Source organism: Vicia villosa, linkage group LG1, assembly GCF_029867415.1.
Source record: "Vicia villosa cultivar HV-30 ecotype Madison, WI linkage group LG1, Vvil1.0, whole genome shotgun sequence".
Lineage (NCBI taxonomy): Eukaryota > Viridiplantae > Streptophyta > Magnoliopsida > Fabales > Fabaceae > Vicia > Vicia villosa.
This window is the reverse complement of record NC_081180.1, coordinates 93,563,855-93,635,943: the sequence shown is the minus strand read 5'-3', so window position 1 is coordinate 93,635,943 and position 72,089 is coordinate 93,563,855. Positions and strand designations below refer to the sequence as shown.

Genomic DNA, 72,089 nt, shown 5'->3' with positions numbered 1-72,089 from the left:
AGATCAAATACGAATCGAAGCTGAGTACCCTCGCCTATTTGATCATTGTTCTTTTTTATCTTTGTTTATCTATTCTTTATTTTTTAGGGTTACCCCCGCCCGCCTTTGAATTAGTCATACACTCACCCAATTTTGTTATCTATTTGCCTTTTCAGGGTTTGTCGAATGCCAAAGCGACAAGTCTGGTAACCCTGAACCCTATCTTAAATGTTTTTTTCTATTTTATTATTACTTGTGTCAACCCTGATAAGGGATCCGCTGGTTACAAATCCCCTCTCCTCCGCTGGTTTCATTTTCCCCCTTCCCCTTTATTGCTTTATATTATTATGTACTGCGTGGTTAGTAATTTAGGGAGTGCAACCCTAAATCAATTAGAATAACTAAACACAAGATAATATAATCTGAATTGAATCACATGATTGGTGCACACACGCACGCTTTTTAGGTAACCCTCTCTGTTGCCTGTTGCCTGTTGCCTTTGTGTTTTTGCAGAATAAGCTTCGTCCCTCGAATTCGGGGATACCTCAGCCATGTTGCCTCGATAAAAAGGTCACGACCCTAATGATGCTGCCTTCGATACACAAATGACCTCGACCCTCGGATGTTGCCTACGGAAAAAGGCTGAGGTATCTTCTGGCTGCCTACGAAAAATGGCTTATTCTGATCCTTGCCTTAGACTACCTGCCTCTCTATGGCATGGGACAGTCTTTTGACAAAGGATGCTTCGATGACCCTTCAATCTCCAAACGAAAGGCTTCCTGCCCTCTTATGGCAAGGATAGACCCTTTCATTCTGAAAGGCAAAAAGAGACCTATCATCTGAGTTTAAGGTAATTGCCCCTAATTGCCTTGCAATGCTCAAACCTTTTTATTATATTCTTTCTCATAATTTTTTCAAAAGGGCAACGCTTATTCACAAGCTAAAGTCCCTATCTCTTTCATCTACTTTTTCTAAACAAACGAGCAAGCAAAGCAATTAAGAGCCCATGGAAAACCATGGATGCAAAGGGTGCCTTACACCTTCCCTTTGCATAAATTACCCCCCGAACTCAGATTTTCTTTAAAGGTTTTTTTCTGTTTCTTTTTGCCTTTCCGAATATTGTTTGGATAAAATAAAAGTCGGTGGCGACTCTTGCTTACCGCGACATTTCGATCGATAAAAAGTCAGTTCACCGTATTACAAACACGCTATTTACTACCTTAGCAAGAAATTCACGGATTGCGAATCTCGGCATTCACCATTGGAAAAGACATGTTGTGCCCTAGCATGGGCCTCCAAACGTCTAAGGCAATATATGCTGAATCATTCCACATGGCTAATATCGAGAATGGATCCTTTAAAATACGTGTTCGAAAAACAGGCGCTCACGGGTAGAATTGCAAGGTGGCAAATGTTGTTGTCAGAATACGACATACAATATGTAACTCAAAAGGCAATAAAAGGGAGTGTATTGGCAGAACATCTTGCTCACCAACCCCTCGAGGAATACCAATCTATGAAGTTCGACTTCCCCGATGAGGATATTATGCTAGTAAGAGACTACGAAATACCAGGACCCGACGAGGGACCCGAACCGGGGTTGGTATGGAAACTCATGTTCGACAGTGCCTCAAATGCACTAGGACATGGCATAAGGGCAGTATTGACATCTCCCGATGACCGGCATCTACCTTTCACGGCAAGGCTATGTTTCGACTGCACCAACAACATTGCAGAATATGAAGCATGCATATTGGGGTTAGAAGCTGCAACGACCTAAGGATCAAATTACTTGATGTGTACGGAGATTCAGCACTGGTAATCCACCATGCCAACAAAGAATGGGACACTCGAGATGTAAAGCTAATTCCATATCGAGACCTTATACTGGAGTTAATGGCTGAATTTGATACAATCACTTTTACTCATATCCCAAGGGAAGAAAATCAAATAGCTGACGCGTTAGCGACACTTTCCTCCATGTTCAAAGTGACTTGGCCAAACCATGAACCACGAATAACGGTTAGACACTTCGATGAGCCTGCCTATTGCCTCACGATTGAGGAGCAATCTGACAACAAACCATGGTACCACGATATCAAAAGGTATTTGGAGAAGCAAGAATACCCAGAGAACGCCTCTACAATTGATAAGAAAACATTGAGGGGATTAGCATCTAAGTTCTTCCTGAGTGGAAATATCCTGTACAAAAAGAATTACGACTCGGTGCTATTAAGGTGTGTGGACAAAAATGAGGCCGAAGAGATCATCAGAGAAGTACACGAAGGAACCTTCGGAACTCATGCAAACGGACACTCGATGGCTAGAAAAATACTGCGAGCAGGGTATTACTGGTTGACAATGGAAGCTGACTGTTTCCAATATGCAAGAACATGTCACAAGTGCCAGATTTATGCTGACAAGGTACACGTACCGCCAAATCCGTTGAACATTCTGAGTTCGCCGTGGCCGTTTGCAATGTGGGGAATTGACATGATAGGAATGATCGAACCGAAAGCTTCCAACGGACACCGATTCATACTGGTTGCCATAGATTACTTTACCAAATGGGTTGAAGCTGCCTCTTACACCAATGTGACGAGACAAGTAGTCACCCGATTCATCAAGCATAATATCATATGTCGGTATGGGGTTCCAAACAGGATTATCACCGATAATGGGTCGAATCTGAACAACAACATGATGAGGGAGCTGTGCGAGGAGTTCAAGATTGAACACCACAATTCTTCACCATACAGGCCTAAAATGAACGGCGCTGTCGAAGCGGAAAATAAAAATATCAAAAAGATAGTACAAAAGATGGTGAAAACATACAAGGATTGGCACGAAATGCTTCCCTTCGCCCTACACGGTTACAGGACCTCGGTGCGCACATCTACAGGGGCAACCCCATTTTCCCTAGTTTATGGTATGGAAGCAGTCATCCCCATTGAAGTGGAGATCCCTTCATTAAGAGTCATAGCTGACACAAAGTTAGAAGAATCGGAATGGGTAAAAACTCGTTTGGATCAGCTTAATCTCATTGAAGAAAAGCGACTGACAGCTTTGTGTCACGGACAACTCTATCAGAAGAGAATGAAAAAGGCGTTCGATAAGAAAGTCCGTCCTCGAACTTACAAAGAAGGTGATATTGTCCTCAAGAAAATACTATTACCTCGACTTGACGCTCGTGGAAAATGGACCCCTAACTACGAAGGTCCGTATGTTGTAAAAACAGTATTCTCAGGAGGGGCATTAGTTCTCACTACAATGGATGGGGATGAGTTACCGCACCCAATCAACTCTGATGCGGTCAAGAAGTATTATGCCTAGCAAAGGCAGGATTATTGGACATATGCCGAAGGCAAACTACGAAGGATAGGGGTTCGTGCAATCATCAACTTCTGAGGTCGAAAGATTACTGGGGCCCTCGATAACAAAAGAGCAACGGCAGTATTAATATCATTTCTATTTGTCATTTTCTTTCTTCGCATTTCTGTACACTCGCCAATTCAAGGCAATATCAATAAAAGTTCCCTTTTTTGCATACTACGCTTTCTTTCTCATTTCAACACCATTTGCAAAGGATAAATTATTTTCATAAGCTTTAACTTGGATTTAATATGAGAAACTTGCAAACTTTTAATACAAAAGCAATAGGATAAAACTACGAAATCTCCGGAAGGCTACATACGCCCTACGCTGCGATCACTTTGATTTGATATAGCTCTTTCACAAAAGATAATGTCGGTAGGTCATTCGAATACAATCCGAACTAGGATTCACCAACACTTCAAAAGGGGCTAAACAAAGACGATGGGTGATAAGGAGATAAGACGTTGGAATTATCATACATGTTCATTAACATACATGCAACATCTGCATGAGTAAACATTCATACATGTGCATTATACAAACAACAGGGGCATGCACATGATGCACAAGCATGATGCATGCGCATTTACAAAAACAACTTCTATGCAGGTAAGCTTACCCAAACCAGGGTGAGCAGTCTAATGGTGCAGGTAAATTTGCGATAACCCTCGCAAAGGACCCTAATGGTGCAGGTGAATTTATCCGAACAAGGATAAAAGATCCTAATGGTGCAGGTAAAATTTGCGATAACCCTCGCAAAGGATCCTAATGGTGCAGGTAAATTTGCGATAACCCTCGCAAAGGACCCTAATGGTGCAGGTGAATTTATCCGAACAAGGACAAAGGACCCTAATGGTGCAGGTAAATTTGTGATAACCCTCGCAAAGGATCCTATTGGTGCAGGTGAAATTTGTCCAAACTAGGGCAGATGATCCGAATGGTGCAGGCAAGCTTGTCAGAGCTATGACAAGTAATCATTTTGGTACAGGTGAACTTGCTAGAACTAGAGCAAGCGATCCTTTGAGGCTCATGAGCTACGGATACTTACTAAAGCTATAGTAAATGGGGTACACAAACTACGAAGGATTGTTATCAATGATAGCAAGCTAATCATACAACTAACTGCAAGTCCTCACTATGTAAGACTCAGGCGTTAGCAGGGCAGTTCTTTCTCACACTCGAGCTCGGGATAAATTTAGGGGTCTTCCATTATTTAATAACTCTTCGATCCGAACAACGCGAGATCTACGCATTCTCACGCCATTCGATCCAAGGTAATTAAATAGGGGCAGCTGTCATACCCCAAAATTTACCTCCCATACTTCACTCATAACAAGGTTCAAGATTCAACTCCAAAGATCACCTGCTCAAGCAATCCCAAGATCCACAGTCAACTGATCCAAACTTAAAGATCAACTACCATCAAAGCATGATTCAAACTTCTAATCATTGATCAAATATCAAGTACATAAGTGTATATCCATCATTTGATCAAAATTTGATCATGATTTATCAGTAGAAACTCAGAGATGAACAAATACAAAAAGGTTCAGATTAGGGTTTCTCTAGTAAAAAGTCAACTCAACTTTGACTGATCATAACTTTCACATGGAGCATCAAAAATGCCCCACTCAAAGCCTATTTTGAAGGAAATTGGATTCTATACAACTTTGTCTCTCATAAGCCAGGGCTATAAATGCTTCATTTGAGAGGTACAAAGCAAAAGATTACAGGTTATTCTCAGGCATCCTTCAAAAGCGGTTTTCTGTCAAAGAGGATATGATCAAGATAAAAGCCCCAAATGAAAAATATGTTCCAAAGTGGCTTGTAGAGGACACTTTGAGGTTTCCAAAAAGTATTAGAACTCTCTCATAGCTTGAAAATTGAGTGAGATATGCTTGATCAAAGTTGGGTGATTTCTGAGGACCAAATATGAAAAAAGGAGGTTCAAGTTGAGAAAATTTGCAAATGGGCCCATAATTTTTTGTTACACTCTTGGTCCACAAGACATTAGCATGCCCAAAATTATTTTCCACGAAATTTAACATTATATTTGATTTAATATGATTTTTTATTTCATTTTAATGATTTAATTAACATGAAAATCAAATATTTTGATGGAAAATAGATTTTTAAGTATTTCCAATCAATATTAATGGCAAAATATATTATAATTTTCGTGCACAATCAAGTGGAAAAGGTTAATGCAAGATTTGGCCAAAAAGAGAAACTTGTGATTCAAGAAACAAAACAAATTTCCAAAGATTGCAAGAATGGATTTGAAAGGCTTTGGGCTTGGTTCTTTGACCTAATTTGGTTCTCTATAAGTATGCAAGACAGAACAAAGGATTAGGGGTGGGGAAATTCGGATCAGAGGCAAAGAGCAAGAACGAAAAAAAGCTTTCAAAAGTGGAAATCGTTTTTTGAGTTTCAAGAGGTCTCAACAAGAACCAAAGGTTGCAAAAGACTCCTTGGAAGATTCTGAACGTGTTTGGATAGGCGCACTACATCAACACCCCCAAATAGTCCTCCAATTGACCGAGGTATGTAGTTTCTAAAACGTGATCGATTTGCATGATTCATGTGCTATTACTGGTAATTAATTGCATATTTTGATTGACATGAATGTGTTGAACGTTTCTGGATTGTTTTCTTTGAGTTTTGGTGCGTGAATCATAGACGGCCATTGAAGGCCAAGTTAGGGTTCTTGACTTTGATTTGGGGGTTTTCACTAGGGTTAAAATTAGGGTAAAACAAGGCTAGCATTAGGATCGCGTGGCATAAACGAGGGGAATCAGGGGGTCGCGCCACATTTATTTGCATCCATGGGCTGTTCGCTATTTTTCTAGTTTGGGGGTTGCTACGAAATTCCCCTAGCAAGTTCGTAGCAAAAAGTGCAGAGTTCTTCAGGTTGTTGTTGGGAAGATGATTGCGTGGCCGCGTATCACTGGCCCGTTTGAATTTCGTGCGTGTTTTTGTATAGGTCATGTGTTTCGTATATGTTATAATTGAAGCGCATTGTCAACGCAGACGCGTGCGTGGTGTGGTGGTCGTGTGATGTGTTGGTGAGGGGGAGGTCATGGGTTCGAGCCTCCCCTTTGCCATATTTATTTTTTCTGAGTATTTTCTTGTAATCCTGTGCGTTCCCCATCATGATCTCCACCTTGAACCCTCATGATCCAGCCATTGACAATTACTAGCCACAGATCTGACGCCTATGATTCTGACTCCCTATAACATAAATCCTCAAGGTTGTCACACTGGATAAAAACCTCAATAAAACTAAAATAAAATTTTAATTATTTTGTTTGTTTTAATTAAAATACTTATTTTTAATACATATTAATTATATGATAATTATTTTTTAATAAAATAAATATATAATGATTATATTAAAAATTTTCAATTTGTTGTTCGTGCCGATTATATCAATTAATCGCTATGGTCAACAATACTTTTAATTAAAATGCTATTTAAATAAAATACAAATCAAATTATATTCGATTAAATGGTTGCAATTATCTTATTGATTGTGATGATTAATCCCCCCTTGTTCTAAATTTAATTTGTTATTATTTGTAATCGTATTAATCGGTTATGAGGGGTAACAATACAAAATAAAATTCACAAAAAATAATAAAACACATTAATTCATTATTAGTGATAATCGAATCAATCGATTTGAATTGGTAATGGTGCAAAACCCCTAATCTCTTAACTATGGTGATCAAACCTATTGATCATTGCGGTTAATTGTGCCAAATCCGGGTTGTACGCCCGAACCTTAAAATATTTCTAAAATCCATTCAAAACTACAAAATCATCGAACTACGAAAGGCCATTCAAAAAGCCTCTAAAAAACATTTCTAAATCAAATTCAATTCTAATGGCGTACAACCTTTCCCGAACTACGTAGGCTCTGATCCTCCCTAAGGAGGTACGTAGGCACTTGGCAACAAGGCGAGTCCCCCTCTTTAAATTTCTAATCATATCAATACAATTCTGTTTGCCACCCTTCTTTATGAACCCTGCCATGAAACCCTGATCTTTGAAATATTAGCCTTTAGGAAAGGGTTGAGGGTTCCTAACACCTTCCCTCAACCTGATTATAATAACTTACCCTGAATCTCGTATCTGCGTAGGGTTTCCTATTCGCCCTTCAGAATAGGTGGCGACTCTAAAGTTAAATTTTTTAGGGCAGGTTGCTACAGTATGTTTTTACTCTGATTATTTATTTAAATTGCCGCGGGGTTTAGAAGGGTGTTACAATAGTGGTATCAGAGCATAGTCGGTCGTTTGAGTCAGAGTCTTAGTGTCAGTTAATCCCTTGTATGCGACTAGTATAAGGTTGACACTATCGATACTTCTTGTTCTAATGAATATTGTTTCATATTTAGCAGAACAATGGCCTGAAAAGGTGGACGAAACGACGATGCTATCGCTGAGGCTTTGGGCATGATTGCTGGTGTACTGGGAGGGAATGCAAATGGAGCTGGTATCAGTGCTGACAGGCAGCTGAATAGTTTTCAGAGGAACAATCCTCTGTTGTTCAAGGGTACGCATGATCCTGAAGGTGCTCAGAAGTGGCTTAAGGAGATCGAGAGGATTTTCAGAGTCATCGATTGTGCTGAGAACCTGAAAGTGAGGTATGGTACTCATATGTTGTCCGAAGAGGCGGATGACTGGTGGATGGCTACTAGAGCTGAACTGGATACTGATGGTGTGGCTATTTCCTGGGCTGTGTTCAAAAGAGACTTTCTGAGGAGGTATTTTCCTGAAGATGTTCGAGGCAGGAAAGAGATTGAATTTTTGGAGCTGGCTCAGGGTAATATGACGGTACCAGAGTATGCTTCGAAATTTGTTGAGTTGGCGAAGTACTACGTTCACTACAACAATGACGAAGCTAGTGAATTCTCAAAGTGCATCAAGTTTGAGAATGGTCTTCACGATGAGATCAAGTAGGGAATCCGGTATCAGAGGATTCGGCGGTTTGCGATTTGGTGGACTGTAGTAGGATCTTCGAAGAGGATAATCTTAAGCTGAAGTCATCTCACTCTCGCGAGTTGGTTGACAAGAAAGGTAAGAAGCCTATGGATAGGGGTAAGCCATATGGTAGAGGAAATCCTAGAGCTGGGGATTGGAAGAGGCCTAATGGGGGAGACTCTGGTGCTCCCGTTAGGTGCTATAACTGTGGTGAAACTAGGCATAGAAGGAATGAGTGCAAGAGTGGAGAGAAGAAATGCTTCAAGTGTGGTAAGACGGGTCATATTGCTTCTGATTGTAGGGTGAAGATCGTGACTTGCTACAATTGCAGCGAAGAGGGTCACATCAGTCCACATTGCACTAAACCGAAGAAGGATCAGGCTGGTGGAAAAGTCTTTGCTTTGTATGGGTCAGAGACTACTCCGGAAGATCGTCTGATTAAAAGTACGTATTTTATCCATGACACACCTTTAGTTGCCATTATTGATACTGGAGCGACTCATTCGTTCATTTCATTGGATTGTGCTAAACGATTGGGATTAGAAATATCTGTTATTCATGGAAGTATGGTTATTGACACTCCTGCGTCGGGTTCTGTAACTACTTCTTCTGCTTGTTTGAAGTGCCCTATTGACATATTTAGTAGAAAGTTTGGAATGGACTTAGTGTGCCTTCCTCTTGAAGGACTTGACGTCATTCTGGGGATGAACTGGTTGCAATTTAATCGAGTTCATATCAATTGTTTTACAAAGACTGTTATCTTTCCTGAAGAGGTTAGCATTGAAGATTTGGCTATGTCAGTCAAACAGATGAATTTGGCTATCAATGATGGAGCGGTGGTATTTATGTTGTGCTCTTCAATGGAAGTGAAAGGGGGCGATGATACTGGTGAACTACGAGTAGTGAATGAGTATCCGGAAGTATTTCCAGAAGATGTTAGTGATTTGCCACCTGAAAGAGAAGTGGAGTTCGCTATAGAATTGATTCCTGGAACTAGTCCTGTGTCGATGGCACCGTATCGCATGTTGGCATCGGAATTGACTGAACTGAAGAAACAATTAGAGGAATTGTTGGAAAAGAAGTTTATTCGTCCTAGTGTGTCACCGTGGGGTGCACCGGTACTGTTGGTTAAGAAGAAAGAAGGTTCAATGAGGTTATGCGTTGATTATAGACAGCTGAGCAAGGTGACAATCAAGAATCGATACCCTTTGCCAAGGATTAACGATTTGATGGATCAGTTGGTTGGAGCTTATGTGTTTAGCAATATTGATCTGAGGTCTGGATATCACCAAATTCGTGTGAAGGCGGAAGATATTTAGAAAACGGCATTCCGAACGAGGTATGGACACTATGAATATTCTGTTATGCCATTCGGTGTTACTAATGCACCTGGTGTTTTCATGGAGTATATGAACAGGATATTTCACCCGTATCTTGACAAGTTCGTGGTAGTGTTCATTGATGATATTCTAATTTACTCGAAGAGTGATGAAGAACATGTAAAGCATTTGTGAGTGGTATTGGAGCTATTGAAGGAGAAGAAGTTGTATGCGAAATTGTCTAAATGTGAATTCTGGTTGAAGGAAGTAAGTTTTCTTGGCCATGTAATTTCGAAGAACGGTATTGCGGTGGATCCAACTAAGGTGGGAGCGGTATCTCAGTGGGAGACGCCGAAGAATGCTTCAGAGATTCGTAGTTTTCTTGGTCTGACAGGTTACTATAGAAAGTTCATTGAAGGATTTTCGAAGTTGGCGTTACCAATGACTAAGTTAACAAGGAAAGGACAAGTATTTGTATGGGATTCAGAATGTGAACAAGGTTTTCAAGAATTGAAGAAGAGATTGACAAGTGCTCCGATCTTAATTTTGCCTAATCCAGTGAAGTCTTTCAATGTGTACTGTGATGCTTCACTGATGGGTTTAGGCGGTGTGTTGATGCAAGATAAGCAGGTAGTAGCTTATGCTTCAAGACAGTTGAAAATTCATGAAAGGAATTATCCGACTCATGATTTAGAATTGGCGGCTGTGGTGTTTGTATTGAAGCTGTGGAGACATTATCTTTATGGTTCTTGATTTGAGGTATTCAGCGATCATAAGAGTCTGAAGTATCTCTTCGATTAGAAGGAACTTAATATGAGGCAGAGAAGATGGTTAGAATTTCTGAAAGATTATGATTTCGGTTTGAATTACCATCCTGGTAAAGCAAATGTTGTTGCTGATGCATTAAGTAGGAAGTCATTGCATATGTCTATGTTAATGGTACGAGAATTGGATTTAATTGAGCAATTTCGAGATTTGAGTTTAGTATGTGAAAGTACTTCCAATAGTGTTAAGTTGGGAATATTGAAGTTGACTAATAGTATCCTTGAGGAGATTAGAAACGGACAGAAATCTGACGTTGGCTTGGTAGACAAGTTGACATTGATTAACCAAGGTCAAGGAGGTGAATTCCGAATTGATGAGAATGGCGTTATGAGATTTGGAGACCGAGTGTGTGTACCTGATGTTGCCGAGATCAGAAAGAGTATTCTGGAAGAAGGACACTGAAGTGGATTGAGTATTCATCCTGGTGCTACCAAGATGTATCATGATTTGAGGAAGTTGTTTTGGTGGCCTGGAATGAAGAAAGAAATTGCTGAGTTTGTTTATGCTTGTTTAATTTGTCAAAAGTCCAAAATTGAGCATCAGAAACCGTCTGGATTGATGGAACCGTTGTTTATTCTGGATTGGAAGTGGGATGGAATTTCTATGGACTTTGTGTCTGGTTTACCTAGAACGAGCAAGAGTTGTGATTCTATTTGGGTTATTGTAGACCGGTTGACGAAATCTGCTCACTTTATTCCAATAAGAATGGATTATCCGATGGAGAAGTTGGCTCAGTTGTATGTCGAAAAGATAGTGAGTTTGCATGGTGTTCCGACTAGTATTGTGTCAGATAGAGACCCGAGGTTTACTTCTAAGTTCTGGACAGGATTGCAAGAAGCCTTAGGTACTAAGTTGAGGTTGAGTTTTGCTTATCATCCACAGACAGATGGTCAGACGGAGAGGACGATTCAATCGTTAGAAGATTTGTTGCGAGCATGTGTATTGGAAAAAGGTGGTGCTTGGGATAGTTACTTACCTTTGATTGAGTTTACCTACAACAATAGTTATCATTCGAGTATTGGTATGGCTCCGTTTGAAGCATTGTATGGTAGGAGATGTAGAACGCCGTTGTGTTGGTACGAATCTGGAGAGAATGCGGTGGTTGGACCGGAGATTGTGCAACAAACTATAGAAAAGATCAAGATGATTCAGGAGAAGATGAGAGCTTCTCAGAGTCGTCAGAAAAGTTACCATGACAAAAGAATGAAGGATATTGAGTTTAAGGAGGGAGATCATGTGTTCATGCGAGTTACTCCGATGACTGGTGTAATGCCCCAAACTGCTTTCGGGATGATCGACTGACCCCACAAACCAACACGGGTCTTTTCAGCATGCTTTGACCTCACTCGCACGCTTTCTGGGAAACTTCCCAGAAGGTCACCCATCCCAATACTACTCCAAGTCAAGCACGCTTAACTGTGAAGTTCTTATGGAACGGGCTACCGAAAAGAAGATGCATCTTGTTGGTATAGGTAGTACCTATCAATCCTTATAAGCTTTTCTTCAACCATGCAGTCCCATACCTGCACGGCTTTAGGATCCCTCTCATTTCGATGTGGCGACCACCCTAGCCCCAATTGGCCCCAGGTGTTCCATGCGGTGCAACCACCCATCGCCTTCTTCGGCCTCGGGTGTTACATGCCCACCAGCTTCCGCATGGTTCGTCCTCGAACCACATCGTACTGGGAGAGGTATGGCTCTGATTACATTTGTAATGCCCCAAACTGCTTTCGGGATGATCGACTAACCCCACAAACCAACACGGGTCTTTTCAGCATGCTTTGACCTCACTCGCACGTGAATATGTACTTTCAGGATGATCGACTGACCCCACAAACCACGCGCTGAATACCTCAAATCGAGAACCATAGAGATAATGTCTCCACACCTTCAACACAAACACAACAGCCGCCAATTCCAAATCATGAGTTGGATAATTCTTCTCATGAATTTTCAACTGTCTTGAAGTATAGGCCACTACCTGCTTATCTTGCATCAAAACACCACCTAAACCCATCAGTGAAGCATCACAGTACACGTTAAAAGACTTCGCTGGATTAGGCAAAATTAAGATCGGGGCACTTGTCAATCTTTTCTTCAACTCTTGAAAACCTTTTTCACATTCCGAAAAGACCCGTGCGAGTGAGGTCAAAGACTCGTGAATATGTACTAGCTCAATTGGTAGCTGGAATTGCTATGAATATGTACTTAACCCCTAAGTACATGGTTCGATTCCTGCGGGAGGCAAAAACAATATTTCCTGGGCAGCCGATAAGCGGACCTAGGGGGATTATTGATTAAGCTGATAACATGCTCGGTTGGCCGACACGGTTGATGCATGCAGCGGATATCGGGGTGTTACATTAAAAAGGCGCCTTTTAATGTAACAGCCCGAGCCTTCGGCGTTCCCGGCACTGCCACCTCACGATCTTCTCTACCCCCCTCACTAGTAGAGTTTTTGCCTTTCGTGGGAATCGGACCCTGTACTCTGGGGTTCAAGTACATGTTCATTCCATTCCCACTACCAATTGAGCTACTAGCTCAAGTGGTAGTGGGAATGGAATGAACATGTACTTGAACCCCAGAGTACAGGGTTCGATTCCCACGAAAGGCAGAAACTCTACTAGTGAGGGGGGTAGAGAAGATCGTGTGGCAGTGCCGGGAACGCCGAAGGCTCGAGCTGTGACAACTGGCATTGGAAGAGCCTTGAAGTCGAAGAAGTTAACTCCGCGTTTCATTAGTCCATTTCAGATTACTAAGAAGATTGGGAAGGTTGCTTACTAGATTGCTTTACCGCCTGCACTCGCTAATTTGCATGATGTGTTCCATGTATCTCAGTTGAGGAAATACATTGCGGACCCGTCTCATGAGATTCAGGTAGATGATATACAGGTGCGAGATAATCTGACTGTAGAGACATTACCTATGAGGATTGAGGATCGTAAAGTAAAGCAGTTGCGAGGTAAAAATATAGCAACGGTGAAAGTGGTTTGGGGAGGACCAGCCAGTGGAAATGTTACTTGGGAGTTAGAGAGCCAGATGAAGGAATCTTACCCGGAACTTTTCCTCTAAGGTATGTTTTCGAGGACGAAAACTCTTTTAGTGGGGGAGAGTTGTAACACCCCATAATTTCAGTTTATTAATTTAATTTGGATTTAAATTAAATAATTGGAATTTTAGTATTTTAATCGGATTTAATTGGAAAATGATGGAGTAAGAGTTATTGGGCTTATGGTGTGGTATTAGTAAAAGAGGGGTGCTAATTAGTTAGGCCTTTTACTAAGTTGTGGTTAATTTATTTTATTTTATTTTTCATAAAATAAGAAAAAGGAACCAATTGGGGAGAAAGGAAGAACACGTGAAAAGAGCAAGAGAAGAGAAAGAGGCAAGGACGTGGAACTGGAAGGAGAGCATTCAAGAGATTCATCGAGGTAAGGGGGGACTCTTCCTTTTAGTATCTCTTATGTGATCTTAGGTAATAGGTAGATTGATGTATGGTTTGATTCAATTAGATATTGGGATTTTTAGGTTAGGGTGTTCTAATTGGATTGAATTGATGATAATTGTGTGAACTATTTGGTTAATAATGCGTTTAAATGATGTTTTGTGGTGTATAATTGAATGTATGATGATTATATGCCTGTATGTAATGTCTGGAATCGTTTTTGGGTGAAAAGAAGGTGAAATCGCAGGGTCTGTCGTAGACTTGGGGTTTGCTGAAATCGCAGGTCCGCTGAGCGGAGGTCCCAACGTAGGTTGCTTCTGTTGGACGTCGCTAGAGGTCCGCTGAGCGGAGGTCTGAAGGATTCGCTTCTGTTGGGCTTCGTTGAGCGAACCTTTCTGTGTGTGAATTTTTATAAGACTTTAAAATAACGTATCTTTTGATCCGTTAGTCGTTTCTTAGTGCCGTTTTGGGCGTTATTGATCGGAAAATAGCAAGTGTACTATTTTTACCGATGTAGTAATAATAGGATTTATCCCAAATATCGATCTCGTGGACTTCGTAGGAAATATAAGTTATTTTAATGATTCAATTGAACAAAAGACCATGGGGGTTTTGTTGTTTGACTAGAAATAATGATAAATGACAACAAATCAATAAGAGACGTAAATGTGACTTTAAAACAATATGAGAGAATATGCTAGGGTGAGTGTATGAATTGCCTTGCAATGACCCTTAATCCTTAGTTATAAAATATCAATGTACATGAACTATTACCGAATCTCAAGAGTTATCTTCCCTAATTCCTCAGAGGAAAACCTTTTGATACTTTCTTGTATCCTAATTCCTTAGCAATTCAAGAAGTAATCAAGCGCAATATAATTTATCAAGATTATTATTGTTACTACGAAGCATCCTCATTCCTAAGCAATAACAATCGTAATATAATTTTGCAAACAGCGATAAGGTGGTTTGTCCGACCTAAACCTTAACCGTAAATCAAAAATCTATTTGTCAGATAGATAGAGCAATAAGCACTTTGCACAATCAAATAATTTCACACACATAAATATTCTCTAACATAAAGGAAATTAGGTTCAATGACAATAGCAATTCAGGGACACCCCCTAGCATTGGGGGGTTTAGCCACTCATAATATTCAAAGAAAATACAATAGGAAGATTAAACATTACAAGAAAATAGGATTGCTTTGATCTTCAATCGCAATTGCTCTTGAAGATCTCTGTTCTCCAAAACCCTTGAGAGCTCTCCTCTTTCTTCTGCAATTCTTTCGTACGTCAAAAAGTGTCACTTCCCTCTTCCCAATTAGGTTTTAGTAGTGTTGATTCAAGTTAAAAACGTGCGAAAAGTCCGAACTACCCTTAATGAAGTTGAGGCCTTTAAAAATATAAAACTGGCAAAATTGCTCGCGCCTGCCAACACGGGCCGTGTCCTGTGACACGGGCACCCGTGTTGGCCCTCTGTCCATGTTATTTTCAAAATTTCCCCCCAGGCTTCCTGACACGGGCAGTGTCACGTGACACGGGTACCCGTGTCAGGCTACTGTTTTGCATGTTTTCTTTGCTTTCCCCCAGGCTTCCTGACACGGGCAGTGTCACGTGACACGGGTACCCGTGTCAGGCCACTGTTTTGCATGTTTTCTTTGCTTTCTCCTGTTTCCTGACACGGGACGTGTCCTGTGACACTGGTACCCGTGTCAGGCCACTGTATGCACCAAATCTTCATTTTTTCTTCGATTCATCTTTGTTCAGCCCTGCATTCTTCTCATGGACTTAAACGCATAAACCTGAAACACAATCACTACCAAAAACAAGCATCAAAGCATCTTAAAAACATGAGTTCTTAGCATCAAAACAAAACACACAACTTAAACGAAACTTTCAAAATAAGAACAAAAACTATAAAAGACGGGCCATTGTGTTACCGAATTGACGAGATTTATGCCGAGAGATTGATGAAAACACCATACAAATTGGTGACCGATCACAACCCCAAACTTAGCTCGTTGCTTGTCCTCAAGCAATGCCTGAGACATCAAACAGAGGTCACCCCTAAATTTATGCTTCCACAATACAACCGTGTTTTTCACAACTCGACTTCCACCATTCCGGTCAATCATGCTAGCTTTTACCCTCCGAATTTTCCGCTCCACTTTCATGTTAAAATTCTCCTTCACCTGTAAGCTTTTTCACACTTCTCACCAAGTCTCTCACGGTTCAATTCACTCATAAATCACGATATGCAATATCAACTTTTAAATTTGAACAAATTCTACTTTCATACACAAACACTTTGCACACACTTTTTGAGGTCTTCGGGTTGAAACGCGGCTTAGGACAGGTGGGATAAACAAAGAAACGGATACACAAAGGTTTTGGGGGCTCGGCAATCATGTTGTCTTTCTTGTTATTGTGCTCATTTTAGTACGATGGGGTTTAATCATTGACTCTTGACTTCACTCACTTATTCGAGTGTTTCAAATGTAACCAAGTCATTTAGTCAGGACAAGTGTGTTTTGGTGAGTTCTATAATTTTTTTTTCTTTTCTTCTCTTTTTTTTTTCACTTGCCCTTTTTGTGTCACCACCCCAAACTTAGAATTTTGCATAACTTTTTCATCCACCACGTTTATGCCGAGCACGGGTAAAAGGGAATTTTTTTTTCTTTTGGCCAAGGGGTAATATATGCGGGTTTTTAAAAACAAACAAGGGATAAAGGCTCAAAGGGGTTTGCAAATGGTAAACATGAATCAGGGATGGCTAAAAAGGCTCAAGGGGAAACACAAAAAAAGTGCCTCAGTGTGTGTTATCAGGTAGTGTCATATGAATAGAACTTACGCAAATTCAAAGTGATAAAGTCATACCTGACTACTCTCTCATGATGATAAATGTCTGGCTTTTTATGATCTCACCATGTTGGGCATAGCTTACAGGATCCCGAGTGCTTATTGTGTAATGTCGCTTCTTTCCGGTTCGTATGTACCAGCTTTCAATCTCAAACCAGTGTCATCGAGTTGCGTCCAACTATTTTTTTCAGTTGTATCAACTTTCAGGGGTGCCTCGGGTGCAAGCTTGGGTTGGATCTTTCATCCACTCGGTACTGGTTCACCTCTCTTTGACACAATCCTCGTCCTTCTGCAACACAATGTTCCTTCAAGCAAACTAATTAAAACAGAACGAAAAACTTAGCAAATAAACTGAAAATAAAAACTGAATGCAATAAAACCCCCCCACACTTGAACCAAACATTGACCTCAATGTTTAAATTCAAGATAGTGAGGGTGAACTCACAGAGGGTACTGCGACTCCAGCTGCCTCTTCCTAGCTTTCACCGGAGAGACCCACCTTTTTTTTCTGAAAACAAAACAAAAAGTAAACTGCATTATTAAAACCGTGGGTTGCCTCCCACGAAGCGCTTCGTTTAACGTCGCATGGCTCGACGGTCCAATACCCTTTATTAAGGAGGGTACTTCCTCCTCCAAACTTGGTTGCTTGTCACTTCCGCAACCACAAACTTATGAAGCCGAGAAGTATGGACCACTTTTCTCTTCAAGTTACTACCCACTTTCATCTTCTCACCTTTACTTTCCACTGTTTTCTTCTTCTTGATTTCTTGAATTACCGCAGGAATTTTTATAGGTGTATGATTTGAGGCCACCTTAGAGATGATACTTGAAACTTTTTCGGGATGGTGTGGACTTTTGCTGGCTCCCTCACTTCTGATCATACCAACTTTAGATTGATTATTCCCACCAACAGCTTCTTTTTTGACTTCTAACACCTTCAGTGTTACCTCCTCATCAAATGATTTAACTACGAGTTCCCCTTTTTCAATATCCAAATTGCAGCGACTAGTAAGCAAAAAGGGTCGCCCAAGAAGGATTGGAGTCTCTTCATCCCCAGGAATGTCCATGATGTGGAAATCAACTGGGTAAACAAACTTGTCAATCTCTACCATTACATCTTCGGCTATCCCATATGAATTCTTAATAGTGTGATCAGCAAATTGCAACTTTGTTTCACTCTCGCTTATTTTTCCAATCTCCAGCTTTTTGAAGATGGACAATGGCATCAAACTCACACTAGAACCAGAATCAATTAGCACCTTTTTGAACACTCTATCATTTATGGTGCACGGTATTGCCACCACTCCAGGGTCTTTCTTCTTAATGGGGATCTTCCTTGCTGGCGAGACTCTACCACACTTTTCAGTCACAATTTTTGTTTCATCTCCCACTTGTCTTTTCTTAGAAATTACCTCTTTCATAAATTTCTTGTATAAAGGCATATTCTCAAGTGCTTCAAAGAAAGGTAAGTTAATCTCTAACTTCTTGAACATTGCAGCAAACTTCTCAAAATCCTTCTCTTTCGAATCCTTCTTGGCCACTCTAGAGGGGAATGGTAATTTGACCACCGGTTTAGTTTCTTTCTTATTTTTCTCTTCTAGTGGCTTAACCGGTGATATCACTACTTCAGGCTCTTTTGGATTTTCTCTAATTTCTAGATCTACCTCTATGACTAAGTTGTCATCTATCTCCTCCTCTTCTTCAGGCTCTGGCGCTTTCTGACTTCTTGTTGTAACAACATTAATTTTTTCTTGGTTTTTTGGATTTGCCACAGTTGAGCTTGGAAGAGTACCTTGTTCCTGTAGAGTGAGATGTTGTGCTATCTGACCCACTTGAACTTCCAGATTTTTGATTGAAGCTGTTGTGTTCCTATGGTTGTTTCTTGTCTCTTCTTGAAATTGGGAACATTGTCCGGCCAATCTCTCAATAGCTACTTCCCATTCTGCCTTTTGAGGAACTTGTTGTTGATCTTTCCATGAGAAGTTTGGATGATTCTTCCATCCCGGATTATAGGTGTTAGAATAAGGATTGTTCTGCTTCAAGAACTTGATTTCTTCAATTTGTTGAGGAGTTGCAAAACAATACACAGTTTGGTGAGGACCATTACAAATCTCACAACTGACCGTCTGAGTCGGTTGAACTTGAGCCACAGTTTGAGTCCCAACAGTCATCTTCTTGAGTCTTCTCTCGACTTCAGCTGCAATTTGGTCTTCCATTTTCACAACTTGATTAGCCAACTTTAAATCAATCATCCCTTCCGGCTGGCTTACACTACGATCATATAATTCCAAATGCTCATTCGCAGCAATGGCTTCAATGATCTTCTTGATACCAATGGCTGTTGTAAAATTAGATGAGCCACCGGAAGCTGTGTCAATGAGTTGCTTAGTCTTCATCTTGAGGCCATTCACAAAGTTCTGCATCTGTTCAGTTGCATCCATATTGTGAGTAGGACATGCAACTAATAATCGTTTAAACCTCTTGTACGCATCTCCAAGTGATTCTCCTTCCTTCTGTTTAAAATTTACTATGTCATACCTCTTACGGATATACACAGAAGCAGGAAAATACTCGTTGAGAAATGTCGTCTCCATTTGTTGCCAAGTTGTAATGCTCCCAGCAGGTAAAGAGTAGAACCACTCTTCAGCATCTTCTGAAAGGGTAAAGGGAAACATAACCAACTTTTTCGCTTCCTCGGAGTGTCCTTCAATTTTTAACGACGTGGTCATCGTGAGAAATCTCTGTAAATGCTTATTTGCATCTTCATTGATTTTTCCTGAAAAAGGCCTCTTTTCGAGTTGCTGGATCGTTGAAGGGTGCATCTGAAAATGAGCAACATTGACCGGTTGATTTACTATTGTCAACCGTCCAGTTGGAGCATTTGTTCCTCCATAATCACCCAGAAGTCTCTCCACTGGAGGTGGATCTGCAGCCATGGTTTCAGACTCGGTGTCTGAATGTTCTGAATGAACCGAAATTACTTCCTCTTCTTCAGATTCAGAAACTGTCAGTGTTGCTTTTGATGTTTCCGGTCTTTCTTGCTTGGCTTCACGGAGTCTGGTACGCAATGATCTTTCTGGTTCTGCGTCAAAAAGAAGTTCAGCTGAGGTCTTACCTCGCATCCACAGATTAGACAATTATTAATAGCAATAAATCAAAATATAGAAAGAAAAATTTTGGTTGCAGAGCAACAAAATTTCAATTGAATTACAAATTGAACTTATATTTCTGGCAGTCCCCGGCAACGGCGCCAAAAACTTGATCGGAAAATAGCAAGTGTACTATTTTTACCGATGTAGTAATAATAGGATTTATCCCAAATATCGATCTCGTGGACTGCGTAGGAAATATAAGTTATTTTAATGATTCAATTGAACAAAAGACCATGGGGGTTTTGTTGTTTGACTAGAAATAATGATAAATGACAACAAATCAATAAGAGACGTAAATGTGACTTTAAAACAATATGAGAGAATATGCTAGGGTGAGTGTATGAATTGCCTTGCAATGACCCTTAATACTTAGTTATAAAATATCAATGTACATGAACTATTACCGAATCTCAAGAGTTATCTTCCCTAATTCCTCAGAGGAAAACCTTTTGATACTTTCTTGTATCCTAATTCCTTAGCAATTCAAGAAGTAATCAAGCGCAATATAATTTATCAAGATTATTATGGTTACTACGAAGCATCCTCATTCCTAAGCAATAACAATCGTAATATAATTTTGCAAACAGCGATAAGGTGGTTTGTCCGACCTAAACCTTAACCGTAAATCAAAAATCTATTTGTCAGATAGATAGAGCAATAAGCACTTTGCACAATCAAATAATTTCACACACATAAATATTCTCTAACATAAAGGAAATTAGGTTCAATGACAATAGCAATTCAGGGACACCCCCTAGCATTGGGGGGTTTAGCCGCTCATAATATTCAAAGAAAATACAATAGGAAGATTAGACATTACAAGAAAATAGGATTGCTTTGATCTTCAATCGCAATTGCTCTTGAAGATCTCTGTTCTCCAAAACCCTTGAGAGCTCTCCTCTTTCTTCTGCAATTCTTTCGTACGTCAAAAAGTGTCACTTCCCTCTTCCCAATTAGGTTTTAGTAGTGTTGATTCAAGTTAAAAACATGCGAAAAGTCCGAACTACCCTTAATGAAGTTGAGGCCTTTAAAAATATAAAACTGGCAAAATTGCTCGCGCCTGCCAACACGGGCCGTGTCCTGTGACACGGGCACCCGTGTTGGCCCTCTGTCCATGTTATTTTCAAAATTTCCCCCCAGGCTTCCTGACACGGGCAGTGTCACGTGACACGGGTACCCGTGTCAGGCTACTGTTTTGCATGTTTTCTTTGCTTTCCCCCAGGCTTCCTGACACGGGCAGTGTCACGTGACACGGGTACCCGTGTCAGGCCACTGTTTTGCATGTTTTCTTTGCTTTCTCCTGTTTCCTGACACGGGCCGTGTCCTGTGACACTGGTACCCGTGTCAGGCCACTGTATGCACCAAATCTTCATTTTTTCTTCGATTCATCTTTGTTCAGCCCTGCATTCTTCTCATGGACTTAAACGCATAAACCTGAAACACAATCACTACCAAAAACAAGCATCAAAGCATCTTAAAAACATGAGTTCTTAGCATCAAAACAAAACACACAACTTAAACGAAACTTTCAAAATAAGAACGAAAACTATAAAAGACGGGCCATTGTGTTACCAAATTGACTAGATTTATGCCGAGAGATTGATGAAAACACCATACAAATTGGTGACCGATCAGTTATGCAAGTAATTAAATGTTTTATATGATGAATGATGAATATGGGTAGTGGCCGACTTTATTTCTTTAAAACTCGATTTAATTACTTGATGATAATTGAACATTGTGTGCATAGGAGATAAGTGTGACAATGTATTTGATGTGATGATGAAATGGTTGTTATTATTATTGTGATTGTGATGAATGCATGACTACTTGAATGATGTTGAAAACATGTACATACTTATTCGGTGATGTGGTGTTGAGATGAATTGTTCATCGTGATTCGGTGATGTTTTTAAGTATGTTATGTGTGTTTCATTCATTCATATGCATTTGATGTTGGATCCCGGTGATGTTTGGATCGTTGGTGGACATATTTCCCATCATGCGGAAATTGTGTCGGTGGGCCGTATCTCGATGAGGCGTAGATCGGTTAGGTGGATTGATTCCACGATTTATTGGTACCACATGCATAGTGTCGGTTGTGTCATATGCATTTTGTCATAACATGATTGTATGAAATTATGTGTTGTGCTTCGTAATCTATTATTGTGTGAATCTGAATATGTATAATTGGGTGAACGGTATATTATGATGCTTGTTACTTATGAATTGCATAATATTTACTAATTGAGAATGAGACTCACCCTTACATGTTGTCATTTTTAGATTGAGGAGTAGCGGCATTAGTACTTGGTGAGGATGACTCGTAGAGTTTATCCGTTTATAGTGGGTCGTGTCGTTCATGCTCTGATCTGTAACACTGGGTGTCGCACCCTAAATTTTGACCTAAGTCTTTTTTATCTGATTCATTCATATTAGCATCGATCAATTCATCTGCATCCATATTAAGTTTTGACTTCGCGCGTTGCGTTTTTGGTTATGGTGGTATTATGGAATTCACAATTAATTTGTCATCATTTTGATTAACAATTTATTTTATTTTCGCGTATTGAGTTCAATTTTTGCATCTTGAATTCAATTTTATCATGACATATTCTATTTCTTTTTTTAATAAACTAACTTGCTTTTTTCTCTTTAAGATTCTATTTTTAGATTAAATTATTATTTTCAATTTAAGTTTAGAATTAAAAAAAAATCATATTAACTAAGTTTAATACTATTTTTATATAGAACATTAGTAAATTTCTTTTTTTTACAGCATTCTTTTATGAGGCCCATTCATAAAAAATACACTAGGCCCATTACATACACAAAAGAACAAAAAAATGTTGTTTGGCTCTTCACCAAAACTTCCCACGCCGGACAACCTTGCTGTCCACTACTCTGCACCAGTTCAAAACCTTGTTGCTGCTCCACTTTACCAGCCTGCATAAGTCCAAAAACAAACAAAACTTCTGTCCAAAAACCTGCAACAAAAGCCAAGTCTTTCACCTAAATAGCCAAGACAAACCTGCAATCATAAAACACAAACACAGTTAACCACAATAGTTCAAATCCTCACCCCAATTTTCCCCCCAAAAACCCTTACCATCCCTCTATAAATTAGAACAAAAGCAACAACAACAAGGGGAGGAGAAAAAGACCCTAGAGCGGAGGCCGAAAAACCCTAGAGGCAGCCACAAACACCTTCACAAAAACCTCACCTCCAACATCCTCAATACTCACCTCTGCACATTTAACACTAGCGCATAATACAATAACCTCAGAAACCACAACTCTGCATTCCCTCAGTAATTTCCATAATCATAGCCTCAAAGTCTCACCCAACCTTCAATCCTCACAAACTCACTCATAAACATCTCATAAACCTGCAGAAAATACAACAACATAACTTCACTCGACTTCACAACCCTCTTACCTCATAACAACCATATAAACCTTCTACTCAAAACCGAAACACACTCAACCTTCACTACCCCTTTAACCTCACAAATCAACCTCAACCACACGCACAGAAGCGAATTCGCAGAAGAAGATTCACGGAGTAGAAGACGGAGCAAAGGCAAACGAATATCAGAGAAGAGCGGAGATTTGGAATCATACCTGGTTTATTTTCCCCTTCATTTTGATTATCTTGTTTTACGCTTTTCAGTCTTCTGAGTTCATATATTTAACTTGTAATCGAATCATCTAATGAAATTTGGGGTTATTGAGGGACTGATTGGGATTAGGGCTTATGGTTCTTGAATGATTGTTGCTGTATTTATGTGTTTGATGTTTGAGAGATTGAGCATTGTTGAGAGAATCGCGAGTGAGGAAGAGAGTTTCGATTCTGTTGTTTGTTAACCGAAACGTTGCGAGGCTGAGAGAAGTAGAGATTGATAGCGAGAGAGATAGGGTAGATGCGTGAGAGAGCCGCGAGAGCAGTGAGGGATGAAATCGATTGCGAGAGGGAGTAGAAGCGAAGAAACCGAGTGAGATGCGGAGATGTTGTGAAAATCGTGAGAGGATTGTGTGAACAGGTTCGTGTTGCATTCGTGAAAGAGGCAAGGTGGGATTTAGGGTTCAAAACCCAGCTGACCAGTTGAGGGTGGTTTCGGGTCCGGTTTGACCCGGCCCAACCCGGTTTCTTTTCTTATATAAAAAATATTTGTGTTCTTTTACTGGGCCATATCTACATTCAGTACACCCCTTTGGCCCATTAAACTCTTTCCTACAAAAAAAAATATATCACTTAATTAGTTATTTTCATTTGTTTTTTTTTTCTTTTTTCTATTAGTTAGTTTTTTTTTTCTTATTAAACTTTGATTATAATGTTAATAAGTTAATGATGTTAGTTAATTTTTAATTAATTCAACTTATAAGTTCATTTTCATAGAATAATTTTCATTCAATAAAACACTCGATTCAACGTCGAGTCCACTTTCAACAATTTTCAATAAACCTTGGTCAACACCAAGTACCTTTCACAATCAAAAACTTCAAAAAAAATGTTTTAATAATCGAATTGAGTTTTGTTCTTAATGGTTGAAAAGAGGGGGTTGTACGTACTTGTACAAGTTGCTCTAAAGCATTTAGACGATGGCCGTTAAGCTTTTGTTTGAATGCTTTGATTCCATTAAAGACCCTTAAAATTCAATTTGTCTCACCTTTCTCTACAAAACGTTTTTTTTATCAAATCGATTTCGGTTTATAATGGATGAATCAAGAGGGGGTTGTACGTACTTGTACAAGTTGCTCTAAAGCATTTAGACGATGGCCGTTAAGCTTTTGTTTGAATGCTTTGATTCCGTAAAGAAACCTTTTAACTTAGTTCGCAACACTTTTTTTTCATAAAAGAGCGATTCACACGTCGTTCATTAAAATCAAACAACAAAAATTCGTAGTTTTACCACGAACTACGAATGCTCTGACTTTCCCATTGCACGAGGGAATACGTAGGCACAAGACTCAAATGTCTCGGCGAGCACAATAATAAAAAACCTAAATCCCGTTTTTTTTTGTCCATATAATAATTAGAACGCAAGTAGATAATAAGCTAACAATCAATCACAAGAATAACTAAATGGGTCCCATCGAGTACGATGGAGGTAAGGGGTGCTAATACCTTCCCCTTGCCTAACCGACTCCCGAACCCTAATCTGGTTATCATATTTATTTTACCCCTTTTTCCTTCTTTGTGGGTTTTATCATTATTTTCCCTTCCCTTTTGGGATAAATAAAATTTGGTGGCGACTCTGTATTTCGAATGTGAAAACGCTCGAATATTTTTGGCCGGCCGCTACAGCTGGCGACTCTGCTGGGGACTACCTAAGAGAGTCAACCCTAGTTTAGTTTTTCTTGTATTATTGTTAGCTTTATTTACTTGCTTATTTATTGGATTTATTTTATCGTTGTTTGATTACTCATCGTCGTGGTTGGAACTTTTGATTATTCGTCTCTTGTAAGGAAAAGCTCTACACCCGAGCTCGAGTGACACGTAAGATAAGATGGTGGTCTAGTATTAAACTCGCTTGACGTAGTGTAAAGTGGGAGGTACTAAAACCCCGCCTGGAGTAGGTCCTTTGAGGAGATGTTTGTGACTAAGTAAGTTATTTACTTGGGCTATGATGTTTCCAATTCGGACCGCCGACTCTGGGGACCTTTAGAAGAACCCTAAAACCATGACTTTTAGGAAATGGTGGTTTCGCGCCCAACTTGCGTAACGTAACTATTATTGTGGGTAAGTGCGAAAACCACACTCAGAATAGGCTTCATTTGAAAACACAGTTGGATGGTAAGTTATTTACTAGATGACTGAGTTTTCAAAAGGAGTTTGTAACTCTGAGAACCGTGTCTAGAACCTTTCCAACATAAAAACCTTAGACTGTATGCCGAGTAATTCGAATCTTTCTGTATCCATATGATTTTGAAATCTACTACTTGTGAATCATACATGACATGGCATTCATTTTTGCATAAGAAAAAATATAATAAATTTTTTTTTATGCATTTGCATTCATAACATGCATTTCCATCTCCAAAATCCATTACTCATACATTTCTTTACCCAACATTAATAAGACAAGCTAATTTCCAAACATCCTTATCAGACGCAAAGTGTTACTCGACAGAAAAGATGGAAGACCTTGAACAAGAGAATCATGAATTTCGTGATGAAGTAACTACTCTCCGTGTCGGTGTGGAAAGATTGACTGCTTTGGTGGAAAGCTTAGTGGCTTCTCGAAATCAACCATCATCTCCCCCATCTCCTCGTGCCACTCAAATGCAAACTGAAGTTCAGACTACGGCGATTTGCGAAGTTTCTACTACTAGTGTTTTTGTGGCTCCTACCACTGGTCCCTCTCACTATCAGATGCCTAATGGCTACTCTGGGGGCATGTCTTACAACTTTGTGCCAGAGGGATACCATCCTGTTACTGGAGCTGCTCAAACTACTCCTATAATGACCGTGACTTCACCCCTGGTACATACCGTGCCACAAGCTGAGGAGCTCATTTACCAAGTTGAGCCTAATGAAATAAATGGAGCTTATGATGATTTCCAAGACCAATTCCAAGAGATACGAAAGGAGATTAAAGCCCTCAAAGGGAAGAATTCATTTGGAAAGAATGCTCATGATATGTGTCTTGTGCCAAATGTGAAAATACCTGCCAAGTTTAAAGTGCCTGATTTTGAAAAATATAAAGGGAATTCGTGTCCTCAGAGCCATTTGACCATGTACTGCAGAAAGATGGCCACTCATACTGATGATGATAAGTTATTGATCCACTATTTTCAAGATAGTCTAACTGGTGCTGCTTTGAAATGGTACATGGGATTGGATAGTACTCATATCAGTTCTTTTGATGACCTTGTGGAAGCGTTCATTCGACAATACAAGTATAATGTTGACATGGCTCCTGATAGAGACCAACTCCGAGCCATGGCACAGAAGGAGAAAGAGTCTTTCAAAGAGTATGCACAAAGATGGCGCGAGGTTGCTGCCCAAATCTCTCCTCCTATGGAAGAAAGAGAGATGACCAAAATATTTCTAAAGACTCTAAGCTCATTTTACTATGAGAGGATGGTTGCCAGCGCTCCGACCGACTTCACTGAAATGGTGAATATGGGAATGCGACTAGAAGAAGGTGTACGAGAAGGACGGTTGACTATGGAATCTGAATCGTCGATTGGTACCAAGAAATATGGGAACAACTTTCAGAAGAAGTGGGAAGATGAAACTATTGCTTTTCCAATTGATGGTGGAGAGTCTCAGAACTCCCATTCCTACCAACCCTTAGCTTATCAGCAAGCACCATTCATACCATACGATCAATATCCATATGTTGTAGCCGCACAATTCAAGCAACCATACCAACAGACGTGGGCAGCTTCTCCTCATAATTCTTCAAAGGATGCTCCTCAGAATGCAGCTCAGAATCAGAATCGTCAACGGAATCAGAATATACCTCAAAGGAACCAGCAGAAGGAGGATCGTCGCATTGACCCAATTCCAATGACCTACGCTCAGCTATGGCCATATCTAATTGAGAAGAAAGCAATAGCTCCCAGACCAACCCGACCTGCAAAGTTTCCATTTCCTAAGGAATACAATCCAAACGTCAAGTGTGATTTTCACAGTGGGATAGTAGGTCACTCCATTGAAGATTGCAATGTCCTGAAGGAAAAAGTTCAAGATCTGGTTGACAAAAAGATACTCTCTTTCAAAGATATTGGTCATATGCCCTGATCAGTGCTTAGACACCAAGGACATTCCTAAAGCCAATGGATCAAAGCAGATCATTGAGCCACTTTTTTTCATTTTGCATTTACGCTTTTTCACTTGTTTGTTAAGTGTTTACTTGCTTCTGAACATTGTTAATTTTAATGGTAATATAAATGAAATGAGCATGCAAGTTTTGAATCAGTCCATTCGTATTCACTCTTCCTTTCTTTTATTTTATTTTCTTTTCTAAAAAATATGAAAAAATATGTTTATGTTTCTCCCATTTCCTTTTATTTATTATACTTTTGTTTAAGCAAGTATTGGAGGGAGGATGACGATAAACGAAATACCCAATTTGCATCAGTGTGCTTTCAAATAAAACTTTGTTGATGATGTACAGGCATTCTTTCAAATCCCCAAACACTGGAGATATAAGGATGATAATCCCTCGTTAACCCCTTTTGAGCCTTAGAAGTAGGTGTTTTATTTTCGCACGAAATTAAAACCCTTAAACAAAACCTGGGGCAGGGTAGTTGTTCAGTTAAAGTGATTAATTCATAAGATTTCCAAGAAAATCATTCTATGGGAACCCTTCCCGACTCGAGATTCAACTGTATCCTCTCTTCGTACACAATGTCGAAGAAGTAGTGAATATTCAAAACTTATAACTGTTGTCTTTCTTGAACCATCAGTGGGGCAGTCATATTCCTCTCATATTATTGAACTAGTGTCACGTAAGTTGTTCAAAAAAATAAATAAAAAAATCAAAGAAAAGCCCGCTAAGTCAAAACCTAAAAAGGAGACTTAGGCAAAAAAAAAATAGGGATATGGATACAAAATTCAAAATAAAAAAGAGATCAAAAGATCATAGTCAAAAGGAAAAAACGAACAAACTTGTGTGATTTCCAAAGAAGAATAGGTGACTGCCACCTTAGAATCCATTGGTTCTCATTTATCATATGCAAATACTCTTGAAAGTCGACAGTTAACTGAACTTAGGACTGGAGTACATTACGAAGAATGGGTGGGTTAAAATCAAAATTTGAGCCTATATCCTTTGTTTCTTAAACCGTGAACCTGACCACGTTACAACCTTCAAAAGTCCTAATTGAAGCAAGGTTTCTTTTGAAAGCATACTAAAGCAAGGTTGTGTTAACCTGACTCCTAAATATTTGCTAATCATTTTGTTTTGATACCACACTATCATATCATCTTTCACACCTTGAATTTCAAACTTCCATTACATCCTCATTGAGATTTATTCATCGTACCACGGTTTCATTTCAATAAATGATTGTTTTCAAAACTCGCATGCACGTCGCATTAAAATTACCATTTTGAGTAAAATAGTTTCATTTGCAAATCAACATTTTCCATCAAGGAAGTTCCAACAATGGAACTCATTCGAAGAGCCTAATGTGGAACTATCAAGGTCACATCACTTCAGAAGTCCTTCATTCAGGGGCATTTTCATTTCAAAGTTCCCAAGTACTGGGGCATGTCATCTCAAGATCATCAGTTTGAATCCAAAACATTGTTGAAGCAAATTTCACATTATACTCAGCATTCTGGGGCAAGTCAATGCCAAGACCTTTCCTTCAAGCAGTCCAAGCAGACTATGCCATATCAAGCAGTCCTCAAACTCAGAATAAGTGTCGGGAGTTATGCTTGCACAAACCTTCTACCAAGGGACCTTTTTCAACCTCACAAAAAAATCATGACCCTCCACTGGGGCACATGTCAAAATATTCCAACCATAAATTTCATTCATTGCATGCACTCATAAATCATGCATATCATTCATGGGGCATCATCCCACAACATTTACAAATAAAAAATTCAATCCTGCTCGGCCTTTTCCATTGAAAACCAAGCCTAGTCCACCATGGATACCCGAAAAATTCATTTCCCATTGGCACACATCCAGTAAGTTCGTTACTTGGATTGATCAATCATCATACATCATTACACGTGCATCAATTTTCACAAAAGAAAAAAACAAAGATGTCTCATACATAAGCAAAAAGCATGCATGGATTCATAATCCTCAACGATGTCACTGCAATCATTATTTTCTTGTCAACCCACTGGTTGAGAACATGCTTGTTAACCTTTTCCAACCCACTGGTTGAAATTAATCATTTACCTTCTGGTCTTTTGAATCAGCCTAGTGGTTGAGAATCGTTTTGTTCGTTTTTGTCAACCCACTGGTTGAAGTTTATCTTTTCCCATGTCAATCCACTGATTGAATATCACTTTTTTTTTCAACCCACTGGTTGGAGTTTATCCTTTTCATGTCAATCCACTGATTGATTATCACTCATTTTGTCAACCCACTGGTTGAAGTTTATCTTTTTCCGTGTCAATCCACTGATTGACCATCACTTGTTTTTTCAACCCACTGGTTGAAGTTTATCTTTTTCCGTGTCAATCCACTGATTGAATATCACTCCTTTTGTCAACCCACTGGTTGAAGTTTGTCTTTTTTGTATCAATCCACTGATTGACTATCGCTCATTTTGTCAACCCACTGGTTGAAGTTTATCTTTTTCCGTGTCAATCCACTGATTGAATATCACTCTTTTTGTCAACCCACTGGTTGAAGTTTGTCTTTTTTATGTCAATCCACTGATTGAATATCACTTGTTTTGTCGACCCACTGGTTGAAATTAATCTTTTTTCGTTCCAATCCACTGATTGAACATCATTTGTCTTGCCAACCCACTGGTTGGAGTTTATCCTTTTCATGTCAATCCACTGATTGATTATCACTCATTTTTGTCAACCCACTGGTTGAAGTTTATCTTTTTCCGTGTCAATCCACTGATTGACCATCACTTGTTTTTTCAACCCACTGGTTGAAGTTTATCTTTTTCCGTGTCAATCCACTGATTGAATATCACTTCTTTTGTCAACCCACTGGTTGAAGTTTGTCTTTTTTGTGTCAATCCACTGATTGACTATCGCTCATTTTGTCAACCCACTGGTTGAAGTTTATCTTTTTCCGTGTCAATCCACTAATTGAATATCACTCCTTTTGTCAACCCACTGGTTGAAGTTTGTCTTTTTTATGTCAATCCACTGATTGAATATCACTTGTTTTGTCGACCCACTGGTTGAAATTAATCTTTTTTCGTTCCAATCCACTGATTGAACATCATTTGCCTTGCCAACCCACTGGTTGAAATTTACCGTTCATCTTTTTAACCCGCTGGTTACAGTTAATCATTTACTTTCCGCTTAGATCAAAGCAACCCACTGGTTGAGAGTAGTTTTTCTTTGTCAATCCGCTGGTTGATAGAGTCAACTCACTAGTTGACAACAAATTTGTTTCACCTTCATTAATCCACTGGTTAATGTTAGTCATGTCTTGTTTTAAAGTCAACTCAATAGTTGATGACACCTTGTTTACTTCCATCAATCCACTGGTTGATGCGTTTCTTCTTTCTTAATTATTCGAACTCAATCCACTGGTTGAGGACATTGTGTCACCTTTCATCAATCCACTGGTTGATGTTAGTTCTATCTTATCTTTTGAAATCAATTCAATAGTTGACTTACCTTCGAACTCAATCCACTGGTTGAGGATGACGTGTCTAATTTGCAACCGTCCACTGGATGATGATAATTTCTTTTTTGGAATCAACTCACTAGTTGATATTTTATCGATTCACCGATTGATGTCAACTTTCTCTTTTGTTTAAGCTCGATCCACTGATTGAGTATCAACCCTTCGTTAACCAAACTCAATCCTCTGGTTGAAAACGATTTGTTGGCACCATTGCTTTCCCCCAGCAAATCTTCCCACTAGAACTCCTTCACACAATCATTTTATAAATCCCCATAGAGATTTACTCGCCATTTCCATATCCCCCGCAAGAATTCATACATTCATGCATTCATGCATTCATGACATTTCATCGCATCAAGGGTCAAAATTTAGGTCGCTTAGTATTTAATTACCTTTCGCCTTCGATATCCCGAAGATCTAAGTCGTTCGAGCTATCAGGCTAAAGATAATTAAATAGGGGCATCTGTCGCACCCTAAATTTTGACCTAAGTCTTTTTTATCTGATTCATTCATATTAGCATCGATCAATTCATCTGCATCCATATTAAGTTTTGACTTCGCGCGTTGCGTTTTTGGTTATGGTGGTATTATGGAATTCACAATTAATTTGTCATCATTTTGATTAACAATTTATTTTATTTTCGCGTATTGAGTTCAATTTTTGCATCTTGAATTCAATTTTATCATGACATATTCTATTTCTTTTTTTAATAAACTAACTTGCTTTTTTCTCTTTAAGATTCTATTTTTAGATTAAATTATTATTTTCAATTTAAGTTTAGAATTAAAAAAAAATCATATTAACTAAGTTTAATACTATTTTTATATAGAACATTAGTAAATTTCTTTTTTTTACAGCATTCTTTTATGAGGCCCATTCATAAAAAATACACTAGGCCCATTACATACACAAAAGAACAAAAAAATGTTGTTTGGCTCTTCACCAAAACTTCCCACGCCGGACAACCTTGCTGTCCACTACTCTGCACCAGTTCAAAACCTTGTTGCTGCTCCACTTTACCAGCCTGCATAAGTCCAAAAACAAACAAAACTTCTGTCCAAAAACCTGCAACAAAAGCCAAGTCTTTCACCTAAATAGCCAAGACAAACCTGCAATCATAAAACACAAACACAGTTAACCACAATAGTTCAAATCCTCACCCCAATTTTCCCCCCAAAAACCCTTACCATCCCTCTATAAATTAGAACAAAAGCAACAACAACAAGGGGAGGAGAAAAAGACCCTAGAGCGGAGGCCGAAAAACCCTAGAGGCAGCCACAAACACCTTCACAAAAACCTCACCTCCAACATCCTCAATACTCACCTCTGCACATTTAACACTAGCGCATAATACAATAACCTCAGAAACCACAACTCTGCATTCCCTCAGTAATTTCCATAATCATAGCCTCAAAGCCTCAAAGTCTCATAAACATCTCATAAACCTGCAGAAAATACAACAACATAACTTCACTCGACTTCACAACCCTCTTACCTCATAACAACCATATAAACCTTCTACTCAAAACCGAAACACACTCAACCTTCACTACCCCTTTAACCTCACAAATCAACCTCAACCACACGCACAGAAGCGAATTCGCAGAAGAAGATTCACGGAGTAGAAGACGGAGCAAAGGCAAACGAATATCAGAGAAGAGCGGAGATTTGGAATCATACCTGGTTTATTTTCCCCTTCATTTTGATTATCTTGTTTTACGCTTTTCAGTCTTCTGAGTTCATATATTTAACTTGTAATCGAATCATCTAATGAAATTTGGGGTTATTGAGGGACTGATTGGGATTAGGGCTTATGGTTCTTGAATGATTGTTGCTGTATTTATGTGTTTGATGTTTGAGAGATTGAGCATTGTTGAGAGAATCGCGAGTGAGGAAGAGAGTTTCGATTCTGTTGTTTGTTCACCGAAACGTTGCGAGGCTGAGAGAAGTAGAGATTGATAGCGAGAGAGATAGGGTAGATGCGTGAGAGAGCCGCGAGAGCAGTGAGGGATGAAATCGATTGCGAGAGGGAGTAGAAGCGAAGAAACCGAGTGAGATGCGGAGATGTTGTGAAAATCGTGAGAGGATTGTGTGAACAGGTTCGTGTTGCATTCGTGAAAGAGGCAAGGTGGGATTTAGGGTTCAAAACCCAGCTGACCAGTTGAGGGTGGTTTCGGGTCCGGTTTGACCCGGCCCAACCCGGTTTCTTTTCTTATATAAAAAATATTTGTGTTCTTTTACTGGGCCATATCTACATTCAGTACACCCCTTTGGCCCATTAAACTCTTTCCTACAAAAAAAAATATATCACTTAATTAGTTATTTTCATTTGTTTTTTTTTTTCTTTTTTCTATTAGTTAGTTTTTTTTTTCTTATTAAACTTTGATTATAATGTTAATAAGTTAATGATGTTAGTTAATTTTTAATTAATTCAACTTATAAATTCATTTTCATATTCATTCAATAAAACACTCGATTCAACGTCGAGTCCACTTTCAACAATTTTCAATAAACCTTGGTCAACACCAAGTACCTTTCACAATCAAAAACTTCAAAAAAAATGTTTTAATAATCGAATTGAGTTTTGTTCTTAATGGTTGAAAAGAGGGGGTTGTACGTACTTGTACAAGTTGCTCTAAAGCATTTAGACGATGGCCGTTAAGCTTTTGTTTGAATGCTTTGATTCCATTAAAGACCCTTAAAATTCAATTTGTCTCACCTTTCTCTACAAAACGTTTTTTTTATCAAATCGATTTCGGTTTATAATGGATGAATCAAGAGGGGGTTGTACGTACTTGTACAAGTTGCTCTAAAGCATTTAGACGATGGCCGTTAAGCTTTTGTTTGAATGCTTTGATTCCGTAAAGAAACCTTTTAACTTAGTTCGCAACACTTTTTTTTCATAAAAGAGCGATTCACACGTCGTTCATTAAAATCAAACAACAAAAATTCGTAGTTTTACCACGAACTACGAATGCTCTGACTTTCCCATTGCACGAGGGAATACGTAGGCACAAGACTCAAATGTCTCGGCGAGCACAATAATAAAAAACCTAAATCCCGTTTTTTTTTGTCCATATAATAATTAGAACGCAAGTAGATAATAAGCTAACAATCAATCACAAGAATAACTAAATGGGTCCCATCGAGTACGATGGAGGTAAGGGGTGCTAATACCTTCCCCTTGCCTAACCGACTCCCGAACCCTAATCTGGTTATCATATTTATTTTACCCCTTTTTCCTTCTTTGTGGGTTTTATCATTATTTTCCCTTCCCTTTTGGGATAAATAAAATTTGGTGGCGACTCTGTATTTCGAATGTGAAAACGCTCGAATATTTTTGGCCGGCCGCTACACTGGGGAACGATTGTTTTAGAGTTTTTACGAGATTACTCTACTTTATATGGTGTTGAATTATATTTCCTTTTGGTTGTATTTGATGATGTTTCTTATTCCGCTGTGATAAACATGATTATGTCTTGGTGACCTGTTTCCTAATGAAGCATGACTTTGACCTTAGTTGAATTATCTGTTCTAAATAATTGTGGCACCCTTGTGTGTATGTTTTTACTCTGATTATTTATTTAAATTGCCGCGGGATTTAGAAGGGTGTTACATAACCACCCCCGGATCTGGTTCAAACAAAGGGTTCCCCTAAAAAGGTCAAACATGCCAAGAGTAACTATTCTACAAAGTGGTCTTCTTCTTAATTTGAACATGTTTATTCACATTTTTCGGGTTCTCCAACTCCTAAAAAAATAAAAAAAATTCAAGGGTGCTCGCATTAGCAAACCATATTCCCCAATTACTGATACCAAAAATCATCCATGTTGAAGAGATGTCACTTTTTATTCACAAATACATCGAGCGAATTGTAGATGATATAGATATCGACAACTGTGGTTTTTGAGCTGTTTTGAGTTTGCTCCGTAAAGGAGAAAGGAACCACCAATTTGTCATCCATCAGCTTATACAAGAGTTGACGATGCATAGGGAATCACACTTATCACTATACGGGGAAAAAAAGGAAATTTAGATGTAATTCTCAATGCTCTTGTTTCTTGTGTGGTCCGACAATATATGAAAAATGGGCATGTTTCCCTAAAATGAGACATCTTATAGCAAGTGCTTATGATATAATATGTATTGATCTGATAAGATATGGTTTCTTAGAAATATTTTTTCCACTTCGGAGTAGGCCACCTCAAAATCCATTCAAACGCATTATGTGTATTAAATGACTTTCATAAACACACACATTTTGTTCAAGTTCATTTGAAATTGGGGTGTCCTATACCAAAGGCATCATAGGAGGGGACGCCACATTTCACAAAAGAGGTTGAAACTTGGTCTGATGACTTTATGAAAAGGCTGGAAGAGTTCAACAAGTTGAGCGAGATTGAAAGACAATCAAATAAGAAAAATTCAAAGACAACACCACCCATAAAAATATATTTAGGTGATGAAACATGTTTTGATACTTTTTAGTTTTTATCCAACTATATATGTATTTAGATGATGATTCATTTTTTGTATGCATTATTGACACAACCTTGATACATATGTAATGTATATTCAACATTAATTGTATAACGATGGGAGTCAATTTTAAGAAAAAATTTTGTTTCAAATTATTACCAAGTTTCTCCCTGCATTAAACAGGTTCTATATAACACTTGGGGGCATTTCCGGAGATGCACTTCCGGATTAGCCCCATTTTAACTGCAAAAATATCAAACAATGGGTATTTCAGAGATCCATCTTCCTAAAAACCCTTATGTTGAAAAAAATAGGGTGATTGTGGATACGCATATCCACAATATCCTCTCAGACAAGATAGAGTTTCTAAGGTCGAAAACTTATATAAAAACACACCACGTCAGAATGAACATATATTGGCATGTCACATTTGTCTACTTCAATGACACAGGGCCCTCACTTGAATTTAAGGTCACAGAGTACCTCTCTCTTGTAGATCTGAAATTCATATTGGAAAGTCTCCTACAATACTCAAACAATCAAAGAGTTGTGAAGCTCAAGTACCGCTCACCCTTGATTGACAACAAAGGAAAGATTTAGTTCAACAATTTTAAGCTGAAGATGGATGAGATTTAAGGTTTATTTAGAATACATTTCACCGTTACGAAACATAAGGTTTGATTCCGATCGAACTGGATGTGAAGATTGTGAGATCGACCAAATTTTTTTTGAAGATGTTTCAATGTCCGGCTTAAAAATAGTAAATTTATCTTACAATTTTATCTATGTAATGTGACGTATTTTGATATTAATTTATGCTTTTCTTCAACTTTCTGCATTCATATGTTACTGATTTGTGGTTTGAGCTAACATAGTTTATTTCATATATGCATATTCCTAAATTTATTTGAGTTTTGTAATTAGGGTTGTTATGGAGATGCGCCTCCAGATTAACACTAATATGGATAGACAAATGCATTTCCGAAAATATTTTTGGATAATATGGGGTGGTTGTGGTTCATTCAAGAAAACATTGAAGGTATTTATTTAAATGCATCTCCAAAATCCAGAGTCTTTAGTAAGACTCTAAAAAAAAAATTAAATTGTTATAGTGGATATATTTCAAAACTTGTAATGTTCGTAATCAAAGATTTTCCAAATGTTAGGCGTTTTTTGAATTTTCGTTGTAGAATTTGATGGTGAAGGCACAGAGTCCGGCATTGATAGTGGCAACTGGTATCCATTGACTGCGATTCAGATTCAAACTTAACTACTTCAGAGTTGAGATTCCATCATCACCGCAGTTCACGCCCATCTTTCGCAAAGACCATGTTATATAATTCTCTTATGTATATTTGTCAAACATCAAAAAGGGTAATAAGAAAAAGTAATATTTCGATAAAAACTATTACCAATAATTAACAAAAGAAATCACTCTCTCCATTACAGCATATACTATTTTTTTCTTTTCTAATTGACTTAAAATGGGAACATATAGAAGGCTATTACCCTTTAAAAAGATGAAAAAACTAATTAGTTATAATACAGTAAGGAGAGCCTATTTGAATTGTGTGTTTTTACCGAAAGCATATTTGAAAAGTCCACATCTACTACTTTTTCTTTCTTCTGTGTCATAATTTCCACAGAAAAACCACTATAAATGCACTAATTATCATAAACCTACATAAACAACATTCCTCCCAACACAAACTTAACAAGCTTCCAACAGTTTTGGTCACTAGCTTTAAGCCATGGCCTCTATATTTGTCTCAAGAAGTTTGGTTATAGTCTCCCTTCTAATATCTCTAACCCTACCAGCCACTCTTGGTAAGTCTCCAAAACTGCTATAAACTGTGTATGTGTATATTTATTTGATAAACCAATGAATTAATATGATAATGTTGATTAATGCAGGAGGCATAGAATGTGAGAATCTAAGCACAGAAACATGTTCATTTGCGGTTTCATCTAGCAGCAAAAGGTGTGTCCTCGAGAAACACGTGAAAAGGTCAGGTGAAGAAGCATACACATGCAGAACATCAGAGATAGAAGCTGATAAACTAAAAGATCACATCGAAAGCGACCAATGTATAAAAGCTTGTGACTTAGACAGAAAATCACTTGGAATTTCATCAGACTCACTTCTGGAATCTCGTTTCACAGAGAAGCTATGTTCTCCACAGTGTTACAAGAGTTGTCCAAATATTGTTGATCTTTACTTCAATCTTGCAGCTGGTGAAGGAGTGTTTCTTCCTAAGTTGTGTGAGGTGAAAGGTGGATCAAATGCTCGTCGTGGAATGGCGGAATTGAGAAGCTCTGGTTATGTGGCACCAGGACCTGTGCATCCAGTGGAGTTTGTAGCTTCAGCTCCACAGCCAATAGGGTATGTGGAGTTGGCAGATGAACCTGTGGTTGCTCCAGCATACCCACCACCATACTAAAGATAGTAGTTTAGTGAATTTAAAAGAATAAAGAAATTAAGAGTACTACTATATATTTAGTTTGTGCTATTAATAATGAAGTTTGTACCTACATTGAAGTGTTTTGGAATATCGCTCTATAGGTATGGACAAAAGTAATATATTTGAGCTGCAAGAGACATTTTTTGTGTGTGTGTTTTGGATACTAATAATGGATGAAGATGAATAATTTGTGTTGTTTAGAGTTCCTTCCATTTACTTCTTTTGTTGCATGTTTTCATTTTCATCTATTAAACAATAATTTTTTATGTATCTTAATTTGAAAATCTTTTCCAAATACAAACATATTATAACACACTTTATATCTCTAGTCGAACATAAAAAGATACAAAACTCGAAAGAGCAATATAACTTTCAATAAGCCTTACGCAAGTAGTCAGAGACATGATGTCTGAGACATTATGTTTAACATATTGCTTTCCACGTATATTTATACAACCACTTTTAAATATTCATTAAAAAAATTTCAATAATATCTTTACTTGATAAAAATACAAATTTTAACCTCTCAAGTAAAGGATTCATAAAAGAAACTCTTCCAAAACTTAAATGCACTTTAAATCTTCTTTAATAAAGATTTGAGATCTCCTCGTTAAATGCAAACTCAAATCTTTTAAATAAAACAAATCCAATAGATTTTGTTCATTGAATGTTGTTTCATTTTATCTTCAATCAATATCTTTGCATACCAATTTATGCAAAATCTTGGATTAAATGAAACTAAACCAAATCTTTCAAACCATATGCAATTAAGTTTTTTCTTCAAAGCACACTACAAAAAAGAAGCTCATTAGTGACGTGATTTGCACGTCACAACTTGGAAAATCACGTCCCAACAGTTTTTTTTTGCGACGTGATTGAATACGCCGTAAGGGAGCATGTGACAACTCATTAGTGACATGATTTTTACGTCACAAATTTGTGACGTGAAAATCACGTCGCAACTTTCTCCACATATATCAAGTGCTTTTGCAGTTATAGCAGGCATGGCAGAGTAGGGTCAGAAAAAACAGAAAATTAATGATGTGATTTTCATGTCACAAATTTGCAATGTGAAAATTATGTCAGTAAACAACTATTCTTTTAACCATCTTTTTGATTTAATAAATCTTTTCCACACTGTTTTGAATTGACAAATTTCTTTCAAAAACCATCTTCTCAATCTTGGAACAAATTTTTAACTAAATGGTGAAATAGTCATGTAGCACAAACTGTGTAATGTAACACAAACTGTGTAGTATGCACGCCAGAAAGTCACATAACATGTCAAGACATCTTTCTCAACAAGTTGTCTATGAAAATTAGCCAATAAACAATAATAACAACATGAACGTGGTAAAGGGACAAATATGTGTAGCTACTGCAAAAGAACTGAGACACACTATTGAAATGTGTATTAAAAAAACATGGGTACCTCCCTATATCAAGAAAAGAAATGTCCTTATCGCCATGTTGTTTCGATGACACTGATTTATACTTTCTGGGTGTTTCCGTTTCAAACTGCAAGTATGTTTTTCAGCGCCACTTTGATTAAAGATATATTCAAAACAATTTCCTTCTCCTCCTATTAAAGACGACATATGATGGGATGACTGACTAGCTTTGTTCTCAATTAATGGTTATGTATTCCATAAAGCACATTAAATTTCCACACTAAATTTTGCCAAAAATTGATATTTAGTGCATTCGGAGATGTATCTCCGAATTCTTCCAAAGACTTTTTCGAATTTTTATAGGTGCGCCCCATATAACAATGGTGAGATGAAAAATTGACAAAATCATTCATCTCATGCCTATTCACTCAACCAAAAAAATTGTTGATATCTTCACAAAGACCTAGCATCACGGTCCTTTTTCTGCAATGTTTCTCAAACTTGGACTATACGGTATACGTTTTAGTTTGAAGAAGGTGTTAAACATGATTAGGCCCTTTTATTTGTGAATTATCGTTTATTAGTTAATTTTTATGGTATATATATATATATATATATATATATATATATATATATATATATATATATATATATATTATTTTTGTCCCTGTAAGTTAGCGAGTTTTTGCGATTAGTCCCTAAATCTTTTTTTCCGGGTCTAAGTCCTTATATATCACAGGTTTGTGTTGCATTTAGTCCCTGACGTTAGTCTTCTGTTAAAACAAGGTTGAGTTGGCAAACAGTGCTGATGTGGAATGTCATTTATTTTCTATTTTGTTTAATATTGTGCAGAAATGGATTCAGACTTAATTTAAAACTAAATTAGGGCATTTTGGCATTTTTTCCCTGCAAATTAGGTTTTCCAAATTCGGGAGGACAAGTGTTTCACCATTGAAGAACGACAATGGGGAATGCGAGGAGACAACCACGATACGACGACGAGGCCGTTCTGATTAATAACCTCATTTGTGGTATTTTGTTTTTATCTTTCATCCTCTGTGTAGCATTTTCATCTTCTATGCAGTTAGTTATGTTCTTTCACTTATTCAAATCGCAGGTCATGAGTTTCACTTTGGTATTTCACTACGGGGGTGTTTTTTTTAAGGGACTATGTATTATACTACACAGGAGGTTGTGAGGAAGTAGCAGAGATTGATCACGATAGATGGAGCTTATTTTAGGCAACTAGTATAGTGAAATACATTACTCAGCTTGAGCATTCGCAATACTTGTTATGTTGGCTCAACAATGAGAGAGATAAGTATGTTACAATGCTTACTGACATTGATGCTGATGAAAAATAAATGATATTCCACTTCAGCGTCGTTTGCCAACTCAGCCCTTTTTTAACATAAGACTAACGTCACGGACTAAATGCAACACAAACTTGAGATATAAGGACTCAGACCTGGAAAAAAAATTTAGAAACTAATCGCCAAAACTCACTCACTTACAGGGAGAACAAGATTATTTAAGTGCATATATATATATATATATATATATATATATATATATATATATATATATATATATATATATATATATATATATATATATATATATATATATATATATATATATAAAAGAAAGAAATATATATTTTTTTTCATTTTTGTTTCTTTTGTTTTTGTATTTTTTTTCTTGATAAAAACTATCAACCGGTTAAGGTTTCCAATGGGTTAACCTTCCGGAATCAAATATTTTCCATATGTTAGGCAATTTATTTGAATTTTGCTAGTAGAATTTGATGGTGAAGGCAGATTCCGGCACTGATAGTGGCAACTAGCATCAGTTGGCTGCTATTCAGATTCAAACTTCATTGCTTCAGAGTTGAGATTCCATACTCACCGCGGTTCACGCCCTTCTTTTGCAAACACCATGTTATTTATATATATAATTCTCTTATGTCTATTTTGTCAAACATCAAAAGGTACTAAGAAAAAGTACTATTATGATAAAAATTATTACCAGTAGTAAGTAACAAACAAAAGAAGGCCATTTTAAAAAGATGAAAAATACTTGAATTGTGTTTTTTTTTTTATACGGAAAGCATATTTGAAAAGTCCACATCTACAACTTTTTTTCTTTCTTTTGTGTCATAATTTCCACAGAAAAACCACTATAAATGCACTAATCATAGACCTACATAAACAACATTCCTCCCAACAAAATCTTAACAAACTTCCAACCAGTTTTGGTCACACTAGCTTTAAGCCATGGCCTCTAAATTTATCTCAACAAGTTTTGTTATAGTCTCCCTTCTAATATCTCTAGCCCTACCAGCCACTCTTGGTAAGTCTCCAAAACTGCTATAAATTGTGTATTTGATAAACCAATGAACTAATATGATAATGTTGATTAATGCAGGAGGAATAGAATGTGAGAATCTAAGCACAGAAACATGTTCATTTGCTGTTTCATCTAGCAGCAAAAGGTGTGTCCTCGAGAAACATGTGAAAAGGTCAGGAGAAGAAGCATACACATGCAGAACATCAGAGATAGAAGCAGATAAACTAAAAGATCACATCGAAAGCGACCAATGTATAAAAGCTTGTGATTTAGACAGAAAATCACTTGGAATTTCTTCAGACTCACTTCTGGAATCTCGTTTCACAGAGAAGCTATGTTCTCCACAGTGTTACAAGAGTTGTCCAAATATTGTTGATCTTTACTTCAATCTTGCAGCTGGTGAAGGAGTGTTTCTTCCTAAGTTGTGTGAGGTGAAAGGTTGATCAAATGCTCGTCGTGGAATGGCGGAATTGAGAAGCTCTGGTTATGTGGCACCAGGACCTGTGCATCCAGTGGAGTTTGTAGCTTCAGCTCCACAGCCAATAGGGTATGTGGAGTTGGCAGATGAACCTGTGGTTGCTCCAGCATACCCACCACCATACTAAAGATAGTAGTTTAGTGAATTTAAAAGAATAAAGAAATTAAGAGTACTACTATATATTTAGTTTGTGCTATTAATAATGAAGTTTGTACCTACATTGAAGTGTTTTGGAATATCGCTCTATAGGTATGGACAAAAGTAATATATTTGAGCTGCAAGAGACATTTTTTGTGTGTGTGTTTTGGATACTAATAATGGATGAAGATGAATAATTTGTGTTGTTTAGAGTTCCTTCCATTTACTTCTTTTGTTGCATGTTTTCATTTTCATCTATTAAACAATAATTTTTTATGTATCTTAATTTGAAAATCTTTTCCAAATAGAAACATATTCTAATACACTTATATCTTTGGTCGAACATAAAAAGATACAAAATTCAAAAGAGCACTATAATTTTCAAGGTGAATTCTTATCTATCCAACTCAAAAAGTTGGGTAAAGTTATCTCCTTTATATAATGCTTTGAAAACAACAAACATTTATAGTATTTTAATAAATAATTAAATGTGTTAAATGAGATGAAATCATGTGATTGGTTGAAGGTACACTACCCAACTTTTTATGATGGGTAGAGTAGTTGTCCCCAATTTTCAATAAGCCTTATACGCCAAGCAAGTAGTCCGAGACATGATGTCTGAGACATTATGCTTTTCATGTATATTTATACAACCACTTCTAAATATTCATTAAAAAAAGGCTCAAATACTCATTTGATCTCTGTAAGTTAGCGTGTTTTTTATTTTCGTTCATGTATCTTTTTTTTTTATAATGATCTCACAATGTTAAAATCTTTTTGATTTTAGTCCCTAAAGTTAAAATTCGCAGGAAAATTCGAAGTAAAATTCGCAAGAAACCTGCAGATTTTCCTGCGAATTTTAATTTTAGGGACTAAATCCAAAAGAAATTCAATAGTTAAAGACTTTATCCAAGAAAAAAAAAGATACATAGACAAAAATAAAAAAAACGCTAACTTACATGGACAAAAAAACTATTTAAGCCTTAAAAAATCCAATGATGTCTTTACTTGATAAAGATTTGAGATCTCCTCCTTAAGTGCAAATTCAATTTTTTTAAATAAAACAAATCCAATTGATTTTGTCCATTGAATGTTTGTTTATTTTATCTTTACACAATATCTTTGCATATAAATTTCTACAAAATCTTGGATTAACTAAAACTAAACCAAATCTTTCTTCAAATCATATGCAATGAAATCTTTTATTCAAAGCACACTACAAAAAAGAAGCTTATTAGTGACGTGATTTTCACATCACAATTTGGAAAATCACGTCACAACAGTTTTTTGCGACGTGACTGAATACGCCGCAGGGGAGTGTGTGACAACTCATTAGTGACATGATTCTCACGTCACAAATTCGTGATGTGAAAATCACGTCGCAACTTTCTGCACATATATCAAGTGCTTTTGCTGTTATAGCAGGCATGACAGAGTAGGGTCAGAAAAAACAGAAAATTAGTGTCGTGATTTGCATGTCACAAATTTGCGATGTGAAGATTTATGTTAGTAAACAACTATTTTTTTAACCATCTTTATGATTTAATAAATCTTTTCTAAACTGTTTTGGATTGACAAATTTCTTCCAAAAACCATCTTCTCAATCATCTAAACGAACTCAACTAGAACAAATTTATAACTAAATGGTGAAATAGTCATGTAACACAATCTGTGTAATATGCGCGCTAGGAAGTCACATATCATGTCAAGACATCTCTCTCAACAAGTTGTCTATGAAAATTAGCCAATAAACAATAATAACAATATGAACGTGGTAAAGGGACAAATATGTGTAGCTACTGCAAAAAAACAAAACTGGGACACACTATTGAAGTGTGTATTAAAAAACATGGGTACCTCCCTATGTCAAGAAAAGAAATGTCTTTATCGCCATGTATTTTGGATCTTGGACCCTTATCGCCATGTTGTTTCAATAACACTGATTTATACCTGCTTGATATTTGAAATACTTTTTGGGTGTTTCCGTTTCAAATTTGCAAGTATGTTTTTCAGTGCCACTCTGATTAAAGACACATTCGAAACAATTTCCTTCTCCTCCGTTTTAAGACGGCATATGATGGGATGACCGACTTGCTTTATTCTCAATTCATAGTTATGTATTCCATAAAGCACATTAAATTTCCACACTAAATTTTGCCAAAATTTGGTATTTGGTGCATTCGGAGATTGTATCTCCGAATTCGTCCAAAGACTTTTTTGAATTTTTAAAAGTGCGCCTCATATAACAAGGGTGAGATGAAAAATTGCCAAAATCATTCATCTCATGCCTATTCACTCAACCAAACAAGTTGTTGATATCTTCACAAAAGCATCATGGTCCTTTTTCTGCATTGTCTCTCAAACTTGGACTATACGGTTAAGGGCAGATCTAAACAATACAATTGGTGGGGTTAAATATAAAAAAATTATAAATTAAATATATTAAAAATATGAATTATGATTATTTAAAGTAATATATTTATAATGAAAATTGTTTATCAAATATGAGACATTAGCAAAAATATTAAAGTGAAAGAGAAATCTGAAAGGTGATGACAGTGTTTCAAAAATCGAACTGGACTGATCAGTCAAATTGGGTATCAGAAGGGTCATCAGTTTGATTTGATTGTCGGGTCAGATAAACTATTAAACTAGTGAGAGCTGGCCAAACCAACCAAAACTAGTAAAAAAATCGACGAACGACGATTCTGGAAAATCGAAGAATAAAATTGACATATAAACTATAAAATTAAAATATAAGTAGAGTTTGTTCATAGTTTTTTGGAACAATTTTTCCTCCTTAAAATTAAATTTATTACAAAGTGCATTTATTTTATTATTTAATTTATGTTTCAATTAGACTTAAAATTTATTTTGATTTGTATTTTGTATTATTTTGTTGGGTTTGATGATTAAGTTTAGAATTTGAATTTAAAAATAAATTTGTAAAATTATGATAGTTTAAAATTTTAAAATTTGTTAGGTGTTGTGATCTTTCTAGAGATCGAGTTATCTAGTTTGATTGGTTTAATAATTATATAGTTTTGTTATAGAGACCGATTTATTTAACTGAATTAATCAATTTAATCATGAGGATCAACCACTAATCTAATAATTCGATCAATAAATCAGTGATTCGTCCCCGTAGATTTGATGATTGATTCAATTTTTCAAACATTAATAAAAGAGAATATATATATATATATATATATATATATATATATATATATATATATATATATATATATATATATATATATATATATATATATATATATATATATATATATATAAGGCCATTTATAAAACTAAAAGATAGAAATATAATTTTTTTTCATTTTTGTTTCTTTTGTTTATGTATTTTTTTTTCTTGATAAAAACTATCAACTGGTTAAGGTTTCCAATGGGTTAGCCTTACGGAATCAAAGATTTTCCATATGTTAGGCAATTTATTTGAATTTTGCTAGTAGAATTAGATGGTGAAGGCAGATTCCGGCACTGATAGTGGCAACTAGCATCAGAGGTGTTGCCAGTAACAAACAAAAGAAAGCCATTACCTTTTAAAATGATGAAAAAAATAATTAATTATAATACAGTAAAACAGGATTAAACAATTTTCACAAGAAACAGAAAATAGGAGAGCATATTTGAATTATGCTTTTATCGAAAGCATATTTGAAAAGTCCACATCTACAACTTTTTCTTTCTTTTGTGTCATAATTTCCACAGAAAAACCACTATAAATGCACTAACCACATCAACCTTCATAAACTACATTCCTCCCAACACAAACTTAACGAAAGTTCCAACCTGTTCTGGTCACTAGCAGTAAGCCATGGCATCTAAATTTGTCTCAAGAAGTTTGGTTATAGTCTCCCTTCTAATATCTCTAACCCTACCAGCCACTCTTGGTAAGTCTCCAAAACTGCTATAAACTGTGTATGTGTATATTTATTTGATAAACCAATGAATTAATATGATAATGTTGATTAATGCAGGAGGAATAGAATGTGAGAATCTAAGCACAGAAACATGTTCATTTGCTGTTTCATCTAGCAGCAAAAGGTGTGTCCTCGAGAAACATGTGAAAAGGTCAGGAGAAGAAGCATACACATGCAGAACATCAGAGATAGAAGCTGATAAACTAAAAGATCACATGGAAAGCGACCAATGTATAAAAGCTTGTGATTTAGACAGAAAATCACTTGGAATTTCATCAGACTCACTTCTGGAATCTCGTTTCACAGAGAAGCTATGCTCTCCACAGTGTTACAAGAGTTGTCCAAATATTGTTGATCTTTACTTCAATCTAGCAGCTGGTGAAGGTGTGTTTCTTCCTAAGTTGTGTGAGGTGAAAGGTGGATCAAATGCTCGTCGTGGAATGGCGGAATTGAAAAGCTCTGGTTATGTGGCACCAGGACCTGTGCATTCAGTGGAGTTTGTAGCTTCAGCTCCACAGCCAATAGGGTATGTGGAGTTGGCAGATGAACCTGTGGTTGCTCCAGCATACCCACCATACTAAAGATAGTAGTTTAATCAATTTTAAAGAATAAAGAAATTAAGAGTACTGCTATATATTTAGTTTGTGCTACTAATAATGAGTTTGTACCTACATTGAAGTGTTTTGGAATATCGCTCTATAGGTATGGACAAAAAAAGTAATATATTTGAGCTGCAAGAGACATTTTTTGTGTGTGTTTTGGATACTAATGGATGAAGATGAATAATTTGTGTTGTTTAGAGTTCCACTTAGTTCTTTTGATGTATCTTAATTTGAAAATGTATTGATACATACATTCACTGTGTGACATGCATTCATATGTATTCCCAAAAGATATTATCATGCACTACAACCACCTAAGTGTTTTCTCTATTTATTTTAGATTCTTCTCCCCTCTAGCTAGTACAAAAAGAGAATTCTTCTAAAAGCGTATGTGGTAATGGTTGAGGATTAACAACTGGATTTATAGCTTTTTATTTTAAACTAAGATACATGGAAGATACGATGAATTCTAGATTCCAAAGGAATGTCCAGTTGATAAGCAACCTATTCAATAATCTTGGTATTTTTATAAGGGCCATAAAAGCAAGGAATGGACTTCTCTTTAATTCTCTTAGCCAAAGATTTGATGAGTCTATATGGTTGAATTTTGAGATAAACCCAATCACCAACAACATAAGAAACATCATATGCCAATGTTTATTTAGCTCATCACACGTGGCTCTATAATCCTCTTATGCTCATTCAAAAAATTCCAATCTTGCTTCCATTTGTTTGTGTGTTTGGATCATTCATAGAGGGAAAAGGACCAACTTTCTGATACTAATGACAGAACCTGGTATAAACTGTAACTAATAGAAACTATAACTGACTAGTAACCCCCTCCTTGCATGAATGCCACATGGTTTGTAACTACTTTGAAACAACTTTCAGAAACTTCTTCAAGTATCCTCCCTTGATTGTTTGTTAGATCTTTTTGAATTAGAAATTTCAGAAACTTCTTATCGTTAGATCTTTTTTAACTAGTAATTTTTCTCAACCGTCTTGGAACACCTAACATTGCATTTAAAATTTTGCATCTTTTGAACAAGGAGGTGTTTATGCTAGCTTCTAATATTTCTTGTACAATGAATTCAAAGTTATATATTTTACAATTTACATACAATAGATGCTCCATAAAATATAAATTTTCAAATGGATTATGTTAAAAGAAAATTAAGTAATTCAAGTGTTGTAACCGGTTAACACAGGATTTAACCGGTTACAACTTGGTGAAAAACACTTCTAGAAGGAGAAAAAAAACACTTTTGAAGTTGGCGTAACCAGTTATGCATACGCGATAATCGGTTACACTTGATAGTTAATTTTTAGTTTGTATCATCTGTAACCGGTTAAGAGTCTGTGCTAACCGGTTATACACTACGCCAAAATTAAGCTACTAAAGCGCAGCTACTAAAGCGCTTTTACATAAAAGCGCTCTCGTAGGTTTCGCTAAAAACAAAATTAAAAACAAAGGGAAAATGATGAAAAAAACGCTCTGGTAGGGGGGGGGTATGAGAGCGCTTTTGAAAAGCGCTCTGGTAGGGGGGGTGTATGAGAGCGCTTTTAAAAAGCGCTTTGGTAAGGGGGGGGGGGGTATGAGAGCGCTTTTCAAAAGCGCTTTGGTAAGGGGGGCTATGAGAGCGCTTTTCAAAGCGCTGCTATAGGGGGGTTTAATGAGAGCGCTTTTTAGTCAAAAGCGCTGGTATAGACCAGGCTATGAGAGCGCTTTTCAGAAGCGCTTTAGTAGCCTTTATTACTAAAAATTAAAACCAAAAACACGCGTTACTGTTTCTCACTTTCTCTCTTTCGTTTTCTGTTCTAGAACCCTTCCGTCCACCACTGTTCTTCATCCACTGCACGCGAACCCTTCCGTCCACCACCATCGGCCACCACCGTCGGCGTCCCTCCGTCGGCTTCTCCTCCGTCACTCGTTTTCTCCACCGCCGGTGAGTTTTAGGCGTCACTTATTTTAATTTTCAGTGAAAATTTTATTTGGTATCAAAGATTGAACTTCTGCCTGCAACTTGTTTGATGAAATGCCTGAAAGAAATGATTTGAGTTGATAATTGTTGAAATGATTTGAGTTGTATAGCTACTGTTTTCAAGGTTGTTTATTTTCATTTTATTATTAGTTACAATTGTGAGAGCCATTTGATTCTTCTTCAGCCAAAGTGTTGCTGTGGGAGATAACACTCAGAACTGCGTATTTCTTGGGGCTCAAACGAACTTACAAGCTCGCTCTCAAGATTCAACGGAAACTCGTTAGCCCTAAGTACCCGAAAACCCGTCGATTTCTTCACAGGTTCGTTTCTTCTCGTTTTTCATCAACTTTTCGGTTATGGGTTATGTGATATTGTTGTCGAGATTCTTGATTCTCTTGCGAAATGATTGTTTCGTTGTGATTTTTGCTGAATAGAACTTCTTGAGGTTAAATATTATTAGTTTTAGATTATTAGTTTTTGATTCTCTTGCTGAATAGACAAGTCTGTATACAAATTTATTGTCATATTTCTTCATAGCTAAATACTATACAGCAATGTACCAGCTCCTTTGAATTATTTTGTACTCAAACTTAAAAAACAGACAAACTAACATATGTAATGCCAATTTTGCTTCTGAATTAAGGACTTGTTGATTCATGAATCTTTGAATCTTTGAATTGGTCATCTTAGCAAGATTCATATATTATTCAATTGTATTAAGTATCTAAGGTAGTAGTAATGTATTCTATTATACGATGACTTATGATTGTCTCTTTGTATCTGCAGAATCTGAATCTCTAAAAGAAAATTGCTTAACCTTGTTCCCAATATATCACCACTCTTCTTTCTCCTTAGTTCAGGTTTGTGCTCTTAACTATACTTAAGTATACTTAAGTTAGGTTGTTATGCTTCAGGTTTTGTTGACTTATTGGAACAATGTTTCGTGAGGTTTTATATAAAAGTATAAGTTTTGAAGTTCTACTGTTATTTTGATTACATGAAAACTTTGGCATACTATTTCGTGAGGAATATTTATATATTTACTTATTTGTGGGATTGAGAATGAAAATGCTATCTTTATTCTAAACCATGATCGTTGTGCACTATGAGCATGTTTGAATGTAATACAAACATTTCAACTCTTCCTCTTGCTATTTTGTAAATTGAAAAAGGTGTCTTAGTTTGGTCTTGGATTTAATGTATGAGTTCATATTGATGTCTCTACTTTATTGCAACTTGGTTTATGGAATTCTACAAGTTTTGAAATGGATTGAACTATATTAAAACATGCTCATATATTAAATTGACTTTAAGAGATAAGAAGGAAATATCTATATTTATTTCTGAAATGAAATGAGATGGGAAACATTCACATTATTCTCTTTCAAATTTTACATTATTCTCTTTCAAATTTTTACTAGTGATATCATTTTCAACCAGTTTTTTGGTTTGTGGACTTATATTACCTTGAAATAAGGTAATGTCTTCTTTAAGAAATCGGGTATTCTGATTAGGTATTCTATTATGATGATAGCTATTTATTATCTTGACAGAATTCCTTAGTACCTGATAGAGAAACCAAGAAGCATTTGTTTAGCTTAATTAAGACATGGATAAGACATGGATGAATTCAAACCGATTGTCGAAACAGTACGAGAAAGGGGTATGGGAATTTGTTGAGTTTGCGGTTAAGCACTCCGAAGACCCGCTTCGAATGCCGTGTCCTTGCTTGGGTTGCTGTTATGGGGGTAAGGTTGACGGGGAACAGTTGGGATCCCATTTACTACGGTTTGGAATTGATAGAAGTTATACATGTTGGACAATGCATGGTGAGAAAAGTAACGGGAATGCTGAGTCGAGGTGTAATAGGAAGTATGCTTCAAACGACGATTGCACAGACACATACGATTGCGATCGAGTCGAAGAGATTGCAGAAGCGCTTGAAGAAGATCTTGCGGATTGTCCCAAAATGTTTGAGAGGTTGGTAAGCGATGCAGAGAAACCGTTGTATGATGGTTGTTCAAAATTCACAAGATTGTCTGCGGTGTTAAAGTTGTACAACTTAAAGGCGGACAATGGATGGTCGGATAAAAGTTTCACAGAGTTATTAGCCCTTATGAAAGATATGCTACCAGAGGATAATGTTCTTCCCAATCGAACGTATGAAGCCAAAAAGATGTTGTCCTCTATTGGCATGAGCTATGATAAGATACATGCATGTCCAAACGATTGCATTTTATTTCGAAACGAGTATGCAGCGTTGAATGAGTGTCCTAAATGTGGTGCCCCTCGATATAAGAAAAAGTTGTCTCCTGCTAAAGTCTTATGGTATTTTCCTATAATTCCGAGATTTAGACGCATGTATCGTAGTGAGACCGATTCAAGACACTTGACTTGGCATGCATATGAAAGAATTATTGATGGAAAGTTGCGACATCCGGCAGACTCACCACAATGGATGAAAGTTGATACTGATTATCCTGAATTTGGAAAAGAAGCAAGAAACCTTCGGTTGTCATTGTCTACTGATGGAATGAACCCGCATGGTATTCAAAGTATCTCGCATAGCACATGGCCTGTGATTCTTATGATCTATAACCTACCTCCGTGGCTATGTATGAAGCGTAAGTACATGATGTTATCTATGCTAATTTCTGGGCCTAAACAACCAGGGAATGACATAGACGTATACTTGGCACCGTTAATCGAAGATTTAAAGTTTTTGTGGGACAACGGTGTGGAGGTTTACGATGGGTATAGGAAGGAAAGTTTCAACTTGAGGGCGATGTTGTTTGGAACAATTAATGATTTTCCAGCATACGGAAATCTATCCGGGTACAGCAATAAAGGTCAAAAGGCGTGTCCCGTTTGTGAAGATGAAACCGATACGACACGATTGGAGCTTTGTCAGAAGAATGTCTTTCTCGGCCATCGTAGATTCTTAAATTCTAATCATCACTACCGTGGGTGGAGAAAAGCATTCAACGGAAAGGCCGAACATGGTACAGCCCCGCCTTTTTTGTCAGGTGATCAAATTTTTGAAAAGGTGAAAGATGTGAGCACTCAGTTTGGCAAGCCTTTTGCACATTCACTTGTCAAGGGTGGGTGGAAGAAGAAGTCCATTTTTTTTGAACTTCCATATTGGAAGTCGTTGTACGTAAGACATTTCCTGGATGTTATGCATATTGAAAAAAATGTATTTGACAGCGTCATAGGTACGTTACTCAATATACAAGGAAAGTCTAAGGATGGCCTTAACATAAGGAAGGACATGGTAAACATGGGGATGAGAGTGTTGCGCGGGACTCCATTGTCTAACAGATTCCATTTCGTGTCTTCCGCCCACTGCAGCGGAATGGCAATTGCTTCGGAACCGGAATCAGTTAGACAGCACTTAGTAGATAGATTCATGTCCACCGGCAATACAGAAAGTCTGCATCTTTGGGCGTATAATACCCGACCAGTAGGGTTAGTTTCTCATTCTCTGTTCATCTAATCTCTGTTTCTTTTGTGTATAGCAAAATTTTCATATAACCTATTGTTTTAATTTATAGAGCACACTGGTTGCTGCTTGCTATCAACCCTATAAGGGAAGTCGTGTATTATCTGAATTCGGTAAATGGTGAATGGACCAATTATCCGGCCATGAAGGACATCGTTGATTTGTAAGTGGGATCGTTCTAAATATATATTCGTGTATATTTATATATTTACTTATTTGTGGGATTGATCTAAACATATGCTTTTATATATTTGTTAATTAGATCAATACAAGTGTTCCGAAGTCAACGGGACGCACAGGTATCCCGAACTAAATCTAACAACATTACTTGGATCCAAGTGCAGGTACATTATTTTTCACAATGTTGCTTATAATATATTTATGCTACTTGATAAAACAAGACAACTATAGAATCTTATTTGTTTTTCTATGTAGTGTCCGCAACAGCGAAACAGTTACGATTGCGGATACTTTGTTTTGAGGTATATGAAAGAAATCCTTCAGGCGAATCAATTAGAGATTCCGCTTACAGTATGAATTTATAACTTAAGATAATTTCATATAATTTATTACATTTAACTAAATATATCATTCATATTATGTTTTTGTTTTGTAGTACCTTGACGAATTCCGTGCTGCTGCGTACCCGAAGCTTAAGTTGGAAGAAATCAAAGAAGATTTGTGTCAATTTTATATTAAGCGCTTTTTCATGTAGGATTTGTGTCGATTTGAACTATAATATTATTGATGTTGTAATGATGTATATATATAATTTTGGATATTATAATGGTATTATATTAGTATATATATATTGTCTTACTGATGGCTGAAATAATATCGTCGAAAATAAATTACAGGTCGAAAATATTACAGGTTGAAAACATATTACAGGTCGAAAATATTACAGGTCGACTGGGGGGATTAAATTACAGGCTGCACATTAAAATACCTCATTTAGCAACGAAAGCGCTTTTGAAAAGCGCTCTTAAAGGCCCACCTACTAAAGCGCTTCTTTGTAAAAGCGCTGCCAAAGATTAATAAAAAAGCAAAAAAAATAATAAAAAAAAAGCAACATACTAAAGCGCTTTTGGAAAAGCGCTCTTATAGGGGGGGCTATCAGAGCGCTTTTTCCAGAAAAAGCGCTCTTAAAGCCCACCCTATAAGAGCGCTTTTCCAAAAGCGCTTTAGTATGTTGCGTTTTTTTTATTTTTTACTCTCACAGGGGGGCCTATCACATCGCTTTTCTGGAAAAAGCGCACTTAAAGGGGGGCCTACCAGAGCGCTTTTTCCTGAAAAGCGCTCTTAAAGGGGGCCTACAAGAGCGCTTTTTCCAGAAAAGCGCTCTTATAGGGGGGCCTACCAGAACGCTTTCAGAAGCGCTTTTGTTAGCTACGCCAGCACCACCTTTCACAGCGCTTTTAAAGGCTATAAAAAGCGCTTTTAAAGCCCTTCCTCGTTGTAGTGATAGCTTCAAGTTTTTGTTTTTTCTTGTTTTTTAATTATGTGTTTTGTGTCCTAATCACTTTGTAACACTTGTATAAATATCTTGGAGACATTCTCATCTCAAGTAATGAAAATTATCATTCTCATATTCAATTCTCTCTCTTTCTCTAATTCTTTCATTTCTCACTACCTCTTTCTCCATATACCCCATAGTTTATCAATTGTGTGATTGAACGTTCCAACATTTGGCATCAAGAGCATGGTTATGATCCACAAACACCTAGTGTGCAACATGAATTCTGTCTCAAATGATAGAGTCCCTACAAACCTACGTATCAACCCTTGATTCAAAGAATTACGACAAATGATGCAAGAAAATGAAGGTGTTATTTGGCTACCAAGATGTTCTTTAAGTGATAAAGAATGAGGTGAATTCCTTTTTGAAGGTGCAACGGATGCACAATAAGCAACACATAAGGAATAGAAGAAGAAAAACTTCAAAGCGTTGTTCTTGATCGATCACTGTGTGGATAGTGACAACTTTAAAAAGGTTGGTGATTGCGAATCGTTTAAGCAAGCGTGGAAAATTTTGGAAAAGGCGTATGCTGGAGCTGATAAAGCAAAGGTGGTGAGGTTACAAACTCGCAAACGTCAGCTTAAATTGATTCAAATGGAGGAAAAGGAGACAATCAATGATTACGTGACACGAATTACTTGATTGATGAACCAAATCAAGGCGTGTGGAGAAACTGTTTTCAAGCAGAATATTGTGTTGAATATCTGGTATTTTTTTATGGCAAGATTTGACAACATTGTAGTGGCGATAGAGGAATCGAAGGACCTTACGACATTGATCTAAGAGGAGCTTCAAAGTTCTCTTGAGGCTCAAGAGCAAAGGACGAAGAAGAGGAGTAACGACAAGAAAAAGGCAGAGATTGCTTTGCAAACATGGTTATATAAGAAGAACAAGAAATCGAAAGGAAAATGGCCCATGAAGAGTAAAGAGAATTTTTTCCATAATTTTGGTGGAAAAAAGTCCTAAAATTAAAATAGTTTGACTTGTCAAAAGGGTGAGAGTAGCTGCAGCAAAAATGATGGTCAATGCAACTTTTGAGGCCAAAAAGAAAGTTTGACATAAGCAAGGCACAATGTTACAATTGTCAAAAGTTTGATCATTTCGTAAGAAATTGCAATGCGAAATAGAGTTAATCTCAAGGAGACGAAGCCAAGTTTTCTAGAAAATAGGTGGAGGATGGTAATACACTCTTTCTCTTGGTCACAAAAAGTGAATGCAGCAACAGCAGTTCCGAGAACGCTGTAGACACGTTTGCAGAAGAAAATGTTATGGTGAGTTTGAGAGAAAAAATTCAATGCAGCAAAGAATGATACTTGGATTTCTATTGTTCTATGCATATATTGGGGAGGAATGATTGATTTGTCAAAATCAATCAAGCCATGAAGAATAAAGTGAAATTCGCGGATGACACCACTTTATTGGCCAATGAGATTGGTGATGTTTTGATCATGAAAAGGGATGGTATAAATTTCTTGATCAAAGAAGTAGTTAACATTTCTAGAATCAAATGTAATCTTCTAAGTATTGTCCAGTTGCTTGAGAAGGGTTACAAGATTCGCATGGAAGACAAGACGTTGCGCGTTATGGATGCAAACGAGGTTTTGATTCTTAAAACTCTTATGGCTGCCAATAAAACTTTTAAGATTTAGTTTAAGGTTATGGAGCATAGGTGTCTTGATACAAAGGCAAGTCGAGAAGAGTGGTTGTGGCACTAGCGTCTTGGGAATATCAATTTTTGAGATCTCAACGCATTGTAAAGGAACAGAATGGTAACCGGGTTTCTATTCATCAACATACTAGCTGAGATTTGTGAAGAGTGTGTGCAAGTGAAGCAACACAATGGTAAATTCAGCAAGGATGTAGGTTGTAGAACCAAGCATCATCTTGAGGTGGTGTACTCTAATGCGTGAACCAATGCAAATTGATTCCTGTGGTGGAAAAAGATACTTTGTCACTTTTATCAACGATTATAGTAGAAAGATATGGAAATACCTAATCAAGAGAAAAGATGATGTATTTGAAGTGTATAATAAGTTCAAGTCCATGGTTGAGCGGTAAAGTGGTCACAAGCTCAAAGTTCTCAAAATGGACGATGGAGGCGAATATGTCTCAAATTACTTTGGTAAGTTTTGTTATGAAGAGGGGATAGTGCATGAGGTACTACCGCCCTATACACCGCAGCAAAAAGGTGTTGCCGAAATAAATAATCGATCAATTTTGAACATGGTGAGAATCATGCTAAAAGGGAAGAACTTGTCGAAAGAGTTATGGGGAAAAATAGTATTCATAGTTTCCTATTTGTTGAATAGGTGTCCTACAAAGAAGCTTGAGAAGATAACACGAAAGATGCATGGTCGGGATTTAAACCGAATCTGAACCATTTGAAAGTTTTTGGTTCCGTGGCATATCAACATGTTCCGGGACAACTTCGAATTTCCAGATTCTAAAGAAACGGAAAGTGCAAAAACGCAACGTGTTGAAGCCAAAACTGATGAAAGTGTGAGTCAACCAACTAGGCAAAGAGGTTTGCCTCAAAGACTCCAAGATTGTTAGATATTCAACGATAAAGAAATCTACGATGATGGTGATTTTTTTGTCAATGTTGCACTTGTGGTAGAATCTGAGCCCATTAAGACGGAAAAAGCTTAAGTGATCCAAAGTGGATTTATGCTATGAAGCAGGAGCTGGAATCGATTGATAAAAATAGTACTTAGGAGTTGGTTGATCAACTGAAAGGAAATAAGCCGATTAGTGTAAGATAGGTCTATAAGATGAAGGCAAATCCCAAAGGTGAAATAATAAAAAATAAGGCTCGATTAGTTGCAATTGGATTTTTACAAAGAGAAGGTATAGACTTTGAATAGGTATTTGCACCGGTTGCTAGAATTAAAATCATAAGGCTAGTTATTGGTATTGCGAATAACAACAATTGGTTTATCTATTAAATGGATGTGAAATCCTCTTTTTTGAACGGTCTTCTTGAAGAATGTAGAATAGCCCATACTTTTATTGTGAAAACCCAAGAGGGAAGATTCTACAAGTTGAGAAAAGCGTTATACAGATTGAAACAAGCTCCAAGAGTTTGGAAAAAAGGATAGGTGGTTTCTTTATTGAGGTTGGCTTCAAGAAATTGGTGTCCAAACATGGAGTTTATGTGAAGATGAATATAAATGAAGAGATGATCATTATTTGCCTATATGTAGACCATTTTTTTATCACGGGCAGCAACGAGAAGAGTATTTCTAAGTTTAAGAGTGAACTTATGAAATAGTTCGAGATGAATGTCCATGGTATCATGACATACTTCCTTGGTTTGACCTATCAAAGGACTAAGCATATACAAGAAATTGTTGTAAGTTGGTTAAAGCTAACCACATGCAATTTCTAATAAAGCGGTAAATCCTAAGCATTCAATTCTGTATCGAAAATTAAAGTCAGACAAGGGGGAAGTAAATTGTACACAAATAGGCATGGTAAAAAAATTCGCCTCAGTCTAGATCTGGCCACACTATCGTGATTTAAACGGGAAAAACCCAATTTTATTGGGTACAGGTGCAGGAAAAATTGGATTTTTAATTACGAGTGTGGGCCGGGATGTTAATACCTTCCCTCCTCCCACACTGCTTCGCACTATTAAATTTATTTTATTACCCTTATTTTTAATAATTTATTACTTATTTATCTTTTTTAATCCTAAGGTAACATGTTTTTAAGAATTCATATTCATTATTTTTGAAAATAAAAAATTATTTAATATGATCAAATATTATGATCGTTATTAAAATAGTCAAGTATTTAGTTTAATTATTGATTTTTATTACTATGAAAAAATATGCATGTAATAAAAATTCTAAGGGTGGGGCAGGAAAACTCGTTCTTTGTTGAGTGGGTGGGTGGTAAATTGTTACCTCGAGTGGGTTTAGGAGTGGAGGTGGGCCTAGTATAGGGTGGCGGGAGCAGGGATGGTATAAGGTGACGGGGGAGGGGTTTGTAATGCTTAAACCAGCTCCCGTCTCGCCTCGTTGCACTTAATTGTTTGAATAACGGCAAGACATTGAAAGTTTGTTCGATCTTTCACTATAATGGTACAATGGATCATCAAATCAATATGGAAAAATTTAATCCAAACAACGCTTAAGCGAACACATGTCTAAATTTCAATTTCCCATTTTGTTAATGTAGAACACTAAAAAATGCCGATTCACAATATTACACTGATCTTGAGTCAATTTCTTCATATACACAAATTCCTGCTCCAAACAACTGTTTGTATCCACCTTCACTCAGTCCTACCGGATTTCCTTTGTCTGATATTTCGTTTTGTTAAAAAATCTTGACACTCCCAACTTTTTTCTGTAGCCACCTTCGTTTAGCTCTATCAAAGTTTTCAATGGAGGAGAGAATAATCTTTCACTTTGTTGGAAGTCAATATCCTGATTTCATAAACCCAGAGAGAATCTTTATCCTAATACACAAAGAACTTTGCAAAAAAAAAAACATTAGCTTTCTTAATGTACACTCAATTTTTGGAGTTGAGTACCACAACAATGGAGATTCTTGGTTCAAAATTAAAGATGATGGTTATCAGAAAGAATCTCACACACTACAATAGATCTCACAAGAACACTATTCTAAGATGTTATTCTCAAAGTTAGAACAAGTGAGAGAGTATTTGTGATTGAAAGAACACACATAGGTTTCTCATTATAATTGTTAAAATTGAGTTTTCTTTGTGCTGAAGTTTTTATCTCTTAAAAAAGGTTCAAACAATTCTATCCCTTTGTTCTCTCTCTCTATTATTGTGGAGAAATGACAAAAAAAATTTATATATGTGCTAGAGGTTAGGCATAAAAAGTGGAAAAATGAACAGTTGATTCGAGTCTAATCAAATAGTTATGATTTGAATAAGATGAAAGAATAGCTTGAATCAATGTGATAAAATATGCAGCAAGAAAAAAGATTCCAATTCAAGCACATGCAGCAAGAACCTATTCAATGTTTCTTCAAGCTACAGTAGATGTGGTACGGCAGGAAAAGAAAAGGAAGGGGAGGAAGTTGAACAACAGGGGGCGGTTGACAAGGGCAAGGCAGAGGAAGTGAGGCAGGAAGACGGCAGAAACAAGGATGGCAGACTAGAAGTAGAGGATGTTGCAGAATCGCTGAGTGCGGTGGAGATCTCAAACAAGAAGAAAACGTTGGAAGGAATTCAGATAGGGAGTGGGGAACCAGCCCAGCAAAATCCCACTTTAAAATCGAAGACTTGGAGCTGGAGGAAACCTGTGAGGAAAGTTGAGAAGAAGAAGGACAAACCAAGAGCGATAGAAATAGGGAAACGCCAGCTTGTTGAAGTTCCAATAATGGAAGGTTCTGCAGAAGATTTGGAAAAGGCGACAAAGAAGAGAAGGCAACCAATGGAAGTTGATCAGATACCAGAGGTGGTGTTGGAGAGCCAACACCGCCTACCCCAATGAAAATCATAAGCTGGAACTGCAGGGGGTTGGGGAATCCCCGTGCAGTTCGAGCCTTGTCAAGGCTCCTTCATTTGGAAAATCCCAATATGGTCTTTATAATGGAGACAAGGTTAAAAGGAAATGAATGTATCAAAATAAAACAAAAAACTGGATTCAGTAGTTGTCAAAGTGTGGACTGTCGAGGAAATGGGAAAGATAGGTCTGGAGGTCTCTTACTACTCTGGAATGATGAGTGTGATGTCGCAATTACCTCCTTCTCTCACAATCATATTTCGGGCAACGTAGGAGCAAGGATGGACAAACCAGGATGGAATTTTGCTGGTGTTTATGGGTTCCCGGCGGAGCAGAACAAAAGAGACACATGGAATCTGATAAGGAGGCTGGTGGTAAATGCTGGCAATTGTTGGGCCTGTTTCGGTGACTTAAATGACATTCTGGCCAATAATGAGAAACAAGGGGGAGTGAATAGGTCTCAAATTCAACTACAATGGGGTCGGAATGTAATAGAGGAATATGGTCTAAATGATTTGGGTTTTGAAGGATACCTATTTACTTGGTCGAATGGTCGGGCAGCGGATAATAATGTCCAGTGTAGACTTGATAGGGTGCTGGCAACTCAAGGCTTTATAGATCAGTTTGCACCTCTGAAAGTTCGTCACCTGCCCAGGTACGGATCAGATCATGCAGCTTTAGGGATTGATCTTGATATCTTGGTGAACAATTACAATGAGAGACAAAAACACATTTTCAGATTCGAGGAGGCTTGGACAAAAGACAGTCGGTGTGAACATCTAGTTAAGCAGGTCTGGAATGAAAGGGGAAACGACGGACTGCAGAAGCTAAGATCTATTCAAAGTCTGGGGGAAGTGTTCAAGGAGTATAGATCAGGGGCTGTGCGAAAAGAAATTGCAAGAATAGAGGATAGGTTGAAGAATGCTGGAAAATGGGAGCCGGGAGAGGAAAGTATTAAACAGTACCGTATTTTAGAGAGGCAAAGGGATGATATCCAAAGAACTGAAGAGATTATATGGAGGCAGAGAAGTCGGGCTGTTTGGCTTAAAGAAGGAGACAAGAACACCAAGTTCTTTCATGGGAAAGCTTCTCAAAGGAAAAAGGTCAATCGAATCCAAAAGCTGAAGGATGAAAATGGAAATTGGAGAGCAGGTAGAAGGAATTGCGAGGACCTGTTAATTTCGTACTTCTCGGATATCTTCAAAACCTCTAATCCTATCGGTATTGAGGCCTCCTGTGAAGTGGTGAAAGAAAAACTCAATGCGCAACAAAAACTGATATGTGAGCACAGATTTAATGAGGAGGAGGTGGAGACTGCTCTTCAACAAATGCACCCCCTTAAGGCTCCAGGACCTGACGGCTTACCAGCTTTATTCTTCCAAAAGTATTGGCATGTGGTGGGAAAGGATGTAAAGGATATTGTCCTGGGAATTCTGAATGACAACCATGATCCGTCCGAGATAAATAACACTTTCATTGCCCTCATCCCAAAAACCAAAAACCCTTCCTCCCCCAAGGAATATAGACCTATCAGCTTATGTAACGTCATCAAGAAACTTGTCACGAAAACTATTGCAAACAGAATGAAGATGATCTTCCCTGATCTTATTGATGAAGAGCAAAGTGCCTTCGTCAAAGGAAGACTGATCACTGACAATGCCCTTATCGCGTTAGAGTGCTTTCACTGGATGAAGAAGAAGACTAAAGGAAAAAAGGGCGTGATGGCACTAAAACTTGACATGTCAAAGGCATATGATAGAGTTGAATGGAATTTTGTCATTGGGGTTCTCAAAGTCATGGGATTTCCGGATTCTATGGTCCAAGTTATCTCACGATGTATCACTTCTGTCACCTACCAAGTGCTACTTAATGGCCAGCCCAGCAACAAGATTATTCCCGGCAGGGGGCTCCGGCAAGGAGACCCATTATCCCCTTACTTGTTTGTTTTATGTGCAGATGTCCTATCAGGAATGCTTAGGAAGGAGGCAAGCTTAGGGAATCTTCATGGAATTAAAGTGGCAAGAACGGCTCCAGCAATCACGCATCTTCTTTTTGCGGATGACAGTCTTCTTTTCACAAGGGCATCTGTTGAGGAAGCGGACCGTGTGAAGGAAGTGTTGAAAAAGTACCAAGACTCGTCAGGACAGATGGTTAACCTAGAGAAGTCTGAAGTTTCTTTTAGTCGAAATGTATCTGAAAGTGGTAAAAATATGATCCGGAATAGGATGGGTGTAAAGACGGTTGAAGCTCACACAAAATATCTAGGACTGCCAGCTTTGTTTGGAAGATCTAAAAAGGTTGTTTTTTCTCAGGTTGTTGACAGAGTGTGGAAAAAGGTGAAGGGGTGGAAGGAGAAGTTTCTTTCGAGAGCTGGAAAGGAGGTGTTGATTAAATCGGTGGCCCAATCGATTCCGACATATGTGATGGGGTGCTTTAGGCTGCCGGAAGACTGTTGCAGAGAGATTGAGGCGCTACTTGCTAGGTTTTGGTGGGGTTCATCGAAAGAGGAAAGAAGAATCCATTGGATGAGCTGGACAAGGTTGTCTAAAGCGAAAAACTTGGGAGGATTGGGCTTCAGGATTATAAGTGACTTTAATGTCAGTCTGTTGGGTAAGCATTATTGGAGGCTCTTGACTGCTAGCTCTTCGCTTCTTGAACGTGTGTTTAAGAGCCGGTACTACCCGAGAACGACTATTAGCGAGGCTCAATTGGGCTATAGGCCTAGTTATGCGTGGAGGAGTATACTTGGAGCTAGAGATGTGGTGGAGCAGGGGAGTAGATGGAGGATTGGAAATGGTAGAAGAGTAGATATCTTAAAGGATCGCCTGCGCCAGGCTTTAAGGTTTTTGGAACTAATGGGAATATGGAGCAAGGAGCCATGGTCAGTGATCTCATTGACAGTGATCTACGCTGCTGGAAGCGGGAGGAAATCTACAATTGCTTTGGGCCTGTGACTGGTTCGCGAATCTGCAGTATACCCCTCTCATGGAGCAATTTGGAGGACACCATCATTTGGCATGCTGAAAAGGATGGTTCTTATTCGGTGAAGTCGGCGTATCACATTTTGCGTGCTAAACGTGATGCCAAAGCTCCAGGACCGTCCAGCCACTCCCAAAGCAGAATTTGGAAACAGATTTGGAATGCGCCTATCCATACCAGAGTCCGGAATTTTCTGTGGCGGCTTGTTAAGGATATCCTCCCTACCCGTGGAAACCTTGCTAAGAGAGGTGTTAAAACTTCTCTGGAGTGCCCCCTCTGTCATGAAAGCGAAGAGAATGTAGACCACTTATTCTTTCACTGCCACCATAGTAGAAAGGTTTGGTTTGTGTCACCTTTGGGATTAAGGATTGATGCTAACTCTGAGGTTGTTTTCTGGTTGGAGAAAGTATTGTGCGATGGGGATGTGATTGGATCCCAACTTTTCTGTGTTACTCTATGGAAGATCTGGCACCATAGAAATATGGTCGTTTTTAACAATGGCAGGTTCTCTCCACAATTAGTGGCACAAGAGGCGAAGGATTGGATCCTAGACTTTAACAGATATTCTCCGGTTCAAAAGACAAGCAGAGTGCAACAGACTATGGTTGCGGACGATGGGGTTGGAAACGATATGGTGCAAATTTTTGTGGATGCGGGTGTTTTCGGTGATGGATCAATTGCTATGGGTTGTGTTATGAAAAGCAACACAGGAGATATCTTCTACTCTGCATCAAATAGAGTCTCCATGGAAGTTGAACCGATGGTAGCGGAAGCATACGCTATTAGATGGGCGCTTAACATTGCAAGAAACCTAAGTATCCACAAGCTTGTTATTCTTTCTGATGCACTGTTGGTTGTTGATAGTATTAATCAAGTTTCTACTATTGCTGTTTTAGAACCTTATGTTGTTGACTGCCAGGTTTTATTAAAGTCCTTTAATGAAGGCATGGTTATTTTTGTTAGAAGGGATGGCAATCAGGATGGCCACCAGCTTGTTGGTTTGGGTCATAATTTAGGTGCTAGATCCTGGCTTGGTTTCCCTTCCTTTTCGTCTCGGTGTAACCCTGTTTCAGACTTCCTGTCTAATTAATGGAATTTGTCTTTGAATCAAAAAAAAAAAATGTGATAAAATATGGAAACTGTCAATCTAATTTGAATCAAGATTTGGTACCTTGGTTGAAGTCAAGCAAATGAATAATTCGAATCATGGTTGGTTTTTGAAAATGTGTACACTCATTATTCGAGTCAAGAATTGTGATTTGAATGAAGAAGCACTATGATTCGAGCCACACATATTCTTTATTTGAATCAACTAGTCAGTGACAAAATCCATATTTCAGGTTGATTTTTGATTCGAATGATGCTTATGATTGATTTGAATTAAGCTTCAAAAAAACTCTGTTTTAAGTTTTCAAACCTATATGATTTAAAACACATACAAAATATTAACTTTGACCAACTTCCTCGGACTAAAAACATAAAAACATATGTAATCTCTTTTATTAAATGTAAGGGTGGACACAAGGTACAACTATAATCAATTAAACAAATTACACACAAATCAAAAGAAAAATAAATCAAGTTACAAATATCGAAAATGATACATAACATCAAAATAAAATTATATCAACTGAGCAATGCTACTCATCTTATTTCATTTGCATACATATTATATTACCTTTCTTCATTCCCATAGATAGAATATAGAGAGATATCTCAAAGCACACTTATGATAGATCTGCAGCCATAGGTTCATCTGCAAGCTCGACAGAACTAAATGATTGTGGAGATGATGCTGCAAACTCGACAGAACTAAATGACTGTGGGGATGCTGCAAACAACATTTGATCCACAGGCCCAGGTGCCACAATACCAGAGCTTTTCAACTCCGCCATTATGCGGCGAGCATTTCTACCTTTCATCTCACACAACTTAGGAAGAAACACATCTTCACTGGCTGCTAGGTTGAAGTAAAGATCAACAATATTTGGACAGGTCTTATAACACTGTGGAGAACATAACTTCGCTATGAAACTAGATTCCAGAAGTGCATCTGATGAGATTCCAAGTGATAATCTGTCTAAATTACAAGCTTTTATGCATTGGTCGCTTTCAATGTGATCTTTTAGTATGTCAGTTTCAATATTTGATGTCTTGCATGTGTATGCTTCTTCACCTGATCTTTTCACATGTTTCTCTAGGACACACCTTTTGCTGTTAGATGAAACAGCAAATGAACATGTTTCTTTGCTTAGATTCTCACATTCTATTTCTCCTGCATTGATGTTACACTACAATATCAGTTCATGGTATACAGTTGATTACCCAAACAGTTCAATTAAAATCTTTTGGAGACTTACCAAGAGAGCCTGGCAGGGCTAGGGATGTGACAAGGGAAACTATAACCAAACTCCTTAAGAAATTTTTTGAGGCCATGGCTTAAAGCAGAAGAAAGCTAGTGACTAAACTGGTTGAGAATTTAGTTTATTTTGTATGAAATTAGTGCTTGGAGAGATGTGTTTATGAAGGTCCATGGTTAGTGCATTTATAGTGGTTTTTCTTTTGGAAATATGACGCAAAAGAAAGAAAAAGTAGTAGGTAAGATACGTGTACTTTATGTGTCTTAAGGTTCAAATATGATTTAGTGGGAGCTTTCCCTTTGTTCTTCTTGGTTTGGAGAATCCATAATACTCCTCTTAATCCCATTGCTTATTAAAAAAAAAAAAGTTTCAAATATGATTGACTAAAATATTCAAATATATGATTTCGATAAAAAATAAAAAAATAAAAACTACAGAAATAGATTAATTATCATGCAAGGGTGTATAAAGTTTATAATTAGTTATGAACTTATGATAAAAATTAAATTTTAAAAGTCACTGTAATTGTCTCACAATATAATTAGCGAGTATTTTGCAATAATAGAATAGAGAGAATAAGAATATAAGATTAAATTTATACTGGTTATCCCTGTTAAGGAAAGAATATTATTTGGACTGAAGATTTTGCTTGCCAATCATTTGACTATTGAAAAATAAGTTGTTAACACTATTACAAAATATATAGTTGTTAAGAAATGTGGTTGGGTCTAACACAACCCGACAAAACCAACTTGTAGGATGAGGATTGCCTCCACTTATAAGGACATGTTCAGGTCATATATTGTCCGATGTGGAACTCTTAACAACCGTGATAATAATTTGTTTTTACGAAACTTTTATTTCTTATACTGATCTTTATATGTTTATTTCGTGTACTCGTTCAACTATTATATGATGTGGTCATTGAGAACATTCTCGAAGGATGACATAAGTTATGTCATGCACATAACACATCTAGTCTTGGTAAATAATGTAATGATCAGTTGTTCAATAATGCATAAATGATTGTTTGCATTGAGTATAGAAGATCCGGTCTAGGTGAGCACAAATGATCATTCTTGTCTTGAGGTGTAAATGGACTAGTCTTAAATAGATGGTCAATTTTGTTAATTGAACACAAATGATTATTCCCTTGAGGACAAACGATCACTTCTTATAATTAATAGTGCAAATGATAATTTTAGTTAATTATGTCGACTATGGTGCAGATGATGATATTTTTTCTTCTAGTACAAATGATTATCCTCTTCTTTTAATGCATATGATCATTCAATTCATAAAAATGATCACTTCTTATCTTCTTTGTATAGATGATCCTTTTTTTGACGCTCATATTTTTATTTTAGTTGATGATTGCAAATATTCTACAAATTGATACAAAAACATATTAGAATATCAACTATTATTAATTATATTTTTTTATAGGAAAAATCAATTACTTCATATCATTGATAATAAAGTTTTGAATACATGTTGGTACATAAATAAAAATATGAAAACGAGCAAAAGATGGAGTCATCCTTACCAAGACATGAACAACCTCATTAGCTTGTCTCCTAGTGAACTTAACATGAGAGTTCTTAAATGAAGTTGCTAGAAAGCGTTTGCATTCACGAGAAATAGCACCACAATCCGTATCATTTGGATGTTGACTATTCACAGTATCCACAATACTTTTAGCATCCAGCTCAAAATCCATGTTATCATAACCAAGCGCGTGCGTCCATTTGATAGATGTTAATAACTCCAAAGCTTCTCCCGCTACAACCTTAGTAATAGGTGAAAACCCTCTCTTCTAGCACCAATAAACAAACTTTTGTCGTCTCTTATACAAGCACCTATACCAACCTTATTATTAGCAAAAGAAACATCAATGTTATCAAAATCCTTTAAATAAAAGTAATTGTTCTTTAAACTATTTTTAGTTAAATACATCGATCATTGTTTATAAGTTTAATACTTTTTTTGTTTCGTAGGTTAACCTTCGAGGTTTACTTTGTTCTCTTAATTTAAAAAATTTTGATATTGATTATTTAACTCCTCAAAATGTATTATTTTGGTCTTTTTTGTTTAATTAGTGATAAAGAAACTCAAAAATCGGTCGTTAAATTTATCGTTAATTAGACGAGAAAGATACATTTTGTAGAGTTAAAAGATCGATATAGATTTTTTTTAAGAGTCAAATGAACTTCACATATGAGTCACAAAATATTAAATCTTGTTTATACAAATTAAAAATTTAAATATACTCTTCTTTTAAATTGAAAATTATAGATTTCAAGTTTCAACACATAAAATGAAAATTGTCTCATCATGTTTTACTCTATTATAATTAATATCTTAACTAAATCACTTCATCTTTAAAAGATAACTCATAAATGCATTCCCTATAATATGCTGTTTTGCAATGGATAGAATAATTTTTTTTGTTTATTACTAGTAAGTAGTAATATTTTTCTATTACCAAGATATCATTCTTAAAACCCTTTTGATGTTTGAAAATAAAATAAAATTATAACATGTGTTTTTGCGAAACAATGGCGTGAACGTGTGTGGTGGATTCCCAAATCAAGTTTGAATATAAATACATAGCAGTCAACTTCAGCATATCCTCGTGGAAAAATAAAAAATTCTTAAAACATGGAAAATCCCGTTTTATTCTCAACACACAATTGTTAAAATCTTTAATTACGTTAGAAGTTTCATAAAACTAATCACGAGTTATTTTTAATATATATCTAACATATCTTATAAAATCTTATAAATAGAGTATAAGGGAATGTTAATATCATCTCGTTTTCTCAAATATTGTAAAAAAAAAAATTTTATATATTTAAATAGAATTAGCGCTATCGCACGAGTTCCGTCTGGATTCATATTACATGTAACAATGACTAAATTATTAAATATGACATCATGTTTTTAATTGGATAACATTAGTTTATTTATAACTTATAATCATTTATCAACTTTTAATTCATATGTTTGAAATATCAAACATAATATAATTTATTTTGCAGTTCATAAATATTTAGGTAATTTCAATTATATATTAATAATATATATCAGAGATACGTTCACATGTTATAATATAATTGACCAGTTAATAAAATTAAAGTTATAAAATAATTGAAGTTATCAAATTATTATTATAAAGTTTAATAAAGCTAAAAAATGAAAATGTTATTATATAAGAACAATTCAATGCGTCTATAAAATAAACTGAAGCAACCAATTCAATGGTAAGGGCGCTGGTGACCTAAAGGAAAGGGAGTGGGTTCAATTCCCACCTTATAATGCCAATGTGGCATTAAAAATAATAATAAATTGAAATAAAAAAGCCACTTGGTCTTCCAAGTTAGTTTTTGATGATGTGTCATGCTTAAGGTTAAAATTAATTAAAATATTTTGGAAATATTAGGGCAATCCATGCAACTTTTTTTTAACGGGGTCAGTACAAGATATACTCTCTCCAGCGACATATATTAGCGGCGTGGGAATCACGTGGGTCAATATTTCCAATTGCGACGTGAAATACACTTCGCAACATGTTTTTAAATTTTAAATAACTTTATAGCCATAAAGTAATCAGAAGTCAGACATTGGGGTAAGTGAAAAAAGTTGCGACGTGGGATACACGTCGCTACATTAAGTTTATAAATTAAAATATAAAAATCTATAACATTCACGTTGGGGGAAGATTCAAATTTTAAAAAATTTAGTTGTGACGTTACAAACACGTCGCAACATTTAGAAGGAAAATACAATGTTACACTGAAGTGACATGGTGACAGCATTGCAGGCAGGGACATTAATTAATGTTATCATTGTCATGTTGCGACGTGAGTCTCACGTGGCAAATTGCGACGTGATTCTCACGCCACTGCTTCGTGTATATATTTTACGCGTTTCACTTCTCTCCACTACCATTCATCCTTATGTTTGTTTTTCTTCTCCCAAAACCAGAAACCCTCCTCTCCCCAATTCCTCAATTGCAATACCAATTCAATTTTTCATACCTTTCAATCCCAAATATATTTCACAAATTTCACATATTCTTATATCAAAGGTAAATTACATCAGTATTTTTTTATAATTTCGTTCTACATTCATACTATATTATGTTTTTAATGTTTGATTTTTTTTGTATAGATTTTGAAGAAAGAAGGTGGAGTAGATTGAAGATGAGGTAAGTTTTTTTTTTCTAATGTAGTATATTTTTAATAGATTTATTAGGTTGTTTTTGTATAGATTTTAAAGAGATAGGTTGTTTTTGTATAGATTTTGAAGAGAGAAGAATGTTTATTTATAATGTGATATATTTTTAATAGATTTATTAGGTTATTTTTTAATTAGGTTATTTTATAAATTAATTATTATAAAACGAAATTATAAATTAAATATTTAATATTTATTTATAAAAAATTAAAAAATAAAACAGAATATAGTAAATAAAATAAAAACAAAAATTAAATATATTTTTTATTAATATTTTTAAAACTATTAGAAAAAAACTGATATATTAAAACTATTATTAAAATTATTATATATATTATTAAAACGAATTTTTTGTTAAATATTTTACAATATATAAAATAGATTATTATAAATATTAATATAATTTTAAAAACTGAATATATTATATATAACTTTAAAAAATAGATTATTATAACTTAAACAAATATAATATATTCAAAACGAATATAATAGTTATATATATTATAAATTTTTCATTTTTAATTTTTATTATATTTATTATTTATTATAATGAGTAATATTATACTATATTTAAAAAAAACAGAATATATATTATATCTTAAACTGAATTTTTTTTATATATATATATATATATATATATATATATATATATATATATATATATATATATATATATATATATATATATATATATATATATATATATATATATATATATAAAGTTTAGGCTAAATTACAGTTTTGGTCCCCCTGTTTTGACATTTTCACGACTTTGGTCCCTCTATTTTCTTTTTAAACAGTTTTGGTCCCCCATCCCAGTTTTGAACCAACTGGTCATGTACTGTTCATGTACGGTCATGTACTGTTCATGTACGGTCATGTACTGTTCATGTACGGATCATGCACTGTTTATGAACGAAATTGGGTTGGGGGACTAAAACTGTTTAAAAAGAAAATAGGGGGACCAAAATCGTGAAAATACCAAACCAGGGGGACTAAAACTGTAATTTAGCCTAAAGTTTATTAAATGTTTATTTATAATGTAATATATTTTTAATAGATTTATTAGGTTATTTTTTAAATTAATTATTATAATAAAATAATAATACTATATATGTATATTTCTAAAATTAAATGTTATTGTTATATGTTATATAATATGTTATGTTATTGTTATAATAAAATAAAATATAATATGATTATATGTTATATTTCTAAAATTAAAATATATGTTATTGTTATTAAATTGAAAATACATTTTTTTCAATTAAAATATATATTAAAAATAGAATATATATTATATATGTATATTTAAAATAATATAAAAATATAGCGACATGGTAATCACGTGAATCAAAAATAATATTTTTAATAATTATAAATATTTAATAGTAGTATTTTTATTAAATAATATTTCCAATATGTGTAGTTAAAAAAATAATAACTTTATGGTTAACATATGTTCAATATAACATGTGTAGTTAAAAATATTAGTAGTATTGTTATTAAATAATATTTTTAAGAATAGTAAATATTAACTAGTATACGTTTAAGAATAATAATATTAAGTTGATTAATATTTCTAACTCAAAATGACAATGATTGTATAAATGTGCAGTATGGAATATTATCGCTATTATCGTAGTTGGATGTACGATAGAACATTTCCAGGAAGAATGGGACTTAAACCCAATTTTATAGTAGGAGTTGAAGGGTTTATCAGTTGGGCGTTTGCTCATGAATTATGTCGAAGCGAAGGAGGAGTTAGGTGTCCTTATCTTAAATGTGAATGTAGACCAATAATTAGAGTGACCCACAGGAAGTAACATCTCATTTGCATAGAAGAGGTTTCATTGCAAATTATTGGGTTTGGACGCTTAACGGTGAAGAACTGCCTAGTAACGTACCAGAGACTAGCAACGCGCATGCTTCAAGTAGTCATCCGCCTAAGGAATATGAGGAAAACTTTAATCTGATTGGTGACATGGTTGAGGATGCTTTTGGTGTGAACGTGACCTATGATCAACCTGAAGATTTTGGTGGGGAAGAGTTGCCGAATAAGGAAGCGCAGAAATTTTATCAGTTATTGAATGAGATGAATACGCCGTTGTTTGATAGATCGTCTGACTCAAAGTTATCAATGTGGGTGAGATTATTAGCCGCCAAGTCAAATTGGAATGTTCCTGATCAGTGTTTGGAATTCTTCGTAAAAATGATGTTGGACTCAACTGCAATGAAAAACAACTTGCCTGGCTAAATCAAAAATTTATAAGAAGATGAGGGCATTTGAAAAGAGGGGTTGTGTCAATACAGTTGGAAGTATTAGTACCGCAGATCATGCCCGACGATTGGTAAAAAAATTAAAATTTTTAAGTTACATCTTTATTCATAATATATTTTACTAACTATTTTTAATTTTATTATTTAGGCTAAGGAGTTGAGGAGAAGGCTATTGATGCCTGAGTTGCTTTTGAGAACCCGGACAAGGAGATCGGGAGGTTTTGTCGACGAGCGCACGAGATTGTATCTTGTAAGTAATGAAATTTATGTTGTTTATTTTTTTTTAATTTAATAAAAAATTTGTGACGTTATTTTCACGGGGCAACCTATAAATTGTGGCATGAATTTCATGTGGCAACTGATAAATTGCAACGTGAAGATCACGTGGCAAATCATAAGTTGTGGCGTGAAAATCACGTGGCAAGTTTTTATATATTTTAATTTAGTATAGTATGTACATATTTATCTAGTATAATTAAATATGCCTGTAAATATTTAACTTAAATTTTTTTATTGAATATGTGTGCAGGATGATTATAATACATTGCTTGCAATTTTTCTGGAGAATAATCCTCAATACATGCCAGCAGAGGGGGAGCCGCTTAACGCTGATGTTGATCACTATATTTGGAGTGAGGTTATTAAAGAAAGGGCCTAATGGTTGC

General features: G+C 36.5%; 4 protein-coding genes and 1 pseudogene across 4 annotated transcripts; 4 read left to right on the top strand and 1 right to left on the bottom strand.

The window, feature by feature from the left end:
• Nucleotides 1–26,078: 26,078 nt before the first annotated feature.
• On the top strand, nucleotides 26,079–27,692 carry LOC131649426 (uncharacterized). Its single transcript, XM_058919193.1, has one exon. It carries the CDS (start codon nucleotides 26,079–26,081, stop codon nucleotides 27,690–27,692), a length of 1,614 nt encoding a protein of 537 aa, XP_058775176.1.
• Nucleotides 27,693–37,389: 9,697 nt separating this feature from the next.
• On the top strand, nucleotides 37,390–38,381 carry LOC131612555 (uncharacterized). Its single transcript, XM_058884328.1, has 2 exons — nucleotides 37,390–37,546; nucleotides 37,634–38,381. Exons 1-2 carry the CDS (start codon nucleotides 37,471–37,473, stop codon nucleotides 38,158–38,160), a joined length of 603 nt encoding a protein of 200 aa, XP_058740311.1. The 5' UTR covers nucleotides 37,390–37,470; the 3' UTR covers nucleotides 38,161–38,381.
• A 3,395-nt stretch (nucleotides 38,382–41,776) lies between these two features.
• Nucleotides 41,777–42,747, top strand: LOC131612564 (uncharacterized; annotated as a pseudogene).
• A 3,571-nt stretch (nucleotides 42,748–46,318) lies between these two features.
• LOC131612544 (uncharacterized) lies at nucleotides 46,319–47,279 on the top strand. Its single transcript, XM_058884320.1, has 2 exons — nucleotides 46,319–46,448; nucleotides 46,536–47,279. The coding sequence occupies exons 1-2, from the start codon at nucleotides 46,373–46,375 to the stop codon at nucleotides 47,057–47,059; spliced, it is 600 nt and encodes a 199-aa protein (XP_058740303.1). The 5' UTR covers nucleotides 46,319–46,372; the 3' UTR covers nucleotides 47,060–47,279.
• A 16,786-nt stretch (nucleotides 47,280–64,065) lies between these two features.
• Nucleotides 64,066–65,045, bottom strand: LOC131612532 (uncharacterized). Its single transcript, XM_058884312.1, has 2 exons — nucleotides 64,906–65,045; nucleotides 64,066–64,820 (listed from the first exon to the last, which is right to left on the bottom strand). Exons 1-2 carry the CDS (start codon nucleotides 64,979–64,981, stop codon nucleotides 64,273–64,275), a joined length of 624 nt encoding a protein of 207 aa, XP_058740295.1. The 5' UTR covers nucleotides 64,982–65,045; the 3' UTR covers nucleotides 64,066–64,272.
• Between the last annotated feature and the right edge of the window lie 7,044 nt (nucleotides 65,046–72,089).

Bases quoted from the DNA above. Each gene is read 5' to 3' on its own strand.
- LOC131612532 (XM_058884312.1), bottom strand. From the start codon at position 64,981: ATGGCCTCAAAAAATTTCTTAAGGAGTTTGGTTATAGTTTCCCTTGTC. The intron at 64,821-64,905 runs GTAAGTCTCCAA...ACATCAATGCAG, and splicing joins AGCCCTGCCAGGCTCTCTTG to GAGAAATAGAATGTGAGAAT.
- LOC131649426 (XM_058919193.1), top strand. From the start codon at position 26,079: ATGGAAGACCTTGAACAAGAGAATCATGAATTTCGTGATGAAGTAACT.
- LOC131612544 (XM_058884320.1), top strand. From the start codon at position 46,373: ATGGCATCTAAATTTGTCTCAAGAAGTTTGGTTATAGTCTCCCTTCTA. The intron at 46,449-46,535 runs GTAAGTCTCCAA...TGATTAATGCAG, and splicing joins AACCCTACCAGCCACTCTTG to GAGGAATAGAATGTGAGAAT.
- LOC131612555 (XM_058884328.1), top strand. From the start codon at position 37,471: ATGGCCTCTATATTTGTCTCAAGAAGTTTGGTTATAGTCTCCCTTCTA. The intron at 37,547-37,633 runs GTAAGTCTCCAA...TGATTAATGCAG, and splicing joins AACCCTACCAGCCACTCTTG to GAGGCATAGAATGTGAGAAT.